This window comes from Eleutherodactylus coqui, chromosome 5, assembly GCF_035609145.1.
Source record: "Eleutherodactylus coqui strain aEleCoq1 chromosome 5, aEleCoq1.hap1, whole genome shotgun sequence".
Lineage (NCBI taxonomy): Eukaryota > Metazoa > Chordata > Amphibia > Anura > Eleutherodactylidae > Eleutherodactylus > Eleutherodactylus coqui.
This window is the reverse complement of record NC_089841.1, coordinates 252030636-252102724: the sequence shown is the minus strand read 5'-3', so window position 1 is coordinate 252102724 and position 72089 is coordinate 252030636. Positions and strand designations below refer to the sequence as shown.

General features: G+C 46.6%; 1 protein-coding gene across 2 annotated transcripts; it reads left to right on the top strand.

The window, feature by feature from the left end:
- The first annotated feature begins 25763 nt into the window (after window positions 1–25763).
- Window positions 25764–37019, top strand: LOC136628515 (transcription factor JunD-like). Of its 2 annotated transcripts, none has more exons than XM_066604484.1 (2): window positions 25764–25878; window positions 26537–37019. In XM_066604484.1, the coding sequence occupies exon 2, from the start codon at window positions 26726–26728 to the stop codon at window positions 28154–28156; it is 1431 nt and encodes a 476-aa protein (XP_066460581.1). In that variant the 5' UTR covers window positions 25764–25878; window positions 26537–26725; the 3' UTR covers window positions 28157–37019. The 2 variants fall into 2 exon arrangements, with proteins under 2 accessions (XP_066460581.1, XP_066460580.1); XM_066604483.1 differs by lacking the exon at window positions 25764–25878 and adding an exon at window positions 25960–26171.
- Window positions 37020–72089: the final 35070 nt, after the last annotated feature.

Here is a 72089-nt window from a genome sequence, read left to right as displayed (position 1 = left end):
ACTTTTTATTTGTTTTTCTATATAGTTTAAAAACTGTTTTGTCTCTGTTGAACTGTCATGGATTTACTTTGCGAGGTTTATGTTGCAACCAACATGTAGCAAATTGATTCACCTGACTTACATGATAAAGCTGCTGTGGATGATTAGAGGCCGAGATTGACAGAAGTACATTGTCAAAAAAATCACGCCCCAGAAGGAGTTGTCGTTTTACTGCAAAACACGGTTTGCAGTTACATCTCAGGCAGATCCGCACATGATTAGTGTTGTGGCGTGATTATATGGATGGTCTTGCTACCTGAGGCCCTAAAAGTGGTTCCCCCTTGGCCTATAAAAGGGTCTCGGAGGCTCCTTGTGTGTAATGACCTCTTCTTCCGCTTGTGTAAAGCTTGCTGACCATTAGGTGCCTCTACGACGTAGAGAAGAGATTTCACCCAGTTACCAGAGTTTGAGAGGGGGCATATTATTGTAATGTAAGAAGCTGGATGGTCATATTGATGAATTGCCACCACATGAACTGTTCTTACCAAAATGTTAGGAGGTGTTGGGACTAGTGGATGTGTGAGGGCATGCGCAAAGAACAACTAGGCTCAAGACCTCAACAGACCACCAGTAGAGAGGTTTGTCTGATCATTCGACAAGCTTGAGCAGCTCCAACTTTTCGTTGTCCGCCATCCAAAGACAGGTGGCACCATCATTACACCCATGTGTCTGTCATAACAATTTTTCAGACGCTTGACTGAAGGACATTAGGTGTCACGGCACCCAACATGGCCTCTGTTTGCAGTGGTGTTTTGAAAACTAGACTGCTACAAGTGGGACCAGGTTGTCTTAAGTGACAAATCTAGATTTCATTTAGGCACTGACAATGGCCGTGTTTGTGTCTGTAGACGTCAGGGTGAGAATCTCAATCCTGCCTTTGCTGTGGAGTGGCACACTGTCCCCACTGCTGGTGTGATGGTTTTGGGGTCCATCACATACAACAGTCGGTCCCCCCTATTATTGGTATGAGAGACAATGACAGCTCAGCGATATGTTCAGGACATGTGTTCCTCTCATAGCGGCTTCGAAGAGGCATTTTCCAGCAGGATAATGCTTGGCCGCACACACAAGGGGTCACAGGAATGTCTCCACAACATTGTCACACTTACATGGCCTGGTTGACAGATTTATCAGCAACAGAATATAACTTCGACAGCGTACAAGCTTGCCTGATCTAGTGGCTCAGCAGTAGAGATGAGCGAGCGTACTCGGAAAAGCACTACTCGCTCGAGTAATTTGCTTTATCCGAGTATCGCTGTGCTCGTCCCTGAAGATTCGGGTGCCGGCACGGAGCGGGGAGCTGCAGGGGAGAGCGGGGAGGAACGGAGGTAAGATCTTTCTCTCCCTCTCTCCCGCCCGCTCTCCCCTGCTCCCCGCTGCGACTCACCTGTCAGCCGCAGCGGCACCCGAATCTTCAGGGACGTGCACAGCGATACTCGGATAAAGCAAATTACTCGAGCGAGTAGTGCTTTTCCGAGTGCGCTCGCTCATCTCTACTCAGCACAAATGTGAACTGATATGCCACAGGATTTCACACGGAACTTGTATGCATCCATTCCTGCCCGCTTCCCATCTTACATCTAAGTGACCCAACAGAGTACTGTAGCCTCTATGTCCACCGATATCACATTTTGTATCCAAGTTAGCGGCAGCCCAACAGGGTATAAGAGCCTCCCTTCAAGCATCCATTTTTCCATAATAAATAATCTTTTTGCTCTGATATTGTAATTTATTTTTTGACATGAAGTTCCCTAAGGAGTTCTTTCTGACCATTTTGGCAACTGATGCATCAGTTTTAGGAGGTCTATCCTAGACTTGCGAGTCCTCATTGAAGGAGTATTTCCTTTAAATCACCCTAGGAATGAAGACATTTTTATCTGGATTATTCCTCTCATTTTTGACATGAGCTTTAATGTTTTTGTAGATAGGGAAGGATACTTGTGGCCTTGGCCCTAGTCCCTCAAACATAGCATTCTGAATTGATCTGGGCTTCCAAACTTCTTCAATATTTATGGTGGTCCTTTCTGCTTTGACTACACAGTCAAAACATTTCATGGAAGAATAGTCTTTTCCCATCTTCATCAGAAGAGAAGTTTGAAAGTAGAAGTTTTCCCCCTTCTTGATCATATTCCTCATTCTGTATGCTATGTAGAGATATGGGGACCCCTACGGTTAACCTTAAATTGCCAAAGGGAACTTCTTGTCTTTTTCCTTACAATCTCTCTTATGGATTGGGATAGAGAGGTAGATTCCTCATGCAAATTTGACATGCAAGATTATTGAAGACAATAAATGAAGATTTATTTTTATAATTCGAGCATTCTTTCTTCTTGGTTTTAGTTGAAACCTTCATGGAGCCTTCCCAAGTCTGTAAAACAGCAACAGTAGTGAAACATCAGTAAGGGCGCCCTTAAAGAGGATTTACCACCCAGGTCCTCTGTGAATGGTAGTATCAAACTGGTGGGTCGAAATTTCTTCTTTTGCAGGTATCCATATCTCCTCCTTCTGACATACCGGAGGGAAGAACCTGGCGGATAGGCTGCAAAGGCTGTCTGGCTGGTGCAGGAAGCTGGAGTCCTTGGACGCCTAAAGCAGATCCTCCGGAGCCACTTCTAGGTCCTGGAAACCAAAAGGGATGCAATGACAACATAAGCATCCCCACTCCCCCAGGTAATGTCCCTCTGGTGAAAAACAATACACACAAAAAATCTAGGAAGACTCCACAATGTAAATGATGCTGCGATGGAAGACCTGGAAGAAGGACACAAAGGAAATGATGTGGAGCATATTAGGCCTCCCCAAGATGGTGCTGCAGAAGAAGTGACATGGTGTATTATAGGCCTCACTAAGATGGTACAGTGGCGGAAGTGATGTGGCGCATATTAGGCTCAACAAGATGGCACGGCAACAGAAATAACACAGAACCACTAGGTCACCACAGCAAGATGGCATGATGCTGGAAGTAATATGGCATCACCGGTAGCAAGATGCTGAACAATGTGACACCAGAGGTAAACCACACTGGAGAACCAGCACCCCTTGACACAGAACGGTCAGTAACTAAGCCACTCCTGAGGCCCACAGCCCACTTGGTGGCTCTCCAGGCTCTAGCGGGGGAAGGTAATCCAAAAAAGTCCACGCTTACCCAGGTGCTACAACCATAAAAACAAGAAGAGAGGATCAAAGGAGCCCTGCATCACATTAGGACCAGATCCCAAAGGAGACTTAGGCCCCCAGGAGGCACACTTGAACACTACTATGTGAGTGGGGACCTGCAACCTGAGATGGATCCCTTGGAAATCTTCTGCCAGTGATCCTAGCACCCATCCAGTTAGGAAGAGGTGTTTTGTGTCATTTTTCTCCACTTTTTTTGTTTTTACATTTTTGTAATCCCAGGGAGGGATTTTCATTTAAAATAGTTTTCTTTATTATATTCTGGTACTTCGCTGTCACCAAAGTGATGCCAGCCTGATGATCATGCTGCTAGGAATGGCGATGATGGTTACAAGGAGTCCCATTCTTGAACAGTGCTGCAAAACTACCTAAAACCTTTGATGTATTATTGTTTTTAAGGTGCTGGAAGGGGTTAATCCAAGGTTTGCTATAAAAAAATTAAATTTATAAAAACCTAAAAAAAAAAATCTCTTTGTAGTCTTGCGCTTTCAAGTGGTTGTAGCTATTTTTCATTTCTATGGTAATCAGCATGTAGGCTGACTTTCTGTCAACCCTTTATAAGACATACAAATCTACTTAGGTTATTTAGCATTTCTAGAATCTAGAATGACGCAAAAGCTCTTCTACTTAAAAATATTGGCATTTAAAGACTAGTGGGCATAATGAATGACGCAGAATCATTAAAAAAATCATGCCCACATAAAGTCAATGAATTAACATATTAACATATATCTCCCCCTGGTGGTTAGCAACTACTTGACGGCAAATGCTATTTGCCGTCATTGGGAAGTTAACTAGTAAGGCTGAATACTGTATATTCACATTGATAGAGTTACTTTGGACTGGATATGTAGATGTTTTATTTTTAAATATCTAAACAGACATTTGTGATAAACAGGGATATTCTCCTAGGATTGACTAAAACTGAACTATGACCCCAATGACATAAGTAGGGAAAATAAAGAATACTTAGAATTAGAGATGAGCAAGCATACTCGCTAAGGACAATTACTCGATCGAGCATTGTCCTTAGTGAGTATCTCCCCGCTCGGCAGAGAAGGTTCGGGTGGCGGCGCGGGTGACAGGTGAGTTGCGGCAGTGAGCAGGGGGGAGTGGGGGGGAGTGGGGGGGAGAGAGAGATCTCCCCTCCGTTCCTCCCTGCTCTCCCCCGCAGCTCCCTGCCCGCCGCTGGCAGACGAACCTTTTCTCTCGAGCGGGCAGGTACTCGCTAAGGGCAATGCTCGCTCGAGTAATTGCCCTTAGCCAGTATGCTCGCTCATCACTACTTAGAATGTATTCAATGGCCTGGAGAGAATAGCTGGTCTCTGTGATTACTGTACAGTAGGCTTTTTTCCCTCTTCCCATTGCAAGCTATTTTTGTTCTTTAATCCCCTTTCAAGTGTCATTCCTTTTTAATTTTCCATTAGCATTATCATATGAGGGATTGTTTTCCTTTTTGCGGGACAACTTGGACTTATTATCCTATATTGCACTGAAACACTCAAAAAAAAATTGTATGTAAGGCAAAACTGGAAAAAATACAATTACACCATCATTTTCAGAAGCTTGATTGTTATACAATTAATTGTGCATTAGGAATGAAGTTATCTTTAATCTGGGGATCGGTAGGATTATGGTGATGCCAAATGTACAGTATTTAGTTTTTATTATGCTTTACTACTTTTGAAACAAAAAAAAATTGCTCCTTGTCGCTGCATTGTGACATCCATAACTTTTCCCCCCCATTGATGGAGGTATGTGAGGGTTTGTTTTTTGTGGAGCGGGCTGCAGTTTTTGTTGGCATCATTTTGGGGTGCATACAAATTTTTGTTATTTTTTATTCTTTTTTTTTTTGGGGGGGGGGGGGGGGGGGGAGCAGATGTGACCAAAAACTGAAATTCTGGGATGCATACAAATTTTGTATTATTTTTTATTCTATTTTTAAGAGAACAGATGTGACCAAAAACTGAAATTCTAAAATTCTGAAATTGTGCATGTTTTTTTTTAACGGTTTTCACTCACTGTATGAGATAAATAATGTTATATATTATCTATGTGGACTTTTTTCTAGTATGGTGATACAATTATGTTTTTTTTTCATTGCTTATATTTTTATGTAAAACATGCATTACTGTGTTTTTGAATTTTTAATATATTTTTTCCTATTTTTATTTAACTTTTTAATTTTTTTTTTGCTCCACATGCGAGACATGAACATGCAATATTTTGATCATCTGTATAACACACTACCATGCTTACGTGGGGGAGTTGGAGGTGGACAAAAATATAGAAACAGCATAGGAAATGCATGGGATTTTAATCATTAGCACTGAGTTGCTTTTTTGACCCCTACTTGGTTGAGAGCTTTCCCAACAAATTTATGTTTACTTCACCTCTTGCCCTGCTCTGAGTAGTTTTGGGAGTCAGCCGTTAACAGCAAATGAGTGGCTCAAACCCCTGACCAATGGAACCTTGTTGCTCAGGCAGATGTTCAATTCTCCCAGGCAGCATCTGTTTCATATTACCTCCACTTAAACTCTGTCCCTACATGTCTTATTGAAATATGATTTATAATCCCATGTAACTTAAGGCATGCATTTCGTATGGTGTTGTCACTGGATTTTAATTTAAAATATAACTTTTATTAAATTTCTGACTACATGTAATGCTTCAGTTATGCTGAAGTAATGTGGTTCCAGGTCAGCTAGAAGCACGTTCATGATCCAGAAAAGTCAGCTGCGCTCCAAGCACGTTCATGATGGAGAAGACACTAACTCACTTAGATGGTTCTTCAGCCGCTGCCCACCCCTGTACCATCAGCATGATGCCAGTCACTTCCTGGCTGCACAGAGCATACTGTGTGCCACCCGCCATGCGCCTCTACTGAGTGTGTCTTGGCCCGACCATGTGTCTCCTGACCTGAACTTGAAGCATCCAGGTTGCTATGAATTTAGGTCAGTAGAGCAGCGGTCAGGCTGGGGCAGTCATCTGCATTATCTATCAATGAATGTGCCTGTAATATGCTTGTAGGGAACTGGTAGGAACCAAAACCTTATGAAAAGGAGATAAAAGGGGTCTTCATGTCACTCTTAGAGCCCATGGTTCTGTCCCACGGTTCCAACTCAATATAGTTTTTGATATTTGACACAGAACCCTGAGACAGAAAGCAGGGGTGTAGGGAGGAAATGGGTGCATTCACATACAGTATGTCTGGCGATCTGGCATAGTCTTCCTCCAGCATGGTCGTTATCTTCAATTCCAATTTTGCACAAAAAACAAACTAACACTTTTTTTTGGAAAATAACTTTTATACTTCCCCTTTGTATAAGTGCTTGTTTTTATGTCATGAGTTGTAATTTTTATTGGTACTATTTTGGGGTACATACAACTTTTTAATCACTTTTTTATTTCGGGAGGTGAAATCAACAAAAACAGCATTTTGGTTCTTTCCTCCACCCCGATGGTAACTGCTTACATGCCACAATCAACATTTCACTCTAACCCGCCCCTGCTGATAGTATAGATGTATGTCATGAGGCAGAGAATCGTTAAAAGGTAAATGATAATTTTATTATCATTGATTTTATTCGTTCATACTGGGCAATTATTGTTGCAACTATAAAAATTGGACAAATTGAGACAGTAATCAGCCAGTGAAAATGGGCACCTAGTGGGGTGTATTCAGTCTGAGTGCCTGGGGTACCATGAGCTTTAAATATGGCCCTGGGCACTAGATGGATAGAAGCTGGAAGTATCTCCTAAAGGTAAAGGTATAGTAAGGTCCCTTGGTGCATGACTGACTCCTAGTGTGACATCCCATCGTGACGTTTTCTTGGCAGACTGTTTTTCCGGGGTGGTTTGCCGTTGCCTTCCTCAGTCATCCTTTTACTCCCCAGCAAGCTGGGTGCTTATTTTACCAACCTCGGAAGGATGAAAGACTGAGTCAACTTTGAGCTGGTTACCTTAACAAATCAGGGATTGACCCTGCAACCTTCAGGTTGTGAGCCAAAGCTTAGAACTGCATTTCTGCTGCCTTAACATTGCATCAAAATAGACCACATTTTTGAAATTGGTCCATTTACATGGGTGATTTTTCCATGTTTCGTGCGATGCACCTCGAGAATCTTGAGCTTGATTCACTATCGGCCATGTAAGTACAGCTGAGTGAATGCCGTCAGGGAAGCCGCGGCCCCTGCCGGTATTCACTAAAGTGGTGAGCGGCTGATGGCGGCGCGTGCCAGCAGGGAGGGCTCTGTGTGCCGCCTCTGGTCTAGAGAGACCATGCAACCTCCTGACATGCCGAGGCAAGCACAGAGATGCCAAAAGGTTGCAAATGTTTGCTTGCACGAGTGGGACTTATATACGACTTTTTTAGGCCAGAATTCTTGCACAAATATTTTTGTAAATATTCTCCTTAAGCTTCCTACACACAGGGGAGTGCAATTTGTTTTACACTCCTATTGAAAACCATGGGCAATGTGTTCCGAGGAACGCAAAAAGTTGGAACATGCCAAAATTTTTTCCCATACTGCTATGTGGTGCGGGATAAAATCACTCATATATAGCTCCATTGAAAAGAATAGGGTTCATATTCATGAGAGATTTGTGCGTCTTGCAGCACACAAATCTCGCGTGATTTTCTCGACCATGTGAAGGCAGCCTTAAACCCCATTTACATTAAAAGTTGATTGCCCAGACATCGCTCAAATGACAGTGTGAGTGAGAGTTTTGAACAATCATCTTTGCATAGTCTTTAGTAGCTAAGTAGCTACTTAAGAGTAGAGATGAGCGAACGTACTCGTCCGAGCTTGATACTCGTTCGAGTATTAGCGTGTTCGAGATGCTCGTTACTCGAAACGAGCACCACGTGATGTTCGAGTTACTTTCACTTTAATCTCTGAGACGTTAGCGCGCTTTTCTGGCCAATAGAAAGAAGGCATTACAACTTCCCCCTGCGACGTTCAAGCCCTATACCACCCCCCTGCAGTGAGTGGCTGGCGAGATCAGGTGTCACCCGAGTATATAAATCGGCCCCTCCCGCGGCTCGCCACAGATGCATTCTGACATAGAGGAGGGAAAGTGCTGTTGGTGCCGGAGCTGCTATAGGGAGAGCGTTAGGAGTGATTTTAGGCTTCAAGAACCCCAACCTTCCTTCTTAGGGCCACATCTGACAGTGTGCAGTACTGTTGAGGCTGCTTTTTGCAGTGTTGCTCAATTATTTTTTTTTGTATATCGGCCGTGCAGAGCATTGCGTCTGCAGTCTGCAGTCATTGTACAGAGTATAGGGCCAGTACTGGTGAGGCAGGGAAAGAGATATTCAGGCTATATAGGCAGTGGGCTTTTTCCAAAAAATTGGGGAAAAATACTATATTTGGGCTGCCTGTGACCGTCTTCAGTTTACTGCGTGTCAGCTGGGGGTAGTAGTCCTAATTAATACGCAGCTAAGCGTTACAGCAGGCTTGCGCAAAATTGTTTCCTGGATCTGCTGTCTCTGTTACATCAGCGCCATCATCCTGCCAGAGGGAAACAGTATACATAATATTATGCGCTGCCAACAGTATCTATCTGCTGGGGGTAGTAGTCCTAATTAATACGCAGCTAAGCGTTACAGCAGCCTTGCGCAAAATTGTTTCCTGGATCTGCTGTCTCTGTTACATCAGCGCCGTCATCCCGCCAGAGGGAAACAGTATACATAATATTATACGCTGCCTACAGTATCTATCTGCTGGGGGTAGTAGTCCTAATTAAGACGCAGCTAAGCGTTACAGCAGCCTTGCGCAAAATTGTTTCCTGGATCTGCTGTGCGTTCCGGAAGGGAAGTCAGCCTCCAACCACAGGCCAATAAGCGGCACATTTAATTACAGCGTTCTGTTTCTGCACTACTGGTAATACAGCATGCTGAGGGGTAGGGGTAGGCCTAGAGGACGTGGACGCGGGCGAGGACGCGGAGGCCCAAGTCAGGGAGTGGGCACAGGCCGAGCTCCTGATTCAGGTGTATCGCAGCCGACTGCTGCGGGATTAGGAGAGAGGCACGTTTCTGGCGTCCCCACATTCATCTCACAATTAATGGGTCCACGCGGTAGACCTTTATTAGAAAATGAGCAGGTCCTGTCGTGGATGGCAGAAAGTGCATCCAGCAATCTATCGACCACCCAGAATTCTGCGCCGTCCACTGCTGCAACTCTGAATCCTCTGGCTGCTGCTCCTCCTTCCTCCCAGCCTCCTCACTCCATTACAATGACACATTCTGAGGAGCAGGCAGACTCCCAGGAACTGTTCCTGGGCCCCTGCCCAGAATGGCCAGCAATGGTTCCTCTCCCACCGGAGGAGTTTGTCGTGACCGATGCCCAACCTTTGGAAAGTTCCCGGGGTCCGGGGGATGAGGCTGGGGACTTCCGGCAACTGTCTCAAGAGCTTTCAGTGGGTGAGGAGGACGATGACGATGAGACACAGTTGTCTATCACTCAGGTAGTAGTAATTGGAGTAAGTCCGAGGGAGGAGCGCACAGAGGATTCGGAGGAAGAGCAGCAGGACGATGAGGTGACTGACCCCACCTGGTTTGCTACGCCTACTGAGGACAGGTCTTCAGAGGGGGAGGCAAGTGCAGCAGCAGGGCAGGTTGGAAGAGGCAGTGCGGTGGCCTGGGGTAGAGGCAGGGCCAGACCGAATAATCCACCAACTGTTTCCCAAAGCGCCCCCTCGCGCCATGCCACCCTGCAGAGGCCGAGGTGCTCAAAGGTCTGGCAGTTTTTCACTGAAAGTGCAGACGACCGACGAACAGTGGTGTGCAACCTTTGTCGCGCCAAGATCAGCCGGGGAGCCACCACCACCAGCCTCACCACCACCAGCATGCGCAGACATATGATGGCCAAGCACCCCACAAGGTGGGACGAAGGCCGTTCACCGCCTCCGGTTTGCACCGCTGCCTCTCCCCCTGTGCCCCAACCTGCCACTGAGATCCAACCCCCTCTCAGGACACAGGCACTACCGTCTCCTGGCCTGCACCCACACCCTCACCTCCGCTGTGCTCGGCCCCATCCACCAATGTCTCTCAGCGCACCGTCCAGCCATCGCTAGCGCAAGTGTTGGAGCGCAAGCGCAAGTACGCCGCCACGCACCCGCACGCTCAAGCGTTAAACGTGCACATAGCCAAATTTATCAGCCTGGAGATGCTGCCGTATAGGGTTGTGGAAACGGAGGCTTTGAAAGGTATGATGGCGGCGGCCCCGCGCTACTCAGTTCCCAGTCGCCACTACTTTTCCCGATGTGCCGTCCCAACCCTGCACGACCACGTCTCCCGCAACATTGTACGCGCCCTCACTAACGCGGTTATTGGCAAGGTCCACTTAACAACGGACACGTGGACAAGCACAGGTGGGCAGGGCCACTATATCTCCCTGACGGCACATTGGGTGAATTTAGTGGAGGCTGGGACAGAGTCAGAGCCTGGGACCGCTCAAGTCCTACCCACCCCCAGAATTGCGGGCCCCAGCTCGGTGGTGATATCTGCGGAGGTGTATGCTTCCTCCACTAAACCACCCTCCTCCTCCTCCTCCTCCTACGCAACCTCTGTCTTGCAATTAAGATCTGTCAGCAGCAGCACGTCGCCAGCAGTCGGTGTCGCGCGGCGTGGCAGCACAGCGGTGGGCAAGCGTCAGCAGGCCGTGCTGAAACTACTCAGCTTAGGAGAGAAGAGGCACATGGCCCACGAACTGCTGCAGGGTCTGACAGAGCAGACCGACCGCTGGCTTGCGCCGCTGAGCCTCCAACCGGGCATGGTCGTGTGAGACAACGGCCGTAACCTGGTGGCGGCTCTGCAGCTCGGCAGCCTCACGCACGTGCCATGCCTGGCCCACGTCTTTAATTTGGTGGTTCAGCGCTTTCTGAAAAGCTACCCACACTTGTCAGACCTGCTCGGAAAGGTGCGCCGCCTCTGCGCACATTTCCGCAAGTCCCACACGGACGCTGCCACCCTGCGCACCCTGCAACATCGGTTTCATCTGCCAGTGCACCGACTGCTGTGCGACGTGCCCACATGGTGGAACTCTACGCTCCACATGTTGGCCAGACTCTATGAGCAGCGTAGAGCTATAGTGGAATACCAACTCCAACATGGGCGGCGCAGTGGGAGTCAGCCTCCTCAATTCTTTACAGAAGAGTGGGCCTGGTTGGCAGACATTTGCCATGTCCTTGGAAACTTTGAGGAGTCTGCCCAGATGGTGAGCGGCGATTCTGCAATCATTAGCGTCACCATTCCTCTGCTATGCCTCTTGAGAAGTTCCCTGCAAAGCATAAAGGCAGACGCTTTGCGCTTGGAAACAGAGGCGGGGGAAGACAGTATGTCGCTGGATAGTCAGAGCACCCTCCTGTCTATATCTCAGCGCGTTGAGGAGGAGGGGGAGGAGGATGAGGAGGAGGGGGAAGAGACAGCTTGGTCCACTGCTGAGGGTACCCATGCTGCTTGCCTGTCATCCTTTCAGCGTGTATGGCCTGAGGAGGAGGAGGAGGATCCTGAAAGTGATCTTCCTAGTGAGGACAGCCATGTGTTGCATACAGGTACCTTGGCACACATGGCTGACTTCATGTTAGGATGCCTTTCTCGTGACCCTCGCGTTACATGCATTCTGGCCACTACGGATTACTGGGTGTACACACTGCTCGACCCACGGTATAAGGAGAACTTTTCCACTCTCATACTCGAAGAGGAAAGGGGTTCGAGAGTGATGCTATACCACAGGACCCTGGCAGACAAACTGATAGTAAAATTCCCATCCGACAGCGCTAGTGGCCGAAGGCGCAGTTCCGAGGGCCAGGTAGCAGGGGAGGCGTGGAGATCAGGCAGCATGTACAGCACAGGCAGGGGAACACTCTCTAAGGCCTTTGACAGCTTTCTGGCTCCCCAGCAAGACTGTGTCACCGCTCCCCAGTCAAGGCTGAGTCAGCAGGAGCACTGTAAAAGGATGGTGTGGGAGTACGTAGCCGATCGCACGACCGTCCTCCGTGACGCCTCTGCCCCCTACAACTACTGGGTGTCGAAGCTGGACACGTGGCCTGAACTCGCGCTGTATGCCCTGGAGGTGCTTGCTTGTCCTGCGGCTAGCGTCTTGTCAGAGAGGGTGTTTAGTGCGGCTGGGGGAATCATCACAGATAAGCGTACCCGCCTGTCAACCGACAGTGCCGACAGGCTTACACTCATCAAGATGAACAAAGCCTGGATTTCCCCAGACTTCTCTTCTCCACCAGCGGACAGCAGCGATACCTAAACAATACGTAGGCTGCACCCGCGGATGGAAGCATTGTTCTCTATCACCATCAAAAACGTGGACCTTTTAGCTTCATCAATCTGTGTATAATATTCATCCTCCTCCTCCTGCTCCTCCTCCTGAAACCTGACGTAATCACGCCGAACGGGCAATTTTTCTTAGGCCCACAAGGCTCAGTCATATAATTTTTGTAAACAATTTTTATACGTTTTAATGCTCATTAAAGCGTTGAAACTTGCACCTGAACCAATTTTTATTTTAACTGGGCTGCCTCCAGGCCTAGTTACCAATTAAGCCACATTAACCAAAGCGATTAATGGGTTTCACCTGCCCTCTTGGTTGGGCATGGGCAATTTTTCTGACGTACATTAGTACTGTTGGTACACCTATTTTTTGGGGCCCTCGCCTACAGTGTAATCCTAGTAATTTTTTGCCCACCTGCATTAAAGCTGACGTTACATCAGCTGTGATGGGTACTGCAATGGGATACATTTATGTACAGCCGGTGGGTTCCAGGGAGCCACCCATGCTGTCGGTCCACACGGAGTTGTAACTGCATGTGTCTACTTCTAAAGAACCCCAGTCTGACTGTGGCATGCAGTGTGGGCCGAAGCCCACCTGCATTAAACATGACATTACCTCAGCTGTGATGGGGAATGCAATGGGATATATTTATGTACCGCCGGTGGCTTCCTGGCACCCACCCATGCTGTCGGTCCACAGGGACTTCACAATAGGGAGTTGTACCTGCCTGTGTCTATGAATTAAAAACCCCGGTCAGGTTGGGGCATGCAGTGTGGGCCGAAGCCCACCTGCATTTAATCGGACGTTACCTCAGCTGTGATGGGCACTGCAATGGGATACATTTATGTACAGCCGGTGGGTTCCAGGGAGCCACCCATGCTGTGGGTGAACACGGAATTCCCATTGCGGAGTTATACCTGCCTGTGACTATTTATAAAAAACCGCGGTCTGACTGGGGCATGCAGACACCTTGACAGAATGAATAGTGTGTGGCACATAGGTTCCCCATTGCTATGCCGACGTGTGCAGCTCCTGATGGCGGTGGCACAGGATTATATTTCTCATTGCTTCTGTACAGCATTGTGGGCTATCGCCCCGCCCCTTTTAAAGAGGGTCGCTGCCTAGCCGTGCCAACCCTCTGCAGTGTGTGCCTGCGGTTCCTCCTCATGGCAGATGCACTTATAAATAGACATGAGGGTGGTGTGGCTATGAGGCCAGCGTGTGGCATGAGTGCAGCTGAAGGCTGCGCAGGGACACTTTGGTGTGCGCTGTGGACACTGCGTCGTGCGGGGGGGGGGGGGGTGGGCAGCATGTAACCCAGGAGAAGTGGCAGCGGAGAGTCATGCAGGCAGTGATTGTGCTTTGTTGGAGGTAGTGTGGTGTATAGCTAAGGTATGCATTGCTAATGAGGGCTTTTCAGAAGTAAAAGTTGTTGGAAGGGGGGGGCCCACTCTTGCCGCTATAGTGGCTTAATAGTGGGACCTGAGAACTTGAGATGCAGCCCAACATGTAGCCCCTCGCCTGCCCTATCCGTTGCTGTGTCGTTCCCATCACTTTCTTGAATTGCCAGATTTTCACAAATGGAAACCTTAGCGAGCATCGGCGATATACAAAAATGCTCGAGTCGCCCATTGACTTCAATGGGGTTCGTTACTCGAAACGAACCCTCGAGCATCGCGAAAATTTCGTCCCGAGTAACGAGCACCCGAGCATGTTGGTGCTCGCTCATCTCTACTTAAGAGCTATGCAGGCAGAGCGGGACTCACCACCACTATCGCTTGGCGAACAATACAGCTGTTTTGCATAAGCAAACAGCTATATTGTTCTTTGCGATTACAGGTCGCATCCCACTGTGAACTACCAGTAGGACATGAGCTGAAAGAATCTTATCAGCACTGCTGACTGTTATACCTAGAACTGAGCGAGGAACGAATCGTGCACGAAAACTGCACGAAGTCTGTGCATTTGGACGCAGCAGTTATTGCTCAAAAGATGGCTTTGAGCGAATTTTGAGCGATAATCATTGTGTCTAAATGAGCCTTAAGTGTCCTGTGCTCTTGTTTTTCAAGGAAGACAACAATGAAATCGTCAAAATGTTAATTTTAAATATTAAATAATCATATAATATGGAAAAAAAAGTAGCTGCGTAGTTGTGATAGTAATGAGATGGTTGGCTGATGGCGGACACATCAGCTTCTTTGGAAAGATTTCAGGAAATGCAGCAAGTCAGCATTAGTCCAAAAGATACTTAACATACCTTAACAAATGAGAGAGGTTAGCGAGGTAGTGATTAGCTGAAGTTGCAGAAGATACAAACATGGAAATTCCAGTTGCTTATCTGCTTGACAAAGAAATCTAGAACTTTAATATAAAGCAAATCATAAAGAAGGCTTACCGATATGTTAAATGGTTTAGCAAATAGATTTGTATCTACACTCTTAGTAAAAAACAATCCAGCCCCTAGAATCTGTTGTCCTTTTTGCTACAAAACTCAGCAAGCAGTTACATCTCATGCAGCAATACACATGATTAGATGAACTATCTTGCCAGCTGAGGCCCTAAAAGTGGTTCCCACCCTGGCCTATAAAAGGCTCTTGGAGGCTCCTTGTGTGTAGTGACCTCTTCTTCCGCTTGTGTAGACCTTGTTGACCACTAGACATCTCTACGAAGCAGAGAAGAGATTTCACCCCATTACCTGAGTCTGAGAGTGGCGCATTATTGGGATGTGAAAAGGTGGATGGTCGTATGACTTAATTGTCCCCCACTGGACCGTTCTGACCAGACTGTTAGGAGTTGTTGGGAGAGGTGGATGTGTGATGGCACACAAGGTGACTGGGCTCAGGACACCCCCGAAACACCAGCAGTAGAGAGGAGAGTCTGACCAGACTGTTAGGAGGTGTTGGGACCAGTGAATGTGTGAGGGCACAAAAGTCGACTGGGGTCAGGATGCCGCCTACAGACCACCAGTAGAGAGGATTATCTGATCATCCGACAAGCATAAGCAGCTCCAACTGTTTCATTGCCTGCCATCATTATACAGGCACCTGTGTCTGTCAGAACAATTTCCAGGCACTTGGCTGAAGGGCATTTGATCTCATGGCACCCATTACGTGTACTGCCTTTGAAAACCACCATCATCTCTGTTTGCAGTGGTTGTGAACGACGGAACTGGACGCTATGGAGTGGAACCGGGTTGCTTTCAGCGATGAAACCAGGTTTAGTTTGGGCACACGGTATTGAGCCTCCATGCCCACATGTATCACATCTTGTATCCAAGCTAGAGATGGTACAACAGGGTATTAGAGCCTTCATGCTCACCCGTATCACATCTTGTATCCAAGCTAGAGGCAGTACAACAGGGCATTGAGCCTCCATGCCCACACGTATCACATCTTGTATCCAAGCTAGAGGTGGTACAACAGAGTACTAGAGCCTTCATTATTTACTTCCATTGGATAAAAGTCTGTGCTGGTCATGTGATGTACGATATAATACACATTATTTCTTTATAAATAAGAATTTAATATTTACTGTATTTTCATTTTCAGTAAAAGAAAAAAATTGCAGAGAATAAGAATAGCATGAATAAGCAATAATCAGAGATTGCATGCAACTCATCAGCGCTTTACAAAGTCCATCTGTAATTAGATTGTTTTTTATCAAGGTTTGCTTAAGCAATAACAATAAGAACAGAAATTCAACCAGCCAGCAGTTTATTGCAGGGAATGGAAATATTTACATTTCAGAATCTATAGTTTCCCTATATGTACAGGCAGCTTATATGTTCCAAGTTGTTTCAACAAGCTTTGCAAAAATCAACAGTACATGAGACTTTTGTAATACATCTTATCAGAGAAAAATGATTCTTCCTGCACTTATCAGGTCCCTCCCCCTCCTAAGCTGAAATACTGCTAAAGTCCGACTTGGTAGACAAGAGAGGTGAGGAGGGATGAGGAGCTGAGTGAGGGACACATGCAAAGAGACACATGCAGACATGCTTCTGCAGCTAATGGTGTTTTATTGTCTCACAGCTACACTGCTTAGTACTTGTCTATAATGTTTTCCGTGCTACTGCTGCTCCTCTGTGTATGTGCAACAGGCGACAAGTGGGAAGAGCCCTGCACTCTCTGAGCAGTTTCTTAGATGTCGCTGAGGAGCCGTGTCACGGTAGCAATGAGTGCAACACGCTCCTTGTAATCTCATGCACCATTGAAGGTATATAACAGGATCTGGACAACTAATGGAATTTGGTGATCGTGACGCCAGTGCCTGGATTAAAAGCGCTTGGTAGCGAAATAAGACTAACACACGTTTGTAGATAAATGACAGGCACACCATTTACTTTCAGACCCGTGGTTGTCTGTATTAATATTATGCTACGGAAATTGCATATACAACTTGCATATATACTGTTTAACACTTTACACACAGATAAACTTTTAGGAGGCAGCAAAGGGGCTAAGGAAGAGAGAACTGACAAGAAATACCCCTTAACAAACCCCACTAATAGTTTGGCCATTCCTGAAACACTGTGCTCAACTTTTCTTTAGTACTCACAAACTTCTATGAAGATTCCCTACTTGTCGTCCAGTAGAAAGCAGAGCTGGCTTGAATGGACATCAGGCTTGGAAAAACAAACAGTCTCTCTCAGCATCTGAGTGATTTATGGGCTGCTGCACACTGGATTTCTTGAAAATCTACATAACATGTCACTAATTACAGCAGGACAGAGGAGAAGGCAGAAGCCTGGTTTTCACATGGCTATCGGCTTTGTGTCCATCTCGGCTACTCCCCCTCTCCCCTCCAACTGACCTCTTCACTGTCTCACTCCATACTGCCTATGTACTTCCGTATTCTAACACTGTTATATCATAAACAACAAAGATCTGGTACCGTGTTAGCCAGTAGAGCAAAATGTGATTGTTCTCAGCAAGAGAAACGACGTAATCTTGTAGATATGATACCTTTTAATGGCACTATAGGAAATGAGACAAAAGAAGCCTCCTCCTTTTTTTTCTTTACTCCCTCACTCAGGGGCCTGTCACAGCTCAGCACAAACTGATTTACGACAGTGCTGAAACAAGGTCAAATCCCTAATTTTCTGACTCTCTTCTTATTAAATGAATTCCAGCATAACTACACTTTGTTAAATGAACTGGTAGTTAGAACAGTTGCTTTTAACTTGCAGGTAAAGCACTTTTATTCGGTAGTGCCGGTCCAGGTCACTACATATGGGAGATAGATATAGGAGAGCAGGATCTCCTTTCCTCTGCGTGCAGTATATGGTAAACATCATAGCAGCTAGTCTCCACCCACCAGCTCAGGGAAAACTGAGTCTTAGAGATACAGCCTGCAAAGGGAAAAACTGCTAAAACATTAAAGGCACAAGTCATATAATGGCCATAAATAGTGCTACACAAAAACACAACATTATTCTGAAGTCACCTGAAATAACAAGTAAGCTTTAAAGTCAATTTGTGCCTGCTGTAATATAGATACTTTTTAGGGTCCATTTCATGGTACCAACATCTGGACACAGGACAATGCTATTGCAACAAACTTATACCAACATAATGGGGAATTTATGTTGTACACCTTGACTAGCAATTATCTTTATTCTCTTCAGCTATATATATTCACATTTTCTTATCTGTAACTCAAGACTAGGCTGTCGTCTGTAATATATAATACACTGCATCACAGAGAAGATGCCACGCCATGAAAATGCCACACCAAGAAGATTTTGTCGCAGTATTATACAATTTTCAGGATATGTGCAGACAAACAAGTTATGCAAATGAATACAGTTTCAAGCCAGTCATGTGAACTTGAAGCATGATAAAAAGTCAAAAAGACAGTCTGTGAAGCTAACTTTGGTGACCTTGTCACCCCCACAGAAACTGCTTTGCATCATTGTTTTTTTATGTCTGGATAAAGATTAAGGACCTTTTCACACAGGACATCTGTCAAGTGTTTACGTGATCCCAATGACCATCGCTACTGTGCCTTCAACTGTGCCCACAGAATGGAGGCAGCGCACCCCAAGATATCTTCTGGCTGACCACCTCCATTCAGAGTAAGTAGGCAGTCATTAATACAGGATGGTTCAAAGATGTGGAGACACCTGAATAAATGGAAAACGATGGTTGTGAACACCATCCTATGTCTGGCATGTCGCTAACGGGTAGGGGTGGTGTCCAACATGGTGACCATTTTGAAAGTTGCCATATTGGAACCAAGTCGATATTTTCAAATGGGCAGGGCTGCATGTGACATTTGTATCTGATAGAGAATTTGATGAGGGATCTAAATCATAATCTTTATTCCTTCCAAAGTTATTTACAATTTTTCCGTTACATGGAATACAACGGTGATCCACCATAGGATATGTCTGAAGTGCTCCCAGTTGTTTTCAATCATCAAGGTTATCCTCTTCTCCCATTCATGATGTACTGAAAGCAACAGCTCAGCAGAAATGCTTGCACAGGCGTCCAGGATTTGCTGCTGCTTGTGTGCCACATTCTGGATTTTCACTGCGTAAACAGTAGACTTGACATCACCAAACAGGAAGAAGTCCAAGAAGGTTAGATCTGTGCAGGGGCCGCCATAACGCCCAATCCGAGGCAGATGTGAAACTGGCCTTAGTCTGGCAGCAACAGAGGAGAAAATAAGTCCTAATCAGGCTGCGGCATAAAATATCCTATAATATATATGTATAAAATCCAAACAACTAAGATACATCGATTGTGAACATTGGAATGACATGTGGTTTCTATTATTGGAGCCTTGTCTATGCATTTCTATACATATGTGATGAATCACTCAAGTAACTTTATGTTTTACGAGAACCCGTGGGCATGGAAGAGGATTTTTTTAACAGTAACATAACAGTTGAATAAATACTCCAAAAAGTAGCAAAATCACACAAATGCAATAAATAGCAAAGTCACAAAGTAAAAAACCTTAAATTGATAGGCTGAGATCCGTAAATTATAGAGGGGAAAGTCTTTTATCTCCCTTAGTAAATGCCAGAATCTTAGGGAAGTTTAGATCTTAGAAAGAAAAAGTGGTCTGAAAGTTACCGTCTACGAGGACGACAGAGACAGCCAAGGACAGTCAAACCAAAAATTCACATTCTTTGAAACCTTAAGCTCCAACTCCCTTCCTTTCTTAGGGCTTATTCAGACAGGAGTATATCGGTCTGGTTTTAACGCCCGGCCGATATATGCTGTCCCTCTCTGTAGGGGGAGGAGGTGGGCTGGGCAGTGCACTGAGCCCCTCGCCACTGTTTGCAATGGGAGGACGGGGGCGGAGATAAGTTCTGACCGCCCCACCTCTCCCATTGCAAACAGTGGTGAGGGGCGGAAAGGGGGCAGGATCTCAGTGCACTGCTCCACCCCATGCCGCTGGCTGGCTTCACATGAGAGCAAGCACTTTTATGTACGCATTCGCGCTGCCTATTTGCGATATTGTGTTTTCACGCGCATGTTTGTGTATTTTACTATATTTTTTGCAAGTGCATGTCCAGGCAATAAAACACGCAAGCATGCTGCCATTGATTTCAATTGGCAATTAAGTTTAATTAGTCTAATATGTGCTATACTCATGAAAATAGAATATGCTGCATATATCGCACTCGCCAGCATACGATTTCAACACAGATGCAAAGCATTTTTATATCAAAACCGCCTCGCATCACTTCAAGGAACTAGCGATCCTTTGCCGTGGATGTCAGGATTGTAGCGTCTCCCAGTGGTTTCAATGGGTAGACCTCGCATCCCATCGCATTGCGCTAGCATACACCTAGCATGTGGTGCGATGTTGTCGCCGGTCCCATTGAAAACAATGGGCGATGTGAGGGCACACCCCAAAGATAGTGCATGCCACAATTTTTTTCACACATCGCGGTACAATGCGAGAAAAAAATGAGCCTCCTCATATGTTTGACCCCAAGAATGGGGTTCATATTCGTGCGAGATTTGTGCATCTCACAACACAAAAATCTCACGTGGGAATCTCGCCACTTTGTGAGGCCGACCTCTGGGCTCCTTCACGCAGGTGTATGTTTTATCAGTATTTTGGTAGTCAAAACCAGAAGTGGAGAGAAAGTAGAATGGATTGATTTGCATTCCTTCCGTTTTTTTGGACCCGCACCTGGTTTTGGCTCACAAAATACTGATGAAAGATACGTCATGTGAAGGAGCCCCGAGGCCGCTCTCACATCGGACGCTTTTTACAGCGATCGGCACAGTGTCCCGAGCTCTGCACTAATCGCTGTACAATGCTCCCATTGATTTCAATAGGGCCTCGCAGACTTGCGCTCAAACGCTGCGTTTTCAACTGCGCAATTTTTGAGCGCTGTCTCTCATTTTTCCACATTTTCACAATGATGGGGTGCATTAAAAAATTATTGTATTGCAGCACTCACAGTATAGACTGCAATTTGACCGCTAGGTCTGAACATACTCTTAGGCCCCCTGTCCACGGCAGTTTATTCCATAGCGCCGGCACCTATCCTCGAGCGGAGAATCATTGCGATTCTCTGCTCGCAGCGGGCAATTCGCAGCATGCTGCGATTTGCCCCGATTCTCCACGGTTAGCCTATCTATTAGATTCTGGAGATTCGCTGGTGGCTCCCGCTCCCGGGCGGCGGCTCCCGCGGCAGAGCTTCGCCGCGGGATACTGCATTGCACGTGGACAGCCGGCCTTAGGCCAGAACCATGCACGCAGTTTTTGTGGCACATTTTTCATACCAAACACAGGAAAAGAGGAGCCTGTCTGGAAGACTTTTTTTAAAATGAAATGTTGGGTGTAAAAGAGAGACCCCAATTTTTGGTATTTAACACATTTTTAAGGGGCACAACAGATTCCGCACTCCATTCTGAAAGAAAAGCAAATCGTCAATATACCGATGACTGGATACAATGTGACACCCACAATATGCAAACGAATACATGTAAGTAGACATGAAACACCCCGGGAATAGATCTGAATATACTGCAGTGATTAAGTCCCTCTTGCAGCTCCTGAAAAGTGAATACATTGGTATTAACCCCATACACCTAGTGCCCACGGCCATGACAGGCTCCGCAAGCGGAATTCCGCAGCAGAGTCCATCAGGGTGTCCCCCCAGAGAACCCATACTCACCTTCGGATCCGCTGCCCGATGTCCCGCATCCCGTGTCAGTGCGCATGCGCAGTACAGCACATGACGCGCCGGCAGCGTCATATGACACGTCCACATCGTCACATGACGCGCCGGCCGTGTCATATGACGTGCCCACATCGTCAAATGACGCGCAGGCCGCGTCATATGACTCGGGCGTTGGTGGGCAGGGAAGCAGTGTCACGCTATTTACCACTGTGCTACAGCAGAAGATAGCGTGATGGACAGCTTCCATTGACTGCAATGGAAGCCGTCCGCGCGTACGCCCGCGGCAAATAGAACATTCTGTGGGTGATTACGGGTGATTTCAGCCTGCAATTACAATGAGAGCTTCGCCTGCAATTACGAGCAATGGCCACTACACAGGGGGCAGACCAGCGGCTTCCGCTCCGACCCCGGTGTATCCTGGAAGAATTATATATATATATATATATATATATATATATATATATATATATATAGGCAATGTCTGTGTGGGGGGTGGGGGTCGGTGAAGACACAGCGGATCACTCAGTCCACAAAAAAGTCCAATCAATTTTTATTTGTCTTGATTCCAGCAATAGAACAAAGAACCCAGTGGAAAAGCAGCAGCTACTGACAGCACATACACACTGCAGCAAAGAAACCAATCACTTGCCCATCAAGGCACTAATGAGCACGGTAGTTGTTCTCAGCTACTTCTAACATGATGCAAATTTTCAGTGAAACAGCAGCAGCCCACAATGGTAGATACCATAGCCAATCGGGTGTCACTCCAGGGGCGTCCTCCCCCTGCGAGTTTCATACATCCCGCCTCCGGGAAGCGCTGGCTCCAATAAGTTCATTGAGTGCCGCATTGATTGGCTGAGCAACACTAGATGAACCAATCAGTGCCAGCGCTTCCTGGAGGGGGGATGTATGAATCCCGAAACCAGGAAGTGACCTTCTGTGGGTGAATGAGGACTGCAGGATGCCCGGCGGAGCTCCGAAGAGCAGCAGGAGGACCCGAACCATGCCTGCTTGGTAAGTTTTTTGTTTTTTTTCAGGGAATGCAGCTAGGCCTTATTTTCGAGGTAGGGCTTAACCTTCTCGCAATAAAATCACACAATTTTATCGCGGACATCAGCGATGCAATGCACAATTTTTCACAAGAAAACACATCGCTGTCACTACAAAATTGTGGGAACAAAGCAGCGATATTACCGCGATTTTGCAGCGGCGATATCACTGTCGCCAGTGTAAAAGAGGCCTTATGCAACCTACGCAGATGACCTTGCATAGGTCAATGTGATTTTGTGCGTATTTATATGCGTGTGCAAAAAAGCGGTGTAAAATCACACACACAAATATGGTAGCAGAAATCCGCAGACGTCAGCGCATGTAGGTTGCGCAAATACACAGTTTATTTGCACGACTAAAATTTACGTAAGCCCATGTGACCCCAGGTTGAGGGCTCGCTCACATGAGCGTATTTGCACATCATGTTACATGTGCAACCTTTGCGCACATAATACGCAGTGAATAGAACCCATTGATCTTAATTGGTTCATTCACATGAGCATAATTTTTCAAATGATGTGCGATTACATGAAAAAATACGCGGACGCTACAGATATGGCTCCTGCCGCAGCCGGAACAGGAAACCCCCAGTTCCATCTTTCAACAGGATGGGGCGCCCCCATCTTCACAAAGAAGTCAGAAGTGAGCGTCGACGACCAAGCAGATGGATCAGCCGTGTCAGTGGTGGCGATAGCGAACTTCTTTCTTGGCCTCCATGTTCCCCAAACCTTAAGCCTTTTCTCTGCGGGAGAGTTAGGCTAGTTTCACACGGGCGGTCGCAATTTTGCCACAAGCAAATCGCGGCAAAATCGCGTCTTTTTTCCTTATGATTTTTGAGCATCAGTGCTGCTTTTTCTCACAAAATCATCACTACTGCTTGCGATTTTCTTGCGTAATTTTGCTGCGATTTTTTTCAGTGAAGGTCAATAGGAATAGGATGTTAAAATCGCATCGCAACACAAGTTTGTTGCGTGGCAACGCGATAAAAAGGAGGCTCCATAGGGGAACCTGGGAGCTAAAAAAAATTACGATTTTTTTTGTTCTCGCAACATCGAATAAGTGAAAACATTGCAGATGGGAATGAAGCCATTATAAATCATTGGTTTAATAATCAGCTTTTTTACTGACTCTCACATCCCGTGAAAAATCTCACGATTTTCTCACACGTGTGAAACCACTGAGGGCAGCGTCACACGCATGTTATAGCACATGCAATTCAAAGAGAGTAGAATCCTTTTATTTCAGTGCGTTCATTCTTATTTCTCTTTTTTGCACGCAAATTTATATAGCAATGCAGCATGCTCTATTTTTGTGCGCCAAAGTTCCCCATAGAAGTCTATGGAAGGCGCATAAATGCACGCAAATGCTCAATACGTGATAGTTTGTGCTCCTGGGACTTGTAGTACTACGTACTTCCATGCGCGCACTGCTGCAATGTGTGGTTGATTTGGCCGGCTGATGGTGTGGATTTCTCCAGCCTATCACATAGAGTCTGTGCATATATATACCAGCTCCTCCTTGCTAGAGGATGCTGGTCATTATACCTTTACATCTCCCAACGGAACTTGGGGTTTGCAGCTCCTTCACATAGACATATTTGCGTGCGCAATACGCAGAGAATAGAACCCACTGATTTCAATGAGTTCATTCTCACTTTTTTGTGCGTGCATTTTGGGCACAGGGAAAAGAACGCAGCATGCTTTAATTATGGGAGGTGCGCAAATGTGCAATATGCTGCGCAATTCTGTGAAAAAAAAAGAACACATCTGCACCTTATTTGCGTAAATAGCCTTTTATATCGGAGCATGGAAGTGCGCAAAAAACACTGCATGTACAAAAAGTGCAGTAAAATACGCCGATACACGTGCAAATCTACCTAATTCGTAGTACAAATACGTTGTGCTGAGGTGTGCGCAAATGTACATACGCTCGTATGATGGAGCCCTTAGCACGCATACTTTGCAGATCTTTGTTCATTGGTGTCTTGTTCTGCTTAACACAGACTTTGGGACCGCAAATACGCACGCCAATGTGGCCGTGTGTGGGAGCCTTCGGGTGTGCCGACTCCCATGTCTGAACTATGTGCCTTTTAGTCTATGTCCCTTCCGTCTGTCGGTGTGCGGACGCCGGGTCAGTATGTATTATGTCTATCTGGGTCCCGTCTGCATTCCCTCCGTCTGTTGGTGTGCAGACGCCTGATGTGATCTGGGTCCTGTCTGTAGTTGCTGTGACCCTGCTTGGTGTCCCCTGCCTCTTGCCCTATGTCCATCTAGTTAGGTCTACCCTAGGTTCCTGGTGGGACCCTCCCCTACTTCTGCGGTGGAGGGTTAGACTTCCCTTAGGCCACTCTCACACAGGCGTTTGTAAAAATGCTGCGCTTTTTAACGTAGCGTTTGCTGCATTTTCTACTGCTTTCATGTTTTTGGCAGCGCTGAAAATGCACCCCATTCATTTCAATGGGCAAAGCTTTGCGATTTAAAACGCAGAAATGCATGAAAATAGAACAGACAGCGCTTTAAAAACACAGCGTTAAAAATGCTACATTTTAGTGCTTGTCTGTGAAGCCCCATTAAAATCAATGGTAGCGTTTGACAGCGTTTAGCGCAGTGTTAAACGCTAGAAAAAAATGCCCGTCTGACAGCGGCCTTTCTCTATTTCGGGTTAGGTCTGTTTGGTGATCTCTGTGTCTGCTCTTGAATTATATTCCTCCCTTTTAGCTATAAATATACTACAATCGCGTAGCTCGCTGTTCACCCGTCCTGCTGGAACGTAACAGACGTGCGTCCAGTGACGGCGGCGGCGCCCATGCATCCCCTCTGCACATTTTTGATGTTGTGCAACAAAACCTTTTGAGTTTCTGTTTCCATTGATATCATCTGAGTGCCACTAAATGGGAGTGAAGCCGGTTTCCCCTGGGGAAGATGGTGTGTAATAACCCTGCATATAGATGACATTACAGCCGTAGCTCCCACAGAGCTGTCTACGTAAGCCGCAGACACAGACAGATCTGTAAGGCGCTCCACAGATGTCTTTGCCTTCTTGTCTTCCTGTCTCACACACTGACATGAAGACGTCTTCTCCCTGCTCACAGCAGTATGGCATGAAGCTGGTCTCTCTCTTCACATGCTGACCCTTCTCCTCACCAAGCACAGCCCAGAGCCTGACGCCTCCCAGGTAATCACATGCTCATGACATCAGCAAAGGTCCTATGGCCAACTAGGATCCAGCATCTAGCAGTAGGGAAGTGCTGGGTGTCATGGTGTTAGCTCGGTGCATTCGCTCCTCAGCTTCTGACTAGGGGTACGGAGAAGAAGGAGGGACGTGGAGTCTGCTGCGCCAGTCTGCCCCCCATGCACCTCTTCCCTGCCGTCATCTCTGTGATGTGAGGAGTCAGGGGATTCAGTGCTTACAGTTTCCCTGGACACAGAGGCAGCAGAGGCACATCATCTCTTCCCCCTGACTGCGGGGTAAGGGCTTGCGTGGGTTAAGCCTTGTATTTCGACATGCCGCACTTAATTCAGAGATGTCGCGGCAGATGTGGACTTTGCCAAGAGGCAGCGAGCATCGATATGCCATAATTGCACTGCTAACGTAGTCCCTGTAATCCTGGCTGACTGCGGGGACTACTTCCACTACTGCTCATCTGTTGCCTGTGTATATATATATATATATAGTGTGTGTGTGTGTGCTTTTATATGTAGGCAGATGTCAAACACATCCTTTTGCATGGCTGCAGTGATTCGGTAGCATGTACCCCCCTTCCCCATTCTTGCTGTTTTTGACACACTACTTCTTGCAAATAATATGTTTTTGGCTTTTTTTCCCCCCATAGGTGATAAGACGAAAATTGGTCCCTGGAGTTTTTGCTTGTCTATTCCGCGCTACCAGATATTCTTTTTCATCCCTCTCGGATTTTGTGTGGGAGTCCGTTCTGCAGTAGTTAAAGCTTTTAAGGATTAACAGAAAACTTTCACAGTGAATCTAGATTCATTATCCTCGTTAACGATTAGGAAGTGAAAGAATGATGATGACCAGCACCACCGCCGATCATGTCAAAATGGAGCCTCCTTTTTATCATGAGGATACCCTGAATTTGCAGGACTTTGCCCAGATGTCAGCCTATAGTGGCGGCACTCCCGGAGGTACCGCAAGCTCTCACCAGGCTAGTGGAGGAGATACTGGAGTCAGGTATACCCCAGAGCATAAAATCATGAGTGCCAACATTATAATACACGGAAGCAACCTTAAAAAGAAAAGCTTGACACCTGTTTCATCGTCTCCAGTTCCAGTTGCTGCTGGAATTCCGGTCGGATTCTCTGAGGTTATCACTCGTGGAAGTGATGCATTAAAGTTGATGCAAGCTGGAGGCAGTGGACTTGGTGAATCTTCAGGGGGTGGCCGTGATGTAGTGGTTGGAAATGACCTCAATCCAGTGGCAGTGACAGCGGAAGGTGGTGCCATTGTAGTGCCAGCTGGAAACAGTACTCCAAGCAGTAGCAACAATGGCAGCACCTCATCAGATGTCACGCTTCTTCCTCCAGCTTCAGTGGCTGCTCTGAATCTACTTAAACTTACTCCTCCTGAATTAGAGCACCTCCTAATCCAGGCTGCCAATCCAGGTCTGTCAGCCACATCCAGCAGTAATCCAAGTTCTGCTACGGTAGCCAATCCTCCGCAGGGTACACCGGTACCTGGAACCACAATTCCACATCCCTTCCTATATCGTAACCAACAGATGATCACTCAAGAGCAAGAAGGATTTGCGGATGGCTTTGTAAAAGCTTTAGCAGATCTACATAAACAGAATCAGTTATTGGGAGCACCTATATCCCCATCAGCTCTTGCAACCAGCTCGCCCCCTTACCCAACTCGATCTCTGCATCCAGCCGGAGAGGTCCCGGTCTACACTAACCTCAGCAGCTTCAACCCAGCAGCAGCTGCTACACAACTCAGCCCTCCTCTTCCTCAACCTCCACCTCCAGCTACTTATACCGGTAACACTGCCAGTACTACACCAGCGGTACAATTACATTTTCCAGGACTCAATCGACTGCATACAGTAAGAGGTCCTCTAGATGAACCACAAACCGTACCCGATGTGTCCCAGTCTAGTGCTCCAGCAGGTAGTGCCGGAGATACAAGCACACCACCTTCTCTTTCCCCAATCGATCTAGAGACACAGGAGAGGATCAAAGCAGAGAGAAAAAGATTGAGGAACCGAATTGCTGCCTCAAAGTGTCGTAAAAGGAAGTTGGAGCGAATTGCACGCTTGGAGGAGAAGGTGAAAGTGCTAAAGTCCCAGAACTCTGACCTGGCATCCACTGCCAGTCTTCTCCGAGAGCAAGTATCTCAACTGAAACATAAAGTTATGAGCCATGTCACTAGTGGTTGTCAGATAGCTGTGGCCAAAACCTCACCAGGGTCAAAAACAGGAGATGCCTCTACTTGTTGAAATGGTTAAAGAAGACAACTACATCTAGTTATAGGAAAGGCAACAAATGACTCCCACAGAGTTAAGACCACAGAGTTAGCCTCCTCAGAAATGAGACGCAACATTTACTTCATTTGGCTGTCTTGCCATTTTCTTTTCTTTCTTTTTTTTCCCTGAGGCAAGCTGTTTTTGCAAAATTTAGGGACCAATAAGAAAAAAAAAAATATACCATGTGCTGATGGAGTAGTAGAATAGCACACATGGAGAACGTGCAGATATGCCAAAAATACAAGCTGTTGTCAGTCCTACTCTTTTTGGGAACTCGGGAGACATCTTCTTCAGCAGTTCTACCATGCGGTAAAGGAGCTTTATTGTCCACAAAGCATTATGTGAGGGGAAGGAACACTACAATACTGTTTGTAACAAGTACGACAAATAATCTGCAAGGATTATAATTAGTTTTCAAGACCATAGGATGACATTGAGCCTCTTGAGAAGGAGCTTATACAATCCCTCCCTCCACCCAGCCTTTATTTAACTGGCTGGACCTGTTTGGATTTGTTGCTCCACAAACAGAATAAATGTGCTCTATACAACATAAGGAGGGATAAAGGAGTCTGCCGATGTGGATAGCAAAGGGCAATTACACCTAGATGTTGGGGGACAACATTCGGTGTGTTTTTTTTAAGTCTGGGATCGGTGAAAAACCTAAATGTAAATAGAAATATTGCTTCTATTTTATTTTACTATGCAGTGCCAAAGCTTTTGGTGTGGTTCAGATGAACTGCCTTTCCTCCCATAGGCAGGTATTTTAGAGAGTGGCAGACTGTGTTTTTACAAATGTGTGCAATTATGAATATTACTAGATATTAAAACGAAACATTATTTTTGCTGCCAGGCATTCATGATAAAAATATTCCCAACTAACACGCTCCAAAAGAAAATCGTTTGCTGTTTCTGCTCGCATAGAAATGAAAGCAAGCAGCCAAATATTCTGCAAATTTGGAGTCATTCTCCTTCCTCTGCAGATCTGCTTGCGAACCTCCCGGTTTAATAGCCGTCATTTGTATATCCCTAAAATGTATAAAGCAAAGTTACAAGTATAACGATTCATAGGGATGGCTGATATTTCATTGCCGAAAGCATAGCAGACCTGTTGCTTTAACCATCAATGAACTCATGCATCCTTCAAGTCATCGATAACTTAATGCACGTATTTGGTGATTATAGCTTGAGTTCTTGAGGTTAACCAAGCTATAAAGAGCTAATAGGAAACAAGTACTTCATTTCTGCCTTGTGTTCAGGCAGGTGAACCGTACAAGTAAATAGTCCTTTAAACCCTACTTACCTGCCTGAGCTATTTAAAGGGAATTTGCGTATTCTCGGAGAATGCTTTTTTTTAGATATGCTAAGTATTTAAAGTCCTGTAACAGTAGATGGCAATGAAGTGCTTAGACTGAGAAATATATTTTATTTATTGCACTCGGTCTGAAGCGAGACTTTAAATATTCTTCTGTCTTACATTTTTTTTTTTTTTTTGGATATTGCACTAAGTTCTAAATGTATTTTTGTATACTAAAGTGATGTGTTTTAAAATGCCAAGCAAATTATTTAATATTTAATTTACGGAAACCAGGGACCGTGTTGCTTTATTTACGATCCACTTATTTATTAAGTGAGGCTATCAATCGTTTAAAGCTAACGGCCCTGAGATCAAAATTCTATTTTCAAGTAAGAAAAGTTGGGTGTAGAACCTGTAAAAGTTTACTTTTAGAACACGTGCAGATGCATCCCTGTCACTGATCTATAGTACTTGTGCCAATCATACATGACTCATGCCTTCGAGTCAGGATCCATAACATGCCCAATAGACCTTGGGTGGCTTCCGATGCTTCTCTTGTTTACAGTCAGGAATAATAATTGATCTAAGCTAAAAAAAAACTCCACCGACTTGTAAACGTCTTCAGAAGACGTACATTTAGGCTACTTGGATCCTGACCAGAAAGGCTTAAGATGTTGTGACCTATAGTATAATTGAGCAAAGCTTTTCTCTGCATCGCATCCAAACACAAGTAGGACCTATATTTGAGAAATGTTTTTTTAAGGTATATATATTTATTTTCTAAATATAAATGTCATTGTATTTTTGCTAGAATATGAGATGTGTCTATTAAAAGCTATCTGGTCATTGCACATTGGATTCAATTTGCAATTCAGACATCGATGTCCATAGAATGGAAGGGGGAAAACTTTAAAAAGTTTCTGTAACTTAGTGTCATTCTCCCTCCACACTATGGGCGTTGATATTCTATTTATTTATTGAAACTTGAAGTTTTCTGTGTTTTAAGACTTCTATTTTTGTAAGAAGCCGTTCTAAAGAGGCTAATTTGGGAGGAGGAACACAAGCTCCTATATGCCTCTTCTTTCCTCTTTTGTAAGGTGTACATTCCAGCTGGGCACACACTGGTTGTGAAACTTTGTGACAAGTTAAGGGCTCACAACTTTTTTGGGGGGGATCACGTTTCATCCGAGAAGATTCTGTATTCAAGGTTGGAGATGGGATGATGCTTAAATAGTCATGCAGAACTTGTGAATACTTTTTCTCTCTATTGACATAATCATGGGAGATAAATACATTGAGTTGTGAACTTTTTATATGCTACACAAACAAAGGGAAGTTAGATGCGCTTTGATTTCTTTCTTGATACATCGGCGGGTTTTTTTGGAGCAAAGGTGCCCTGAAAGAAAAAGTTTGTGTATTTGAAGTTCTGTGTACTTTGGAAATATGCTGCAGTGGTTTGTGATATTTTTCCGTACCATCATTTCCACCTACCCTAACTTAATGTTTACTTCTAGTGCAATTATTATTGTTTCTTTAGAATATTAGGCGAGTGAAAGCCGTGTTTTAATGTAGTAGATGTGAGCAATGTTCTTGGCACTTGTGTGAAGATAAGTGATTGGGCTTGTAGATCTAAACCCCGCGCTATTCTGTAGTATCGAGATATAGAGAAAAAAAAAAGTGTTGTTCCTTTTTCGCGCGCCGCTGTTTATGTTGTCTAGTAATGATAATGATAGTGGAGTTTGGAGGTTTGTGTACAACATTGTGTTTTTTGAGGCACGGTGATGTGTCGTCGTCAGGGCATGCTCTGGTATGATCATTTGTTACAAAGTGACGTTGTGTCGCAGTGTTGTAGCCCTGTTTCTCACAAGACGGAAACAGACAGATGTATGTGGAATATGTTAAAAGGAACAGATTTCAGACAAAAATCAGGATCAACAGTTTTTCCTTATTCCTTTTAATGCTTTTTCACTGACAGATTTTTATGGCATGTCGTTAATACACAACAAAACATGTCATTACTGGGGGGCTGCCAGCTGATGTTTGCATTGCTCTTCAGATCAAGGGGGTTCCATCCCATTGGCAGAGATTGGCTTGCACGTCGTAAGTGACATGTCATAACATTCTGTCATTGGAAAAGCTCTTTAAAACGAGGCTTTTAAAGCGGATGTTTTGCAGCACTTTTCTACAATGTCCTCATTGACACTATTGCTGAATCAAACTGCTTTTTTTAAACCTATGATGTATAAAAAGAAGTCAAGATTTCTAAAAAAAAAGAAAAGATGGGAAAAAGTAATTTTATGTTTAGTATTACATTTTGAACCTCTAAACATAATGGGGCATCCCACTTTGATCAATTAGGGCTTATTCACTATACAAGAGAAACATTGCAATGTCTGATATACTTTGTATGATTGTTTTTTCAAACTCTTAGCTTATAGTCATTCAATGTTTGCTTTCAAACTATTGAAATCTGTCCTGGTCATATGAAACACACAGATGCAAGGCTTCTAAAAGAGAGTCCTGATACAATGTGCTATATGAGGCCATGCATCTGTTCTGGAGGACCGCTTTCACATCTGCTTTGGAATCTTCGGTTGGAGGTTCTATTACAGATGCAGCTGAAAATACCGCTCTTTCTTCTGTCCAAAGGCTGGCCAGCTTGGGGAAAGCAGGCAGACCCCATAGATTATATAGTCCATGGGGTCCGCCTGGTGCTATTTAGTTCCATCCAGAAACAGAACCGTTCGTCCGTAGGGATTGCCCTTTCCTGCTCCCTGAATGGAGTGGGAAAGCGGAATCCCCAGTGCAGATGTGAAACCACCCATACTCGGTCATGGTCCCCATAGCCAGGCTTCTGTATATTGATCCCATATCCACTTCAGTGCAGCCAATAGAAATAGAAGGAAGGAGACCGATTCTGCTCAATGTCGCCTCCCGCAGCACAGATTAGCAGCAAAACTGCAAATTACTTTTATTTTTGTATGCCGGCTGAAACTGAACGACAAATGAAAAGTGCTCAGCTTAGACGTAACGATTATCGCACACTTTCGGTCATTATAACAATTTTTTTTCAACAATAATCTAAAGGGGCTATTACTTATTTCTCCCCAGCCAGTTCCCTAACACTGTCATGAATGCTATGTCACCGTGGGTGAGTGGAGGGGGACAGTAAGGAAGTGGTACTTTTTGTTATATCTTGGAGGCTTTTAAGGAAGTAGTTTGAAGTCATATCAGAAAATACATGATTTCAGATAAGTAGCGAGCAAGTGCACCAAAGAGTATTGGCTACACATCCGCCCACACATGTAATGAGGTTTTAGTTGTACCTTTGGCAATAGAGATCAGCAGCACACCCACAAATCCAATACAGGGAATAGTTTCTTAGCCATAGTCCAAAAGTGCACACAGTATCAAAGCTTCCAACAATCATAGTAACAGAAAAAAGTGGAAAAACAACTCGGCATATACCATAGTGAAAGCTACAAAGGTTTTGTTACAATATTTAACCCTTACATGAACCTTTCTCTTTTGCTATACTTTTACTTTTTAATGTCATTTGTAACCACCGGTATAGCATTGATTTACTTCTATGGATCTGGATCTATATCATATTCTCCAGGATAAAGAATTCTCTGGCCTTCCATTTGGAATTAGTCAGAACTATACTGACAGACTAAAATCAACCATGACATATTGCAGTGCAGTTTAAAGAGGTTATCCCACCAAAGAGTTTATATCTATCCACAGGGTAGGTAATAAGTATACAATCACTGAGGTCTAACCACTGGGACCCCAGGGATCACAAGAATGGTGCACCCAGATGCCCCCTAGTGAATGGAGCAGCTGTGCACATCTGTGACCACCGCTCTGTTCATTGTCTATGGAGATAGTCTCCCTCAGTCCCATAGAAGTGAATGTAGCGGTTGACATGCAAGCATACCACCGCTCCATTCACTAGAATCGGGGTGCAGTGTTCCAGTGATCCCTGGGAGCGCAGGAGAAAGGCACCGAGCGATCATACATTTGGGTGCGTTCACACATGGCAAATTTGATAAAATCTACAGCAAAAACTATACCGCTTCTTGTGGATAATGATGCAGATCCACAGGAGATTTCATGTCTTCAATTAAAATTGTGAAGTCTACTGTGGATTGGCGACAAAATCTGCACCAAACGGTGCAGATTTTGGTGCATATTTTTTCACTGTGCAAAATCTGCACCAAATCTGCTAAATGTGAATGCACTGTAAACCACCTCTCCTAGAATAGGAGAGTTTTTTGGGGGGGTTAACCCCTTTAACTTCTGTATCACGGCTTCTGTTAATAATGGCAACCCACAACACTGTGCCACATCGACTTATAATGGGTCAGTCAGGGTTCTGTAGAGGTCTCTTGTCATTTTGACAGGAAGAATAGTGTGGTGTACAGTGCCTGGTATATAAGAGATAGTATTTAAGAGATTTATGAATAGACTTTCAGACAGTATAGGGTCATAGCATATTGACGAGGGCAATGATAACAGTCAGTTGTCAACTTACGCTGCTTTCACATCTGCCTCGAGGGTTCCGTTTTCCTGCTTCCTTCAAGAAGTAGGAAAGGGGAATCTCCTGGTCGAATGAGTCCGTCTTATAATGGAACTGAACAGTGACCAACGAATCCATTGACTATAATGGGGTCCGTTTGGTTTCCGCTCAGCTGCTCGGCATCTTACTGGAAAAAATGGTGCTGCATGCAGTTTTTTTCCAGTATTTTGTGCCGGGTCTGTGCCAGAACCTCCGAATGGAGGTTCCAGCACAACCCAGCCAATCATACATTTAAAGAATAACAAAAATAACACAACCTAGAGCTGTTTCAGAATTATTTTATGGGGTGATATAGGATGTGCAGTATGGTGGAAATGGGGGCACACAACCTCCAACTCTCATTGGTGGGGGTTCCAGCAGTAGGACCCTCAACGATCAGACATTCATCACTTATCCTATGAATAGGTGATAAATGTTAGTTCTGGGAATACCCTTTTAATATACATTCATAGCAACCAATAAGGCAATCCTTGTCCTGTTAGTATTTAATATAAACTTCACCTGGGATGATGTTGATACACTTCTCGATATCTGAAGGCAACTTTCCAGTTCCCTAATGGTGCCCAGACTGCAGGCACTACGGTATAGTGACAGACTGGCTGAAGTGTTGCATAGGATGCTCAGTGGTATAAGAGGTCTCCGATTAAACTTACATGTTACGGTTTCTTTCAAAGGTTTTCAGATTTTTAATGGCAAAAATAGCATAATCTACCGTGCTTTTCTTGCCATTAAGAAATATCAGAACCTCCAAGTGAAACTGGACTGATCCCATTATAATTCAATGAGTTTTGTCAGGATATGTTTTTTTCAAACACATTTGGCATAGCCGTCATGGCTCCGCTGTAAAATGGATTCTATTGTGAACAGAACCTGATTGCTGCAAACGAGTAGGTTTAATGAAAATAGCCCGGGTACATACGAATTTTTAAAATGTGGAATGCATTAAGTTCATCTGTAACGTGCCCATTAAAGTCTATGGAGAGTTCAAAATATGGGCGCATCCATATCTGATCTATATTACACCCGCATTAAAACAGGTTGTCTTGTATAATACAATTTTCTGACTAAAGGGCAACCCATCAGTGACCTAGATGCATAATACATATGCAATGTAATCTGGAAGGTTTTTGTATTGCAGATCCATAGTGCCCATCTCTGTAAATATCCTTCTGTGCAACTGGCCACCACACCTGAGATCAGTATTGGCTGGGATGTGGCCTTTCAATGTTCAATCGTACATAGCATCAAGGATCCAACCTACAACCTGCCAGACATGACGTCACCAGCTCGTTCGCTTGGGCAAACAGAAATCGTTAGATTCCCGTTTTGTCTAAAAGGGCCAAAAATCTAAAGTAAGAAAAACCCAACAGAGTTGGCAAATGATCCACTGTATTCTGATGATCGCGCCAAACACGTGTAGCTTCAACCAGCAGCAAGCGAAAAGGCCCAAGCTGAGAGTTCATAGCTTTGGCATTCTGCTGAGGGCCATTGCATATAATTCTCAAACAATGGTCGACGAGCTGGTTAAAACTGGGCTTTTCGGACCACACTTTTCCTATGTGTATGGGCCCCTTTAGGTTGGGTGTAATGCATCAGGAGCAGTTTGTCATCAGTTTTTCATTTAGTTTGGACCAGTTTGTAAAAGTGTGAACTTGGCTTTGTAGTATCCATCATACGTTTTTCTCTAATATTATATTGGAGATGGTCTTCTCTCTGTTTTTATAGTTACGCTCAGTACTGAGCAGCCTCTATGTAAAAGCTTGTATGTGCATGGCAAATGGAATATTTTGAATGCGGTATTTTATGTTCCAGAGCAATGCTTCCCAAACTCCACTCCGTTCCCAAAGGGTCAGGATTTCCTTAGTATTGTATTGGTGATCTGATTATTGTCAGTGCCTGAGACATTGCTGCAGGTGTTCTCTCTATAGGATATCCTCAAATCATGACCTACTGGGGGGTCGTGAGGACTGGCGTTTGGGAAACTCTTCTCTAAAGCATAAGAATTCATAGATATATAAAAACTATGCCAGATCACCCCTTTATGAATATGTAGTTTTAACCATCACATTAACACCGTGACATCAGATCTTGCAACTTTTTATACTTATATTATATGAGGGACCAAAATCCAGCTGCAGATATTACTAATTATCTTATGTTTGTATACCTAATTTAATGCGTTACTGCACAAAGAATTGTTTTGGATTTTTTTACAATTAGTTTTGGGCAGTGAATGCTGATATCATTGGTACTTACGGCACAGAAGTCTAGGTACACAGCTTGTGTCTTATTTGGTCTTTTTCCCTTTTCACTTCAATGCCTCCTTTTGCAATATCCCTATACTTCAGTTTACCTAAAGAACTTACATAGACCAGCATTTTATACATAAAGGCTGCACTAGCGTGAAATACACAGGCCTCTTAATACATTTGGGGCATCTTCGTGCCGTCCGTGTGCCAAATCTAAAAACTGTGCCAACTACGAGCTTATGTAGATCGCTAGTATAATTTATGCCACTTTATAATGGGCTACAATAAATCTGATGGGCTGAAAGGGGTCCCATCCCCCAAGCCCTGTCTACTGCTTTGAAAAGTGTTAGGGCTGGCATAAAATAGCAACAAATTGCCCATTTTGGTGCACAAGATTGCGTGTGGCTAAAATGTGCAACTTTTACATTGACGTATAAAGTTTACTAAATATGCCTCTTACTATATCTCTGATTTTGGGTCTGAGCATTGTATCTGGCTGAAAATAGAGTTGCTTTGGTTAAATAGTTGGATTTCTTGTACTGTAAGGGGACTCGCCAGCTTCTAATTTACGCCATATTCAAACGACCATATGCGAGTGAAACTTGGGCGCCACTCACATCGGACGGCACATGGACACCCGTCTGTTTGCTGTCTGATATTCCCAGACCCTACACATGGCATTGCATATGCTTTTCTTGATCATGAAAAAATGTTTAAAGGAGATGTCCCGCGCCGAAACGGGTTTGTTTTTTTTTAAACCCCCCCCCCCCGTTCGGCGCGAGACAACCCCGATGCAGGGGTTAAAAAAACCACCCGCACAGCGCTTACCTGAATCCCGGCGGTCCGGTGACTTCAATACTTACCTGTGAAGATGGCCGCCGGGATCTTCTACCTTCGTGGACCGGAGCTCTTCTGTGCGGTCCACTGCCGATTCCAGCCTCCTGATTGGCTGGAATCGGCACGTGACGGGGCGGAGCTACACGGAGCCGCTCTCTGGCACGAGCGGCTCCATAGAAGAAAGCAGAAGACCCGGACTGCGCAAGCGCGGCTAATTTGGCCATCGGAGGGCGAAAATTAGTCGGCACCATGGAGACGAGGACGCTAGCAACGGAGCAGGTAAGTATAAAACTTTTTATAACTTCTGTATGGCTCATAATTAATGCACAATGTACATTACAAAGTGCATTATTATGGCCATACAGAAGTGTATAGACCCACTTGCTGCCTCGGGACATCTCCTTTAAGTCAATAGCCTAATTGGCTACAATGGGCCTATGTGCTGTCTGCGCAATACACAGACAATGTACTGCCCAAATATAGAGCTTTCTGAGTCGGCCCATTGCAAATAGTGTAGAAGGGGCGGAGAGGAGTCAGAGAGGGGGTGGGGGCTCAGAGCACTGCTCCCGGCTCTTCCAGCCTCCTTCCCCTGAAGAGAGGGACGCTGTATATAGGCCGGCGTGAATACCCAGCCGATATATGTGAATGCACCCTTAAAGTGATTTTCTAACCACAAATTTTTTTGCTTAAATGTCAAATCATAGTAGACTCTTCGGTCGGAGAATGCCTGGTCACCATTGCAGCGAAGATGTGGCCACTCAAGTTAATGGGAGGAAACAGCTAATGAGCTGTTTGTCATAAAAGCCTGAGGTGCGAAAACCCCTTTAGGGTGGTTTCACATCAGCGTTGGAACTTCCGGTTGGAGGTTCTGTCATAGATCCGGCACAAAGTAACGGAAGAAAAAGCGCTGCATGCAGCGCTTCTTCTTCCAGCTAAGAGCTGGGTAGCTGAGCGGAAAGCGAAATGAACAGTAAAGCGGAGCCCTTGACGCAGGTGGGGAACCACCTTAATCCATGACAGCCAGAACATTTCACTTTGATCATGTGATACTATACTATAGTGATTCATACTATAATTGGTGCTTCCCCAATGTTTTTGTTCATGGACTTTTTTTTATTTAGCTCTTGTACTTTTGCCAGATCATCTTGGGGAATCTACATATCCTCTACTTTACAACACGTCTTCTGCTATTATCTGACCAGTAAATGTTTTCTTTGGTATTTCCTCTGTCCGGAAAGTTTGTAGCACCACATTTAGTTCGGAATTATGTAGCCCTCTTCTTCCTAAATGTAGGCCCCATTCACATCTGAGTAGAGCTCCGCAGCAGACGGAGTTACTTGTTCAGGTTAAAAAACGGAAAACCAAAATGAAAGCCTTCCATTTACTTTCCGTTTTTTTTAACCCATTGAAATCAATGGGGGAAAAAACAGGTTTATTTGTTTCCGTTTTACTTCAGTTTCTCTGTTCCAAAAATGGAGGAAAAAAAACGGGAACCCCTAACGGAGCCCTAATGCAGATGTGAATGGGGGCTTACTATTATTATTATTTTAATTGCACTCATTACTCTTAAATCACTGGAGATGTGTGATGGAAACATGATAGACCTTATTGAAAACCATCTGCGAAATCGTTATGATCAGTGTATTTTTTAATTTACATTAGTGGCAGTAGGGGGACGAAGTGTGTTGTAAAATAAAAAAAACATACAACTCCCCTTCCCCTGCCATGCTGCTCCCCTGCCACTGCTCCGGTCCTGTGTTTACTTGGGTGGCAGCGGTCACATGGGTTGTTTAAATGACCGCTACAAACAGGAGGCCGGACAGGCATATTACATTAGAAGCCCACATCACATATTTACGGGACGTCAGCTGGCCTTCTGACCGGGTAATGTCACCTGTCAGATGCCACTGCGGCCCAGCGCCATGGCAAGTAGTATATTTCTTTTATATACTTTGGGCACACTGGGTCAAAACTATATAAAAGAAATCTTGGAAAACCCCTTTAATAAAAAAAATGTTTTGTTGACTACCTAACTACTTAACCCTTTGGTGCTTTATGATTTACATGTATGTCACCAAGGTATGGGTTTAAGTATGAAGCCGGCTCATAAGCCAAACCCGCTGCATACCCAGCAGATGCCAGCTGTCTGAAACAGCTGAAACCCGCCACAAACGATTATGATTGGAGTTATTTGACAACTTGCATGCACTGTCAATCCTCACCGTATTATCTTAGCTATCAGATGGAGGGGGACGTTCTCCATCGCACTCACGGTGGCTCCCCTCACAATGTGGAGGGAGGGTGCCAATGGTTGCCATGGTAGGCTGGGGACTAGCAAAGGTTCCCAGGGCTGACATGAAATACAATATACTGCAGACTGGGAGGGTGGTGAGTGCCGTTGTGGGAGAAGAAGATAGGTGAGTGTTGATTGCTTCTTTTATTGTTTTTGGTCATGGTCAGGTGGGACAACCCCTGGAATACTAAGATTTAATGTCACTGGAAATTTGGTCAAATCCTGTTGAAATTACGTTTTCAATTCTCTGTCAACTTCTACAATTCACATTTTCCACCTTGGCACCAAAGGAAACACACTTGTAAGTTTAACAGGGTGGGGATCCAGTGCCTGGAGACTTCTGTATTCATCACGGTATATTTGTATCACTGTATGTGCAGATGCCTACTTGCTACCCCTGATTAACAGTTTAGTCTTTGTCGTCGAGCCGTGCGATGTGTATTGCTGTTTAAGCTAAAGCGGAAAGTCACACAGTACCACTTGTTTCCATGGCAAATTAAACATTTCCTTTTGACCTTTGCATATATGAATGTGCCATTTTTGGGGAATTTTACTGTCTTGAGACTCTTAGTATTTGGTAAACACATTCTAGAACCATGATGTATACATTAAAATGTTGTAAAGCTCCACAACGCCTCTGTGTTTTGTTTCTAACAACTGAATATAAAATGGTCTTCTATTTAGTGCAAATTACTTGTGATTAGCGATTTCAGGAATTGGACGGTTTCCTTCTGAACAGAAATCAAACAGGTAAGTAAGGGGTCCGGGGATGTTGCTCCCTCCAGAAGTTGCTTAATCAGACTACTCATCTACATACATCTCCTGCCATCACTTTTAACCCCTTCACAATCGCCATACACATACATACGTTGGGTGGTTGTGAGAGTTGTATGGAGCTGGCTCAGGAATAGAGATGAGCGAGCGTACTCGCTAAGGCAAACTACTCAAGCGAGTAGTGCCTTATGCGAGTACATGCCCGCTCGTCTCTAAAGATTCGGCTGCCAGTGCGGGTGAGCGGTGAGTTGTGGGAGTGAGCAGGGAGGAGCGGGTGAGAGTGAGAGAGGGATCTCCCCTCCGTTCCTCCCCGCTCTCCCCCGCCGCTCCCCACCCCCCGCCGGCAGCCGAATCTCTAGAGACGAGCGGGCAGGTACTCGCATAAGGCAATACTCGCTCGAGTAGTTTGCCTTAGCGAGTATGCTGGCTCATCTCTACTCAGGAACTGTCAGCTACTTTTCACAGCAAGTGCAGTGATTGGAACTGACTCCAAATGCGGCTGTTAACCCTTTTGATGCTGCACCAAGTGTCTAAATAGTTAGTTGGACAAGAGTTCCCCCGCCGGATCGCATCGGTCCCCCGCGGGACATGACCACAAGGTGCCGATGGACTAGCATGGCAGCTCGGAAACTCATGAAGGATCTAAGGGCTACCATGCATTGAAAATCACTGAAATGAACATTGAAACTCAATATATAATGCAATACTGAAGTATTGCTTTATATAGTTCAGGTGATCACAAGTTCAAGTCCCCTTTGGAATAATTCCCAAATAAGAATGTAGAAAGATTTTCACAGTAGATTTTGAACTTTTGCTATTGATGAGTTATAGGTCATCATTAGATATTTGGGAGCAGCAACAAAGTATCTGACCCATGCCTATCAGGAACAGAAAAACCTGCCTAGAAGCAGAGTAATTGCCCCATTAGGAACCGAGGGCAGCCCGGGGTCTTCCTAGGTGGCAGCGGGGAGCAGGGGCACAGATGTTACACATTATAAAACCACACAGAACAAGGAACCAGTTATTCTAATAGTCCAGCTTATAATAGATCAGCAGACAGACTTCTGCAAGTCAAGAACAGGTAATGCCGACACACCCAGAACACCTTCAGAGGAGAGTCTCCAAACAGCGAGACAGCAGAGTGCAGGCCAGCAGTCAGAGAGCGCATACAAAACCCGGCATCCGCAAGTCCCCTGCCAGCAGAGTATATAGTAATTGGCTGGCTGCTCCGTTGTAAAGGCCCTGTTTCTGCTCAGAATACTGAGCAGAGATGTTAGGAAGGAGCCACACGGAAAACGTAGGGACTGTCTTTGCTTTAAAGAGTTCTTTGGAAACAACTTTTCACCTAACTTCAGAGTCAGGCTAATTTCACACGGGCGAGCGCGATATCCGGCTGTGAAATGATGTCCCCACGGATGCGAGGCGTTTCCGTATTAACACCACCTTGCATCACTTCAGGAAAGTAGCGATTCTTTATGCCGTGGTGCTGAACTGGCATTTTGGTCACAAAAACCCCCGATCGATCTGCTAGCACGGACGTATCAGCCTGTTTCTTGCCATCTCCTTCCTTCATTCATGTGAATACATGTTCTGTACGGGTGAACGTATTACCGCATACGTTGGTCTGAATCTGCCCTATGCATCTGATTGGTGGGGTCCGTAGTTCTGCGCGCACACTGCTGCTCTATTCATCATATGGGACTGCTGGAAGTAGTCAAGGGATTGTACCCTGCTATCCCTGTCAGTCCCATAGAGTCGCATGAAGCGCGTTCGCAACCCCTTTAAATATGGCTGCATCAGAGTCATTAAAAGACGATATCCTATAAACCCGAGACCCATTGCAGGAGAGCACAATAATGATTTCCCCACTCTTTTAGCTGGAACATAGTCGCTACTGCTAGTATCACTCAGTAATTCTAAGGTTTGGGTCACATGGGACTGAAATCCAATGGAAATCTTGCGGAATAACCGCACGGAAATACAGCGAGATTTCCATGGGAGAAATGCAGCTTCAAAACCCGCGGCTTTTCGCTGCGGATTTTGGAGCAGCTTCTCCGCCTGCATTCTGCGCGGCCATCTCTCCCCATAGAGATGAGAGAGACCGCCATGGAAACGATGAAAGAATTGACATGCCGCCTCTTTGAATTCTGCGTGGCATATCAATCTCATCGCGGCTTGGCCTGCAACAGATCGGCTGCAGCGTTGGGACGAAATTTTTGCAAATCTCGTCCACATTGCTGGCCAATCCCAGGATAAAAAGCCGCTGGCACAATTTCTGTGCAGAAAGTCTGTGTGGAAATTCCACGGCAATTACGCCCCGTGTGAACCAAGCCTTAAAGCTCTTTCGCACGGCCGTATTGTGTATTTTGGTCCATGAATGCTCGGCGCTACAAAATACGCCGATTTCCTGTGTGTTTCTGGCTATTAGCAGTTTTAAAAAAATCTTCTTGAATACTTACGCGCGTAAAATATCGCGTGTATTTACTGTATATTTACACCCGCCCGTTGATTTCAGTAGGCTATTTTGGTGCATAAGACGCACCAAGATGGAACATGCTGCGTTTTCTTTTTCATGTGACCGAACGTTGCCTGAAATATACGCAGCTGTGAATGAACCAATTGAAATCAATGCTCTCTATTCACTGCGTATTGCGCTTATAATACGCTGCGTATTTACGCTCGCGTGAATTACCCTTTAGGCTTATTTCACATGGGAGAGTGCGATATTAGGCCATGAAACACGTCCGGATATCGCGCTCGTCAACATTCGATTTCCTCGATGCAAGGCGTTTTTGTATCAAAAACGTCTTGCATCACTTCTTTGGATTGCGGAGTGTTTTTCCAATAATTTCAATACATGGTAACATAGTATGTTAGGCTGAATGAAGACAATGTCCATCTAGTTCAACCTCCTTGTTGATCCAGAGGAAGGCAAAAAAAACCAAGAGGCAGAAGCCAATTAGCCCTTTCGGGAGAAAAATTCCTTCCTGACTCCCTAATGACAGTCAGACTAATTCCTGGATCAACCTCTGATAGTTCCTACCTGCCTGTAGACCTGGATCAACAAACCTCTGGTCGCTTAAAATTTATATCCTGTAATATCCTTCCGCTCTAGAAAGACATCTAGTCCCCTCTTAAACTCTTCTACTGATTTTTGCCATCACCACATCCTCAGGCAGAGAGTTCCACAGTCTAACTGCTCTTAGGGCGCCCACCCACTGGCGATTTTTTTCCCTGCGAAATTCGCAGCATTTTTTTCTCTGCAGGGGTCTATGGGACTTGTTAAAATCGCGATCGCGCAAAATCGCAATTTACCGCGAAATCGCGATTTTAACATTACAAGTCCCATAGACCCCTGCAGAGAAAAAAATGCTGCGAATTTCGCAGGGAAAAAAAATCGCCAGTGGGTGGGCGCCCTTATAGTAAAGAACCTCCTTCTGTGTTGGTGATGAAACCTGCTTTCCTCTAGACGTAGCGGATGTCCTCTTGTTACCGTCATGGTCCTGGGTATAAACAGATCATGGCAGAGATCCTTGTATTGTCCCCTCATGTATTTATACATGGTTATTTGATCACCCCTTAGCCGTCTTTTTTCTAGAGTAAATAATCCCAATTTTGATAGCCTCTCTAGGTATTCCAGTCCAGTCATTCCATGTATTAGTTTAGTTGCCCTTCTTTGAACCCCCTCAAGCACTGTGACATCTTTCCTGAGCACCGGTGACCAGAACTGTGCACAGTATTCCATGTGAGGCCTGACAAGTGCCTTATATAGTGGGAGGATAATGTTCTCGTCCTTCGCCCCTATACCTCTTTTAATGCACCCCAATGGGAAACCTTGCACTGCATCGTATCGCACTCTCGTACACCTAGCCCGTGATGCAATGCTTTGCCTGCCCCATTGAAACCAATGGGCTATGCAAGGACACGCCCAAAGATAGGCCATGCCGCATTGTTTTTCCGGCATCGCACTGTAGTGGCCAAGTACATTCTTTCCTGGCCCCCTCCATAATCTCATACATGTCATGTCTTATGTTGGTGCGCTGTGCAAATCTGTCTAGTCATATGTATTGCACAGCTGCAGCGTGTGATGGGTTAAGTGTTTGCAAGAGCCTGGAGATTGTTTGTAAATGTATCAATTTATGTCCTGTCATGTGGTATGAGTGAGGTGATAACTGAGTGCGTGAGAGCGGGAAAGGGAGTCCATTGCCTCAGAGTGCCAGCCACATGGGGGTACCTTCAACCCTCAGGTGGTGAAGAATGGAAGATGAAGAAAGGTTCACTAGCATGCGTGTATCTGTGGTGAAAAAAGAGTGAGCCCCGAGAGAGAGAGAGCGTGAGCCAAAAGTAAGTGCAATTTACAAGGCCTAGTGCGAAGGTACTTTCTGACCTATTGCACTGTACTGTACAAAGGCAAATACACAGGATATTTGCACAACTAAAATGCACTTACACCCATGTGAACGAGGCCTAATTGTAAACCCCATAGTGGCCGCAGTAGTAATAGTGACCCCAGTGGTAATAATGACCCTCATAGTGGCCCGAGTAGTAATAGGGTTGCCCATAGTGGCCCTAGTAGTAATATTGACACATATAGTAGCCCGAGTATTAAAGGGGTTGTCTCGCAGCAGCAAGTGGGGTTATACACTTCTGTATGGCCATATTAATGCACTTTGTAATGTACATCGTGCATTAAATATGAGCCATACAGAAGTTATTCACTTACCTTCCCTGCGCTGGCGTCCCCGTCTCCATGGCTCCGTCTAATTTCAGCGTCTAATCGCACGATTAGACGCGCTTGCGCAGAAGGGTCTTCTCCCTTCTGGTCGGTCCGGGCACGAGCAGCGTTCTGGCTCTGCCCCCTTCTACGCGTCATCTCGTAGCTCCGCCCCGTCACGTGTGCCGATTCCAGCCAATCAGGAGGCTGGAATCGGCAATGGACCGCACAGAGCCCATGGTGCACCATGGGAGAAGACCCGCGGTGCACCATCGGAGAAAACCGCGGCACATCCCTGGGAAAGGACCGGTGGCCATCTTAGGGAGAAGATTTTTATAAGTTCATATTTCATCACATCGGTGAGTAGCAAGCGGTTTAAAAACCGCTTTAAAGTGCTATTTTATGCCGGGGGGTGACAGGGGGAATGGGCTAATGTAAAATTTTGATGTTTTGCCTCGGGACAACCCCTTTAATTGTCTCTTATACAGGTGGTCCCATTAGTAATAATGAACCCCATAGTTGTTCCAGTAGTAATAGTGACCCCTATATTGGCCCCAGTTGTAATAGGGATGCCTATAGTGGCCCCAATAGTAAATATCACTTATGTAGGTGGCCCTAGTAGTAATAGAGATCCCCACAGTGGTTCAAATAGTAATAGTGACCCCCATAGTGGCTCCAGTAGTAATAGCGCTACCCATAGTGGCTCCAGTAGTAATAGTGTCCCCCATATTGGCCCCAGTAGAAATAAGTGACCCACATAGTAGCCCCAAAAGTAATATTGACCCCCATAGTAGCCCCAATGGTAATAGTGATCGCCATAGTGGCTGCACTAGTAATAGTGTCCCCTATATTGGCCCAGTAGCAACAAGTGACTCCCATTGTGGTCCCAGCAGCAACAAGTGACCCCCCCATAGTGGCCCAGTACTAATAGTAACCCCTATAGTGGTCCAAATAGTAATAGTGACACCATAGTGGCTCCAATAGTAATAGTGTCCCCTATATTGGCCCCAGTAGTAATAAGCAACCCCCATAGTGGCCAGAAAAGTAATAGTGCCCCTATAGTAGCCCCAACGGTAATAGTGATACCCATAGTGGCTCTAGTAGTAATAGTGTCCACTGCATTGTCCCCTGTAGCAACAAGTGATTACCATAGTTGCCCCAATAGTAATAGCAACCCCCATTGTAGCCCCAATGGTAATAGCGCCTCCCATAGTGGTTCCAGTAGTAATAGTGTTCCCTATATTGGCCCCAGTAGTAATAAATGACCCATATAGTGGCCCTAAAAGTAATATTGACCCCCATAGTAGTCCCATAATGGCCCAAATAGTGATGGTGACCTCTATGGGGGCTCCAGTAGTAATAGGTAAGCCCCGAAAAGTGGCCCCAAAAGTAATAGTGACCCCAGTGGTTATAGTGATCGCCATAGTGGCCTAAGTTGTAATAATGTCCCCTATATTGGCACCAGTAGTAATAAGTGACCCCCTATAGTATTCCTAGTAGTAATAGCAACATTCCTATTGGCTTTGAGCCAGGTAGCATCCCTAGAGGCATTCCACTCACCCAGACTGCAGTTCCGGTCCAGGGGTAGCAGTACAATCCGTGACCATATAAGATTGTGCACGCAGGCGCTGTGGAAGAGTGTTCTTTTTCCTGCACAATTCCACAGTGTGTTGCCCATAAGTACACGCAAGTATGCGCAAAATGCTGCGCATACTCATGAACATTAGAATCTCATTTAGCATAGTAGCAATTTAAATCAGGGCAAGGGTGATTCCCCTCCTATGTAAAGTAGCGGTACCTGCGCAAATGCACACGGTATTTGCACAGGCACGCATGCACAAAACACTCCACTGTGCAAACACATGAGTGCTTACGCCCGTCTGTGACCGCCCTTAGGGCTTCGATGGATGAACGTGTTTTTGGAACATTTTGCAGGTGGAATTTGGCGCTTCGGAATTCTGCATCAAAATCTGCATGGCTTACCGTAGATTCTGATCCAGAATTTACTACGACTTGCGGTGTGCAATGCGAAAAATTAATCTGGGACGCAGCAGAATTTGATGCCAAGGAATTCATTGAGCGGTGCTGATAAGTAGTCCGCCCATTATAGAATTGGAACTTGCGGACTACTTAGCAGCGCTTCAATGCATTGAGCAGCAGCTTCCATCGCTGACATCAGGGGAACAACGGGGGAGGTAAGTAAAACACTAAGGGATTCTTCACACAAGCGTAGGTGCAGATATTTTTCACGTGACTTTTTGCGCTGTGAAGGTCGCACTACTGCACACATATTGGCGCTGTTTACTGTACTTTCTGCGCTGCTGGGACCGTTCACATTGGAATACACCCGCGCCGTGATGGAAGTGGCTGTGCAGCCTGATAAGGCTGCGATTTTGTAGCGATGCGGCAGTGCTACAAATCGCATGTATATGAAGCCCATGGCTTCCAATGGTTTCCTTCACATCAGCAATGTTTTCACTGATGCTATGTTGCGAGTAAAACAATCGCGACATGCTCTTTCTTTCTGCGACTTGCTCATTTTTGTAGCCCATGTTTCCCTATGGAGCCTCCTTGTTTATTGCAAAGCACGTTCTTGCGATTTTCATGCGATGTGATACATTTTTAATAGAGATGAGCGAGTATACTCGGTAAAGGCAATTGCTCGAGCGAGCATTGTCCTTAGCGAGTATTTCCCCGCTCGAGACTGCAGGTTCGAGTGCCGGCGCTGGGGAGCGGTGAGTAGAGGCTGTCAGCGGGAGGGAGCGGGGGGGAGAGAGGGAGAGAGAGATCTCCCCTCCGTTCCACCCCGCTCTCCCCCTCAGCTCCCTGTCCGCTGCCGGCACCCGAACCTTTCGTCTCGAGCGGGCAGGTACTCGCTAAAGGCAATGCTCGCTCGAGCAATTGCCTTTACTGAGTATACTCGCTCATCTCTAATTTTTAACATTAGAAACTCCTATTAATCTTCTTGTGATAAAATCGCGGGTAGCAGCGACATGATGCGACATTTTTCACACAAAAAAAGAATCACTGACGCTACAAGATCACACGTACATGGCGGCAATATCGCAGCGATTTTGGAGCAGCGATATTGCTTTTGTTCGTGTGAAAGAGGCCTTAGTCTCCGGTGTTAACGCTTTGCCACTGAAAATGTGCAATTTCACAAGGGTTGAATGCGCACTAGCGGGCTATCATAGACTTCTATGGTGCCTTAGGTGCGCAAATTCGCACCAAAAAAGTTTTTTTTTCCATATGCAAAATACACGCGCAAAAGCAAAAGTGTGAATGAACCCATTCGCAGAGCAAATGCCTTTGTGTGAATAAGCCTTAACGCTTCCATCCCCCGCCTCAGAGGGTCGCCTTCTTTTAGGGCTTAAACAGACAAATGTGTTTGCGGAGCTTTTTGCAAGTATGAAAATCACCTGCGCAAAACGCGGCAAAGGGAAGCCATTGATTTCTATGGATTCGTCGTCGCGGGGATGTTTCTCGTGAGCAAATCCTACGCACGAGAAAAGATATGCCTCACTCTATCTTTCTTACATGTATCTTTTATTCGTGTGAATATCTTTCCACCTTTTTTTTGGCGTGCGCTATAGCGCGGAGTTTGAACTGTTGTGAAAGTAAAAACTTTTGACTTTCTCATGCACAAATATGCTTCGTACCGGCGAGCGTATTTGCGCATGTGCTTGTCTGTTTAAGGTCTCAACACATAAATTTAGTTTATAGGGCTAAGGGCGGCTTCAGAAGGATGTGTATTCGCGTGCATTGCCCAGAGAATGCGCGCAAATAAAAGATCATTCTCAAAGTTCTTTTTTGCTTGTGCACCAAAAAGTTGACCTGCTCTACTTTTGTGCGCATTTGTGTACCAAAGGTCCCCACATATGTACACGCGGGTATGCCCAAAACAAAGTGCAAACCAGCGAACTTTGGCAGCTAATTTGGATAATAGCCATGTAAATCAGGCTGGGGGCTATTCCCACGTAGCGGCGATTACTGTGCGAATGCGCACTGTCATTGTGCAGGCACACATGCAATAAACCCTTCTTCACAGCTCAAATATATTGCGCTGGAACAAGCTTTTTTGCGCTTCCGCTCATCTGAAGCCGCCCTGAAAGTAGGTGACAGGTTCCCTTTAACTGCTAAGACGATAAAAACGTTCCCATTTTTGTGTAGCCATTTTATATCGTCCTTCTTGTAGCCTTCAATGTTCTTGGACACGTAATAACTACAAAGTATTAAAGGGTTATCATTAAAAACAAAAGTTTCCATGTATGTTAGGAGTAGCCATGAAGGGGTTAATGAATCTGGAAGTATTATCAGATGTGAGATCGGAGGAGTAACTCCATGTAATGACAGCTATTAAAGCTCTGCCCGCGTTCTGTATGGCATTGTTCGAGCCAGACGTTTTCGTAGTCGACAGATGAGGAGGGAGTCACTTAGGTGTGGTCCGTTCCAGAAGTATGTGTTTGCTGACAATGTGTTCTGTTGCCGGGGGAGACGGCAAGCACATACTGGATCGCTGCTGCGGGGTGTGACTTTCAATGAGTTTGAATTTCCAGCTAAACGCCTCTGGAGACTCCGCAGCGCAGTTTGTAGCGAGATGTTTCTCTGGTAATTAGGAGGACTGCGGCATGTGGGATTTATTCCGACTATTTATAATATAATGTACGTTCACCCCGAAACGGCGCAAAAGATTATTCTAAACTTATTCAACTCTTTCCTCTTACATTCCATCAACCATAATAGCAGTAAATGACCTGTGGGCTCCGGCTGTGGAGCTGATGTGCACAAGTATCCGGAGCATACAATGTAACAATCAATTCGCCTCTGGGGCTGTTAACCCCTTAAGGACACAGCCCTTTTTTTTTTTTTTCATTTTTGTTTTTTCCTCCCCACTTTCAAAACTCATAAAGGTGGTGTCACACGGGGGATAAAATACGTGGGATTTTCGCGCGACGCAAGAGTGAGTAAAAACGTAAAATTATGTAACCAATGATTTTTATTGGTTTTCTTCACATTTGTGATGTTTTCACTCATGCGATGAAAAATCGCGGCATGTCCTGTCTTTCTGCGTTTTTTTTTATTGCCCATGTTTCCCTGTGGAGCCTCCTTTTTTTTGCATTGCAACACAGGAACTTGCAATTTTCACGCGATGCGTTTTTAACATTAGAAAGTTTTATTGACTTTCGCACAAAGAAATCGCGGCCAAATCGCGTGAGAAAATTGCAAACGGCAGCGATGTTGTTACGAGAAAGAAGCAATGACGCTCAAAAACCGCAGGCACAAAGACATGATTTTACCGTGATTTTCTCATGGCGATATCGCGATCGCCCGTGTAAAACTACCCAAACTCTTTTATTCATCCTTTAACGTCGCTGTCTGAGTGTTTGTTGTTTTTTGCGTGACAAGTTGAATTTTTCAATGGTATTATTTAATGTACTGATAAATTTAACAAAAATTTCTAAGTGGAGTGAAAAGGAAAAAAAAGAAATCCTGCCATTTTTGAGGGGATCTTGTTTTTGCACTTTACCAACTGCAGCAAAAATGACCTGATAACTTTATTCTATGGGTCAATACTAGAGATGAGCGAGCACCAAAATGCTCGGGTGCTCGTTACCCGGGACGAAATTTTCGCGATGCTCGAGGGTTCGTTTCCAGTAACGAACCCCATTGAAGTCAATGGGCGACCCGAGCATTTTTGTATATCGCCGATGCTCGCTAAGGTTTCCATTTGTGACAATCTGGGCAATTCAAGAAAGTGATGGGAACGACACAGCAACGGATAGGGCAGGCGAGGGGCTACATGTTGGGCTGCATCTCAAGTTCCCAGGTCCCACTATTAAGCCACAATAGTGGCAAGAGTGCCCCCCCCCTCCCAACAATTTTTACATCTGAAAAGCCCTCATTAGAAATGCATACCTTAGCTAAGCACCACACTACCTCCAACAAAGCACAATCACTGCCTGCATGACACTCCGCTGCCACTTCTCCTGGGTTACATGCTGCCAACCCCCCCCCCCCGCGCACGACCCAGTGTCCACAGTGCACACCAAAGTGTCCCTGCGCAGCCTTCAGCTGCCCTCATGCCACACCACCCTCATGTCTATTTATAAGTGCGTCTGCCATGAGGAGGAACCGCAGGCACACACTGCAGAGGGTTGGCACGGCTAGGCAGCGACTCTCTTTAAAAGGGGCGGGGCGATAGCCCACAATGCTGTACAGAAGCAATGAGAAATCCAATCCTGTGCCACCTCCATCAGGAGCTGCACACGTGGGCATAGCAATGGGGAACCTATGTGCCACACACTATTCATTCTGTCAAGGCGTCTGCATGCCCCAGTCAGACCGCGTTTTTTTATAAATAGTCACAGGCAGGTACAACTCCGCAATGGGAATTCCGTGTGCACCCACAGCATGGGTGGCTCCCTGGAACCCACCGGCTGTACATACATTGTACATGTGTACATACATTGCAGTGCCCTGGACAGCAGAGCTAACGTCAGATTGAATACAGGTGGGCTTCGGCCCACACTGCATGCCCCAACCTGACCGGGGTTTTTAATTCATAGACACAGGCAGGTACAACTCCCTATTGTGAAGTCTCTGTGGACCGACAGCATGGGTGGGTGCCAGGAAGCCACCAGCGGTACATAAATATATCCCATTGCATTGCCCATCACAGCTGAGGTAATGTCATGTTTAATGCAGGTGGGCTTCGGCCCACACTGCATGCCCCAGTCAGACTGGGGTTCTTTAGAAGTGGACACATGCAGTTACAACTCCGTGTGGACCGACAGCATGGGTGGCTCCCTGGAACCCACCAGCGGTACATAAATATATCCCATTGCAGTGCCCAGCACAGCTGAGGTAATGTCATGTTTAATGCAGGTGGGCTTCGGCCCACACTGCATGCCCCAGTCAGACTGGGGTTCTTTAGAAGTGGACAGATGCAGTTACAACTCCCTGTGGACCCACAGCATGGGAGGCTCCCTGGAACCCACCGGTTGTACATAAATGTATCCCATTGCAGTGCCCTGGACAGCAGAGCTAACGTCAGATTAAATACAGGTGGGCTTCGGCCCACACTGCATGCCCCAACCTGACCGGGGTTTTTAATTCATAGACACAGCCAGGTACAACTCCCTATTGTGAAGTCCCTGTGGACCGACAGCATGGGTGGGTGCCAGGAAGCCACCAGCGGTACATAAATATATCCCATTGCATTGCCCATCACAGCTGAGGTAATGTCATGTTTAATGCAGGTGGGCTTCGGCCCACACTGCATGCCCCAGTCAGACTGGGGTTCTTTAGAAGTGGACACATGTAGTTACAACTCCCTGTGCACCCACAGCATGGGTGGCTCCCTGGAACCCACCGGCGGTACATAAATATATCCCATTGCAGAGCCCAGCACAGCTGATGTAACGTCAGCTTTAATGCAGGTGGGCAAAAAATTAATTGGATTACACTGTAGGCGAGGGTCCCCAAAAATTGGTGTACCAACAGTACTAATGTACGTCAGAAAAATTGCCCATGCCCAACCAAGAGGGCAGGTGCAACCCATTAATCGCTTTGGTTAATGTGGCTTAATTTGTAACTAGGCCTGGAGGCAGCCCAGTTAAAATAAAAATTGCTTCAGGTGAAAGTTTCAACGCTTTAATGAGCATTGAAACGTATAAAAATTGTTTACAAAAATTATATGACTGAGCCTTGTGGGCCTAAGAAAAATTGCCCGTTCGGCGTGATTACGTCAGGTTTCAGGAGGAGGAGCAGGAGGAGGAGGAGGAATATTATACACAGATTGATGAAGCTAAAAGGTCCACGTTTTTGATGGTGATAGAGAACAATGCTTCCATCCGCGGGTGCAGCCTACGTATTGTTTAGGTATCGCTGCTGTCCGCTGGTGGAGAAGAGAAGTCTGGGGAAATCCAGGCTTTGTTCATCTTGATGAGTGTAAGCCTGTCGGCACTGTCGGTTGACAGGCGGGTACGCTTATCTGTGATGATTCCCCCAGCCGCACTAAACACCCTCTCTGACAAGACGCTAGCCGCAGGACAAGCAAGCACCTCCAGGGCATACAGCGCGAGTTCAGGCCACGTGTCCAGCTTCGACACCCAGTAGTTGTAGGGGGCAGAGGCGTCACGGAGGACGGTCGTGCGATCGGCTACGTACTCCCTCACCATCCTTTTACAGTGCTCCCGCCGACTCAGCCTTGACTGGGGAGCGGTGACACAGTCTCGCTGAGGAGCCAGAAAGCTGTCAAAGGCCTTAGAGAGTGTTCCCCTGCCTGTGCTGTACATGCTGCCTGATCTCCGTGCCTCCCCTGCTACCTGGCCCTCGGAACTGCGCCTTCGGCCACTAGCGCTGTCGGATGGGAATTTTACCATCAGTTTGTCCGCCAGGGTCCTGTGGTATAGCATCACTCTCGAACCCCTTTCCTCTTCGGGTATGAGAGTGGAAAGGTTCTCCTTATACCGTGGGTCGAGCAGTGTGTACACCCAGTAATCCGTAGTGGCCAGAATGCGTGTAACATGAGGGTCACGAGAAAGGCATCCTAACATGAAGTCAGCCATGTGTGCCAGGGTACCTGTACGCAACACATGGCTGTCCTCACTAGGAAGATCACTTTCAGGATCCTCCTCCTCCTCCGGCCATACACGCTGAAAGCATGACAGGCAAGCAGCATGGGTACCCTCAGCAGTGGGCCAAGCTCTCTCTTCCCCCTCCTCCTCATCCTCCTCCTCCTCATCCTCCTCCTCCTAAACGCGCTGAGATATAGACAGGAGGGTGCTCTGACTATCCAGCGACATACTGTCTTCCCCCGCCTCTGTTTCCGAGCGCAAAGCGTCTGCCTTTATGCTTTGCAGGGAACTTCTCAAGAGGCATAGCAGAGGAATGGTGACGCTAATTATTGCAGCATCGCCGTTCACCATCTGGGTAGACTCCTCAAAGTTTCCAAGGACCTGGCAGATGTCTGCCACCCAGGCCCACTCTTCTGTAAAGAATTGAGGAGGCTGACTCCCACTGCGCCGTCCATGTTGGAGTTGGTATTCCACTATAGCTCTACGCTGCTCATAGAGCCTGGCCAACATGTGGAGCGTAGAGTTCCACCGTGTGGGCACGTCGCACAGCAGTCGGTGCACTGGCAGATGAAACCGATGTTGCAGGGTGCGCAGGGTGGCAGCGTCCGTGTGGGACTTGCAGAAATGTGCGCAGAGCCGGCGCACCTTTCCGAGCAGGTCTGACAAGCGTGGGTAGCTTTTCAGAAAGCGCTGAACCACCAAATTAAAGACGTGGGCCAGGCATGGCACGTGCGTGAGGCCGCCGAGCTGCAGAGCCGCCACCAGGTTATGGCCGTTGTCACACACGACCATGCCCGGTTGGAGGCTCAGCGGCGCAAGCCAGCGGTCGGTCTGCTCTGTCAGACCCTGCAGCAGTTCGTGGGCCGCGTGCCTCTTCTCTCCTAAGCTGAGTAGTTTCAGCACGGCCTGCTGACGCTTGCCCACCGCTGTGCTGCCACGCCGCGCGACACCGACTGCTGGCGACGTGCTGCTGCTGACACATCTTGATTGCGAGACAGAGGTTGCGTAGGAGGAGGAGGAGGAGGGTGGTTTAGTGGAGGAAGCATACACCGCCGCAGATACCACCACTGAGCTGGGGCCCGCAATTCTGGGGGTGGGTAGGACGTGAGCGGTCCCAGGCTCTGACTCTGTCCCAGCCTCCACTAAATTCACTCAATGTGCCGTCAGGGAGATATAGTGGCCCTGCCCGCCTGTGCTTGTCCACGTGTCCGTTGTTAAGTGGACCTTGGCAGTAACCGCGTTGGTGAGGGCGTGTACAATGTTGCGGGAGATGTGGTCATACAGGGCTGGGACGGCACATCGGGAAAAGTAGTGGCGACTGGAAACTGAGTAGCGCGGGGCCGCCGCCGCCATCATACCTTTGAAAGCCTCCGTTCCCACAACCCTATATGGCAGCATCTCCAGGCTGATAAATTTGGCTATGTGCACATTTAACGCTTGAGCGTGCGGGTGCGTGGCGGCGTACTTGCGCTCCAACACTTGCGCTAGCGACGGCTGGACGGTGCGCTGAGAGACATTGGTGGATGGGGCCGAGGTCAGCAGAGTTGAGGGTGTGGGTGCAGGCCAGGAGACGGTAGTGCCTGTGTCCTGAGAGGGGGGTTGGATCTCAGTGGCAGGTTGGGGCACAGGGGGAGAGGCAGCGGTGCAAAGCGGAGGCAGTGAACGGCCTTCGTCCCACCTTGTGGGGTGCTTGGCCATCATATGTCTGCGCATGCTGGTGGTGGTGAGGCTGGTGGTGGTGGCTCCCCGGCTGATCTTGGCGCGACAAAGGTTGCACGCCACTGTTCTTCGGTCGTCTGCACTCTCAGTGAAAAACTGCCAGACCTTTGAGCACCTCGGCCTCTGCAGGGTGGCATGGCGCGAGGGGGCGCTTTGGGAAACAGTTGGTGGATTATTCGGTCTGGCCCTGCCTCTACCCCTGGCCACCGCACTGCCTCTTCCAACCTGCCCTGCTGCTGCATTTGCCTTCCCCTCTGAAGACCTGTCCTCAGTAGGCGTAGCAAACCAGGTGGGGTCAGTCACCTCATCGTCCTGCTGCTCTTCCTCTGAATCCTCTGTGCGCTCCTCCCTCGGACTTACTGCAATTTCTACTACCTGAGTGATAGACAACTGTGTCTCATCGTCATCATCCTCCTCACCCACTGAAAGCTCTTGAGACAGTTGCCGGAAGTCCCCAGCCTCATCCCCCGGACCCTGGGAACTTTCCAAAGGTTGGGCATCGGTCACGACAAACTCCTCCAGTGGGAGAGGATTCGGAACCATTGCTGGCCATTCTGGGCAGGGGCCCGAGAACAGTTCCTGGGAGTCTGCCTGCTCCTCAGAATGTGTCATTGTAATGGAGTGAGGAGGCTGGGAGGAAGGAGGAGCAGCAGCCAGAGGATTCAGAGTTGCAGCAGTGGACGGCGCAGAACTCTGGGTGGTCGATAGATTGCTGGATGCACTTTCTGCCATCCACGACAGGACCTGCTCACACTGCTCATTTTCTAATAAAGGTCTACTGCGTGGACCCATTAATTGTGAGATGAATGTGGGGACGCCAGAAACGTGCCTCTCTCCTAATCCCGCAGCAGTCGGCTGCGATACACCTGGATCAGGAGCTCGGCCTGTGCCCACACCCTGACTTGGGCCTCCGCGTCCTCGCCCACGTCCATGTCCTCTAGGCCTACCCCTACCCCTCAGCATGCTGTATTACCAGTAGTGCAGAAACAGAACGCTGTAATTAAATGTGCCGCTTATTGGCCTGTGGTTGGAGGCTGACTTCGCTTACGGAACGCACAGCAGAGGCAGGAAAGAATTTTGCTCAAGCCTGCTGTAACACTTAGCTGGCTGCGTATGAATTAGGACAACTACCCCCAGCAGAGACGCAGTACAGTCAGGACGGTCACAGGCAGCCCAAATAGATTTTTTTTCCCAAATTTTTTTGGAAAAGCCCACTGCCTATATAGACTGGATATGTCTTTCACTGTCCCTGCCTCACCACCACTACTGGCCCTGGACTATGTAAAATTACTGCAGACTGTTTCACTCTGGACAGGATGACAGCGGTGATGTAAGAGGCATCGCAGAGCCAGGAAAGAATTTTGCGCAAGCCTGCTGTAACACTTAGCTGGCTGCGTATCAATTAGGACAAATACCCCCAGCAGAGAGGCAGCCCAAATAGATTTTTTTTCCCCAAATTTTTTTTGAAAAGCCCACTGCCTATTGTGAGGGATTAGCGTTTAGGATCGGTAGCAACCTGGGCATAAGCAGTCAGAGACAGTGACACATGGGATAAAGTCTTTAGTCCAGGCTTTGCCTGGGTTTATTTCCAAGCAAACAAAGCAAAATACAGGCCTTAACGTCAGGCAAACATAAAGTAAATCCTGCTCGTCCGAGCACTTACTAAACATGTAGCGTCCCTGTCTACACACTGATAACAAAATGGCTCCTGCACACAGCCAGCCAGGAGTCTCAGACCTGCAGAGGTCTCAGCTCTCCTCCTGACACTGTAGGCCCAGGCTTTATAAGGCCTTATACCAGCCTCACCTGGTACGTGGGAGTGACCATCCCACCCTTCGCTTTGGTCACTCCAGGAAAAGCCGGCCCGGATTATGCGGCTTGGAGCCACCTAATTGCTACAACGTGTCAGTAACTTAATGTTACTGACACCATACTGCCGGCTTCCTCCACCGAGCCCAGGCTGCTCGGTGGCACGTATCTGCCCAAGCGCTCCCCAAGGCAGCATAGGAGAGCATCCTAGGCGACACATACCTGCCCTCCAGCACCTTGCCGGTCACCGTCTCACATACCCTCCCCCTCTGTTCGAGCCTGTGGGGTCGGACACCTTTAGCCGCCATGCAATGCGTCCTTGATAAGGCATCGGCATTGCCCTGTAGCTTTCCGGCCCTGTGTTCTACTGAAAAACTGAAGTTTTGTAGTGTCAGGAACCACCTGGTGACTCTGGCGTTTCTCTCTTTTGCCTGTGACATCCAGGTTAAGGGGGAGTGGTCTGTTATCAGCCTGAAGTGCCGACCTAGCAGGTAGTATTTTAGGGATTCCAGGGCCCACTTGATGGCTAGGCACTCCCGCTCAACGATACTATAATTTTTTCCGGTGGCGTGAGCTTCCTGCTCAGATATATCACGGGATGTTCCTCTCCCTCTACTTCCTGGGACAGAACTGCTCCCAGTCCCATATCGGACGCGTCTGTTTGGACAATAAATTTTCTTTTGAAATTGGGTGTGACTAACAGTGGACGTCTACAGAGGGCCCGTTTTAACTCTTGGAACGCCTTTTCTGCGTCAGGGTTCCACTTGACCATGACTGACTTACTGTTCTTGGTCAAGTCTGTTAGGGGCGCTGCTATGCTAGCAAAGTTTTGCACGAACCGCCTATAGTACCCTACAATGCCTAAAAAGGCTCTCACCTGCTTTTTAGTTGTGGGTTGTGGCCAGTTCTGAACGGCTTCAACTTTATTGACCTGGGGTTTTATAATACCCCTACCTATTATATACCCCAGGTATCGTGCTTCTTCTTTGGCTTTGCTATGAGCCCTGCTTTTCTAAGTGAGTTCAGTACTGCCTGTACCTTGGGTAGATGGCTGTCCCAGTCTTCGCTAAAGATGATGATATCATCTAAATATGCTGACGCATATTGACGATGGGGTTTGAGTATGATATCCATCAATCTTTGGAAGGTTGCTGGGGCTCCATGCAAACCGAAGGGTAGGCAGATGTACTGAAACAACCCTTCTGGTGTGGCAAACGCAGTCTTTTTTTTCGCGCTCTCTGTAAGGGGAACCTGCCAGTAGCCTTTAGTAAGGTCGAGAGTGGAAAAGTACCTGGCATGACCCAGTCTCTCAATTAACTCGTCCACTCTCGGCATTGGGTATGCGTCAAATTTTGACCCTTCATTTAGCTTCCGGAAGTCGTTACAGAAGCGCAGAGAGCCATCAGGTTTTGGTATCAGCACGATAGGGCTGGACCATTCGCTTTTCGACTCCTCAATTACTCCGAGGTCTAGCATTTTCTTGACCTCCTCTGAGATGGCTCGTCTGTGGGCTTCTGGAACCCTGTACGGTTTCAACTGAACCTTTACCCCTGGTTCAGTTATAATGTTGTGTTTTATGACACCAGTACGCCCTGGTATATCAGAGAACACATCTGAATTACGTTGTATAAATTCCCTCGACTCTTGTTGTTGGGATTTGGACAGGGACCCTGATACACACACCTCTGGGACCCCACCATGGGGGGTGCTCACTGCAGTCAGGGCTTCTCTGTCCTTCCATGGCTTAATTAGGTTTACATGGTACAACTGTTCTGGTTTCTGCGTACCTGGCTGGTATACCTTATAATTTACCTCTACGACTTTCTCAATTATTTCATAGGGCCCTTGCCATTTTGCTAGGAATTTACTTTCTAGGGTGGGCACCAACACTAGTACCCGATCCCCAGGGTTGAAGGTTCTCACCTTGGCGGACCTGTTATATACCCGGCTTTGGGCTTCTTGAGCCTGCTGTAAATGTTCTCTAACAATGGGCATGACCGCCGCAATTCGATCTTGCATGAGGGAAATGTGCTCCCAGGTCTCCTTAGCTACATCAAGGAGCCCTCGGGGATGTCTACCATAAACTAATTCAAAGGGAGAGAACCCAGTGGAGGATTGTGGGACTTCACGGATTGAGAACATTAAATATGGCAGCAGACAGTCCCAGTCCTTCCCATCCTTATTGACTACCTTTTTTAGCATGCTTTTTAAGGTCTTATTAAAGGGGTTGTCCCGCGCCGAAACGTTTTTTTTTTTTTTTTTTAACCCCCCCCCCCCCCCCCGTTCGGCGCGAGACAACCCCGATGCAGGGGTTAAAAAAACAACCCGCACAGCGCTTACCTGAATCCCGGCGGTCCGGTGTCTTCATACTTACCTGCTGAAGATGGCCGCCGGGATCCTCTGTCTCCGTGGACCGCAGGGCTTCTGTGCGGTCCATTGCCGATTCCAGCCTCCTGATTGGCTGGAATCGGCACGTGACGGGGCGGAGCTACACGGAGCCCCATTGAGAAAAGAAGAAGACCCGGACTGCGCAAGCGCGGCTAATTTGGCCATCGGAGGCCGAAAATTAGTCGGCTCCATGGGAACGAGGACGCTAGCAACGGAGCAGGTAAGTATAAAACTTTTTATAACTTCTGTATGGCTCATAATTAATGCACAATGTACATTACAAAGTGCATTAATATGGCCATACAGAAGTGTATAGACCCACTTGCTGCCGCGGGACAACCCCTTTAAATCTCTCAACCAGACCATCCGTCTGTGGGTGGTACACAGACGTCCGTAAGTGCTTAATTTTCAGCAGCTTACACAATTCCTTCATGACCTTTGACATAAAGGGGGTTCCTTGGTCCGTCAGGATCTCTTTTGGTATGCCCGTGCGGGAGAACATGTGAAGTAGTTCCTTTGCAATACCCTTGGATGACGTATTGCGTAAAGGAACGGCTTCGGGGTAACGGGTGGCATAGTCTACAACCACTAATATATGTTGGTGACCCCGGGCAGACTTTACCAAGGGCCCAACTAGGTCCATAGCGATCCGCTCAAACGGCACCTCTATGATGGGCAAGGGCACTAAGGGGCTCCGGTAATGGGGCATAGGAGCTGTTATTTGACACTCCGGGCACGACTCACAGTAACGTTTTACATCACCATGTACCCCCGGCCAGAAAAACCGCTGAAGGATGCGTTCCCTAGTCTTTTCGCTCCCGAGATGACCTCCCAGCACATGCTTGTGCGCCAGGTCTAAGACCATCCTGCGATAAGACTGAGGTACCACCAGCTGTTCCACAACCTCCCCACGGACCTTGTCAACCTGATACAACAATTCTTGGTTGACTACAAGGTGTGGAAACACAGTATCAGCCCCTGGAAATTGAGGCTCCCCATTCAGTACTTTAACATTTTCCCTGGCCTTTACTAAGGTGGGGTCTCGGAGCTGCTCAGTTCCGAAATTGGCACGTGAGACCTCTAAGTCAGGCATAGCAACCACTTCGTCCTGTAGCTCCGTCTCACCCACTAGTACTGTTAAGGGAAAGTTATCCCCATTCTCTTGGGTCACCCCTACTGCTGGAACCGTACCCTCAGGGTCAAATGGTTCTGGACACACATCATACACATTTGCATTATCATGAACCTTATTTGCAGACGACCCTCGGTGTCGCCACAAGTCCCAAAATAGGGGAAAGTCTCTCCCGAGGATCACGGTGTGCATTAAGGATTTTACGACGCCCACCTCATGGGTGGCAAGGCCGCACGGAGTATCAAGTCTTACAAGGGCAATAGGATACTCCTTGGTGTCCCCATGCACACACACAACCCCCATGCGACGGCCGGTGAAGGTTGTGGGATCAACCAGGCTGGAGTGCACCAGCGTAACCAAGCTCCCTGAGTTCAGTAGAGCTGTCACCGCAAAGTCATTCACCTTTAGGTGACATAATGGTCGATCAGTCTCTGACACAGTCTCTGCAGAACATACTGGCCGTGCGAACATCGACCTCCGCCGGGCAGGGTCACAGTCCATGGGTTCCACGGTAAGTGGACAGTTGGCGGCAATATGCCCGGGCTCACGACAGCGCCAACATAGTATGGGGCCCCGGTCCCCTTGGGGTTCTACCCGGGACCGTACTGTCCAGTTGGGACTCCTCTTCTGTCCCACATGATCCCCCTCTGAGCCGCCTCCCTTTGGGACATTTTTGACACCCCTTACATATGGAACAGTCTTACCCGGTGCTCCGGCCAACTTGCTGTTCCCGGGGTTGGAACGTCGAGGAGGCACGGCTTGCAGTAAGTCCTCCGTGGCTTTATACCTCTCGACGAGGCTCACGAGTTGGTCCACGTCCTGGGGACCTCCTTGTCCCACCCAGCGCTGGATTGCGGGGGGCAGCGAGCGTATAAACTTATCCAGAACCACTTTCTGTACGATCTCTGCCGGGGACGACTCCTCCGGTTGCAGCCACTTTCTCACCAGGTGGAACAGGTCGTACATCTGGGAGTGAGCTGGTAGGTCATCCGCGAAAGTCCAGGCGTGTACTCGTCGGGCCCGCACATGGGTGTCCACGCCCAAGCGTGCCAGGATCTCACCTTTGAGCTTAACATAGTTCTTGGCATCCTGCTCACCGAGGTCAAAATAGGCCTTTTGGGGTTCTCCCGTCAGGAAAGGCGCTACTACCTCAGCCCACTGAGGCGCTGGTAACTTCTCCCTCTTGGCCACTCTCTCAAAGACCGTGAGAAAGGCCTCAATGTCATCGGTGGGTGTCATCTTTTGTAAGGCCACCTGTACCGCGGTACGGGTAGTGGGGGGCGAACCAGCCGATCTCTGCACACTTTGCGCCACCGCCAGGAGTTGCTCTTGCAGCTGCTGGTTAACCCACTGTTGCTCAGCAAACGCTTGTTGTTGTTGCACGGTAACTTGCACCAGCTGCTTTATCAGTTCTTCCATCTTGGCAGTGTCTAGTTGCTGTGCCGTTGCAGCTTTCACCCAGGACATGGGGGTTACAGCACTCTCCAGTCAATCTCTCTTGGGCAGTTGCCCTTAGCAACGGTTCTCCAGCTGCAGCAGCAAAATGTCCATTAATTGGTGTATGTCTCTTTAAGACCGCTGCCCGCATCCAAACACCATATGTGAGGGATTAGCGTTTAGGATCGGTAGCAACCTGGGCATAAGCAGTCAGAGACAGTGACACATGGGATAAAGTCTTTAGTCCAGGCTTTGCCTGGGTTTATTTCCAAGCAAACAAAAGCAAAATACAGGCCTTAACATCAGGCAAACATAACGTAAATCCTGCTCGTCTGAGCACTTACTAAACATGTAGCGTCCCTGTCTACACACTGGTAACACAAATGGCTCCTGCACACAGCCAGCCAGGACTCTCAGAGCTGCAGAGGTCTCAGCTCTTCTCCTGATCCTGTAGGCCCAGGCTTTATAAGGCCTTATACCAGCCTCACCTGGTACGTGGGAGTGACCATCCCACCCTTCGCTTTGGTCACTCCAGGAAAAGCCGGCCCGGATTATGCGGCTTGGAGCCACCTACTTGCTACAACGTGTCAGTAACTTAATGTTACTGACACCATACTGCCGGCTTCCTCCACCGAGCCCAGGCTGCTCGGTGGCACGTATCTGCCCAAGCGCTCCCCAAGGCAGCATAGGAGAGCATCCTAGGCGGCACATACCTGCCCTCCAGCACCTTGCCGGTCACCGTCTCACACTATATAGACTGGATATGTCTTTCACTGTCCCTGCCTCACCACCACTACTGGCCCTGGACTATGTAAAATTATTGCAGGACGCAATGCTCTGCACGGCCGATATACAAAAAAAAAAAAAAATGTGCAACACTGCAAAAAGCAGCCTCAACAGTACTGCACATGGTCAGATGTGGCCCTAAGAAGGACCGTTGGGGTTCTTGAAGCCTAAAATAACTCCTAACACTCTCCCTATAGCAGCTCCGGCATCAGCAGCACTTTCCCTGATCTCTGTCAGAATGCATCTGTGGCGAGCCGCGGGAGGGGCCGATTTATATACTCGGGTGACACCTGATCTCGCCAGCCACTCACTGCAGGGGGGTGGTATAGGGCTTGAACGTCGCTGGGGGAAGTTGTAATGCCTTCCCTGTCTTTCTATTGGCCAGAAAAGCGCGCTAACGTCTCAGAGATGAAAGTGAAAGTAACTCGAACATTGCGTGGTGCTCGCCTCTAGTAACGAGCATCTCGAACACACTAATACTCGAACGAGTATCAAGCTCGGACGAGTACGTTCGCTCATCTCTAGTCAATACTAGAGATGAGCGAGCGTACTCGCTAAGGCAAACTACTCAAGCAAGTATCGTCCTTACCGAGTACCTGCCTGCTCGCCTGCAAAGAGTTGGGTGACGGCGGGCATGAGCTCTGTGTTGCGGGAGCGAGCAGGAGGGAGCAGGGGGGAGAGAGAGAGATCTCCTCCCCATTCTCCTCGAATTTTTGCAAGCGAGCAGGCAGGTACTCGGTAAGGACGATACTCGCTCGAGTATCTGTCCTTACTGAGTACGCTCGCTCATCTCTAGTCAGTACGATTACAACGATACCAAACTTTGCAGTATTAATATAAAAAAATAAAATCTTTAGAGAGAAATAAAATCATTTTCTGCCTCCATCTTCTGACAGCCAAAACTTTTTTATTTTTCCGTTGACATAGTTGTGCGAGGGCTTGTTTTTTTGCAGGATGTCCTGTAGTTTCTATTGGTACTATCTTGGAATGCAACTTTTTGATAACTTTTTGCTACAGTCTTTCTTGGAGACAAGGTGAGCAAACAAGCAGAATTCTGACATTGCGCATTTTTTTTTCACGTTTACAATAATGCGTTACTTTGATAGATCTGACTTTTAGGGCGCATTCAGATGACTATATATCGGACAGGTATTCATGCCGGCTGATATACGGCGTCTCTCTCTGCAGGGGGAGGAGGCTGGAAGAGCTGGGAGCAGTGGTCTGAGCTCCCGCCCCTTCTCCACTATTTGCAATGAGAGGTGGCGAGACGGAGCAGGGATAAGTTCCGGGAATTAGCTCCCCCTCCGTCCCGCCTCTCCTCATTGAAAATAGTGCAGGGGGGTGGAGAGGAGGCAGAGAGGGGACGGGAGCTCAGTGCACTTCTCCTGGCTCTTCCAGCCTCCCCCCCCCCTGCAGAGAGGGACGCTGTATATTGGCCAGCGTGAATACGTGACCGATATACGGTCGTTGAAATGCGCCCTTACTCAAACAACAATACCAAATAACTTTTTGGCTTAATTTATTTAGATTTTTTTATTATGAATATGGGAAAAGAGTTTTTTCTTAACTTTTAATACCTTTCATTTTTTCTAATTAATAGAACTTTTAAAACTAAATTTTCAGTTTTTAAAAATTTCCCATGGGGACAAGAATGTGTGATGGTTTGATCGCTCCTGCAGTATGATGTAATACCATGGTATTACATTATAATGCAATCTGACAGGCAGTCTATCAAGGCACACCACAGGCTTGGCTCAATAGGCTCTCTGCAATGGCAGCTCTGGGAACATTCAGAAAGCAGCCGAACAACACCCCACAATCTCATCATGGGGGTAGCCATTCAGGACCCTCAAACTCTGATCATGGCATTTAAATGCTGCTATCAGAATTGACGGCATTTAAAGGGTTGACAGCTATGATCAGCATGAACGCTGATCGCTGCTGTTGCCGGCGGGTGTCACCTGTGAGATCCCCTTCCATGCAAATCCCAAACCTCTATGATGTAACTGAACATCCTGGAGCATTAAGGAATTAAAGGGAACTTGTACTTTATTCTGTCCTCATAATGTAGGTCCTCTGTCATGCTGATCTCAGGGACCATAAAGTAGATGTGACAGCATCGAGGGTGCAGTAAATACAGTCTTTGTTCTTTCATCAGGAGCCATGTTTCTACCAGCAGGCCTTCATCAAGTATACAAGCATACTCATGTATCAGCGACAAACGCCAGTGAGTCAGGCTGGGCACCATGATGGGTATGTGCGTGGCTTCGTTATGCTGGTTTTCTTCATGGGTGTAAGTGTAATTTATGTTAATTTTCATAGCCCTGTGAAGGTTGATTCTGAATGGTTGATTGTTTTATACAATGTACTATATATATGTGATACATTAGTATGCTTGATGAAGACCTGTTGGTCGAAACGTTGCTGCGTATGAAAGAATAAAGACTGTTTTTACTGCACCCTGGATGCTTCACAAATACTTTATGGTCTATGTATTGGATCCATGGGTTCTGCTCCTATATGACTTTGCATCATTGCCCCACCCCCGAGGAGCTTGGATCCTGCTATTGACTACCTGCGATCTATTCACAAACTATGCGGATCCCAGCAGTCTGTCACTTATGTGGCTTCCAGCAAGGGAGGAGTCGAGTATATTTAGGAGGCGCTGCTGGTCCCGCCCACCTGCTGTGATTGACAGTTTTTTCAGTATGTCCTGTAAGGGTGAATTTACATGGACCAACTATCGTCAAAATAATTGCTTAATAGTTGTGTTTGTAAAAAACCCCACCAACAGGGGACAAATGACATTTAATTCACCAGCCACTAGTCGTTTTCTTGCAGCACACCTAAAAATAGTCGATGGTTGATTATTATCTGGTGTAAACAGGCTGCGCATTACATCTCAGGAATACGGCCATGTGATCTGATGTATTGGAATTTAATGCATCAGATCACAGCGTATATCGGCTGGCCAAGAAAACAGCGGGCTAATATATGCTCGTGGGAATAAAGCCTTATGATGTGTTTAGATCATTTTGGGCACTTTTTTGGCCATGTTCAACAAAAGGGACTTGGCTTTGACACAAGTGGATGTGGTCTAAAAGTGTCCTTGTGGGCAAAAAATGTGCCAAAATTCTGTTACAAAAGCTGATGTAAACTAAACCAACTTATAGGGGACATAAAGTTAGACTAAACAGTTTAAAGATGGTTTAACCATTGATATCAACAGGTTTGTTCACATGCGCATATTTTCACTGCACAAAGGTCCCCATAGAAGTCAATTAGCACAGTAAGCTAAGAGATATGTAATTCTGCTGGAAAAAAAACACATCCGGAACTCATTAGACTAATTAGCCATTTAAATCAGTAACTCTTTGTTTGCTGCTCGCAAATGAACATGCCTTCTTGGTGCAAAATACACCAATGAGCACGCAAAACAGCATCGCTCATTCCACAAAAACACTATACTCATTCGCACGCAAATACGCATATGTTCATCTGAAGGGGCCTTAGATTATCTGGTCAAAGTGTGCACAGTCTAATTAGAGAGTATTAGTAAATCTGCTCCATCAGTAATGGGGACCCACAGTACACTAATATATGCCTGCATATATTAGTGTACTGCAGTCTACATAAGGTCTACATAAGGCCTTAGACAGGCTCCTGCAGCGCTGAGTGACAACTCACTTTCCCGCACTGGAAAAAAAAAAATCACACGTAATACCTGCATATATTTTCAATATGATAATAACTTCTAAATATATTTATTTTAATTTATTTAGTAAAACAAGCCCCACACCGTCTGACAACCGGCCGCGCTCAGATGCAATTTCGCCTTGAATCTCCGAAAGCAAAAAATGAAAAGAGGTTTTCTTAAAAAAAAAAAAAAAAAAAGTAGTTGCGCAATCAGTGTCCACAAAGAGGCTCAGTATGTCTCACATACGTACTGTATAGAACTAACACTGGCTGTATTTGAAGCATTTACAGGCAAACCACAATTTTATGGAAACATTGGTTTCAAATAAGGTAAAATATAAAATGATGGAAATTTGTCGCACAGACCGCACTAATTCACAGGAAAATACGGGAAAAGCCAAATGAGAATCTGTAATTGAAATGTGGTTTATTGTGTTAAATAACTTGTTCCACCCATGAAATGTCTAATTATGATGGAGCTGCCAAAATAACTAAATATACATTCTGTAGTGTAAAACTAAATCTTATTTTGTGTCACTTCAAACCAAAATATCTACCTGCCCGGCGTCTTGCATTGTATATTTAGATTTCTGCGTAATTTATGGCTGTGTCATATATAAATATATATTGTGCTGTATATATAACATGAATTACCCGCATTTTCCAATATGAAATAAACTCACTGAGCTGATTCCAAAGATAAGTGTTAGAAACCAAAACATTGGCTTTAACTAGAGATGAGCGAGTATACTCGCTAAGGCTAACTACTCGAGCGAGTAGTGCCTTAGCCGAGTATCTCCCCGCTCGTCTCTAAAGATTCGGGGGGTGGGGAGCGGCAGGGGAGAGCGGGGAGGAACGGAGGGGAGATCTCTCTCTCCCTCCCCCCCCCCCTGCTCCCCGCCGCAACTCACCTGTCATCGGCACCAACCCCCGAATTTTTAGACACGAGCGAGGAGATACTCGGCTAAGGCACTACTCACTCGAGTAATGTGCCTTAGTGAGTATACTCGCTCATCTCTAGCTTAAACCCTTTGGTTGCCACTGAAATAGTTCATACAGTTAATCCTCCTTCACACAATGCGAGTAAAAAAGCCTCAGTTTAAAGCATCCCTAAGCTGTTCTTTTTACCTAGTAATATAGTAACATGGTTCAGACTAGAGATGAGCGAATCTACTCGTTTCGAGTAATTACTCGATCGAGCCCGCAATTTTCGAGTACTTCCGTACTCGGGTGAAAAGATTCGGGGGGCGCCGGGGGGCGGGGGGAGGCGTGGCGGAGCGGGGGGTAGCAGCGGGGAACAGGGGGGAGCCCTCTCTCTCTCCCTCTCCCCCCCACTCCCCGCTGCAACCCCCCACTCACCCACGGCGCCCCCCGACTCTTTTCACCCGAGTACGGAAGTACTCGAAAATCGCGGCGCTCAGGCGAAAAAGGGGCGTGGCCGAGTAGGTTCGCTCATCTGTAGTTCAGACTATTATTCTGCAATGTTGATCCAGAAGAAGGTAGAAAAAAAAACATGAAATAAAAGCCAATTTCCTCAACTAAAGTAAAAATAAATGTCTGCCCAACTTTAAATTTGGCCACTAAAACACATCCCAGAATCAGCAACCCTTCGTGCATTTTCACAGGTGTTTTTACCCCTTCCTGACATGTGCAATGGGGTAGTAGTTCCCACATCGTGCCATACATGATTACCAGTATTGCCACAACTGCACTGACCCGCAGAACAAGAATAATATATTACAAGGTCAACAGATTCCAAAAATAAAAAACGGTGCCAGAATTGCGGGGTTTTTTACACCTCGTCTCTTAAAAGTGCAACATAAACTGATCAAAAAAAGTTTTCTACACAAAGTGGTACCAATGAAAACCTCATATTGTCCACAAAAAACAAGGCCTCACAGCGTCATAGGTGAAAAAAATTACAAAATTGTGGCTCCCTAAATATGTCAAATAAAAATTAGCCCAATAAAAGGGAGGCCGCAAAATCCACAGGGTGCTCCTTGATTTCTGAGGCCGGTGTTGGAATCATGTTACACACTGGGGCCACATGTGGGATATATTTATAAAAACTCCAGATTGAGGATAATAAATATTGAGGTTTGTTTATCCAATAACTTATGTTTTGTTACAGAAAAACATTATCAAAATCATAAATCTGTAGGAAAAATGAAATTTATAAATTTATCCTCCACTCTGCTTTAGTTCCTATGAAACATCTAAAGAGTTACTAGATTTTTTTAAATACCGCATTGAAAACTTTGAGGGGAGCACTTTTTAAAATCAGTCAATTTGGACGGGGCATGGCTAGTGAATGGCTGGATAGGACGCGGCGTCCGTGAGCTCCCACTCCATTCACCCGCATTTTTACTCCCAAGGCACTGGCAAAACATTACAAAAATGATGCACAGCTGCAGAATGGGGCGCAGGAGGACTGGCAGGTCAGAATCGGTGCTAGAGGACAGAGACAGCGGGGCTGTGGAGCGCTTTCTCACGCCCCACGTGCCCTATCGGCAGATGCAAGACGGCGCCGAAAGCAGGGACCTCAGTTGTGGGCGGCTCAGCTGGAGAACGCGGGCGCAGCGTGTTCACCGAAGATCATTCCTGGAGCAGCGGTGCAGAGAGGTCCTCCCTCACAGGGCTCACCAAGCCCCAGCAGCCATGGAGACACCAGCGATCCCCACCACAGCCAGACTGTGAGTACTGCCAGCACCAGCTCTCCTGCCAGTAAGGGACACAGTTCCACATAGCCTTCTAAGGCACAGCTCCAAACGCCTGACAGGGGTTGTAGTCCCACCTTGGCTATGTCAACAGCACCTCCCACCAGCACAGCTATGCGCTATAATGACAAGAGGAGAGAGAGGAATGTGTCCACTGCTGAAGAGGAGGATGCATGGATAGCACACATCATGGCGATTCCCACTAAGAACGAGCTAAGTGCTTTATTTGGGAGTTTCGAGGCCTCCAATTAGCAAGCGCTAAATTTGATCCATAGTGAAGTGCACCAGATAGGCAACAGGCTCCTTCAAGTGGAGGAGGCACAGGAGGGGACATTGGCAATTTTAGAATTCCATAGACAAGCCTTACAAGCTGAAGCCGAACAGATAGAGAGCCTTACAACACACTTAGATGACATTGAAAATAGGCACAGTAGGAATAATCTGCGTATTAGAGGTCTAACGGAAGAGATTGAGAGTGCTCAGCTAGAGAAATGGGTTCAAGCTTTTTTTTATGCCTATTTAGCCGCCCGCGTGACCGCCCTGTTGAGATAGACAGAATGCATAGGACCCTGGGTCCCAGAACATCTGACCCTAACTGCCCTAGAGATGTGGTGTGCAGGATACACTTTTTCTATCCTACTGTTCCCACTCCCCTTAACACCTTGTTACACACTCTTCCAGCAGCTGAATGGTTTTCTCCTGGGATCACATGATGGCTAACATTAACATTGGCACCTTCAATGTGAAGGGGTTGAATAAACCTGCTAAAAGGGGGCAGATTTAAGACTACTTCAACAGAAATAAAATCATGGTAGCGCTCCTACAGGAAACACACTTTCAGGCTGGTTTCATAACCCACATCCCCTGAAAAAACACACTATACTGCCTGGTTCCATAACCCACATCCCCTGAAAAAACACACTATACTGCCTGGTTCCATAACCCACATCCCCTGAAAAAATCCGGGGGCACATACATTGCCTTCCACAAACAACTTCCACGTAGTGTCCTCTTGACTGAGATTGATCCTGAAGGGTGATATTTGTTCATAAAAATACAAATAGGCTCTGAGGTATTGACTATTGCAAACATTTACTTTCCTAATCAGGCACAGGTTTGCTTCGGGATTTGGATACTAGGGGCCTTGGCAACCATCGCAGATAGGTCCAACATAATCCTGGTCAGTGACTTCAATCTGTGTATGGAGCCGATCCTTGACTCCTCTAGGAGTAAGGGTGGACACTCACTAGCGATATTTTCCTTCTTGCACTGCGAGCACGAGAAAACTCTCACCTCGCAGCGCAAGAAAGACGCCGGAATAGAACCGGCATATCGCTAGTGCTTTCAATGGGGCCAGCGGCAGCAGCGCTAGCCCCATTGAAAACATATTGAGAATGCCGCAGACTTCTGCCACAGCTCTGAGGGACCGCAGGGATGAAGGAATCCTCTGCCACAGCTGTCACAGCTGTCACAGCTGTGGCAGAAGTCCGCGGCATGCTATCCCATTGCTTTCAATGGGATCGGCATTGCTGCTGATCCCATTGAAAGCACTGCTTTCAGGCAAGCCCCGCAGTATGATTATCGGGGAAGGGCTTGAAATATAAGCCCTTCCCCGATAAACATCAATAAGTGGTAAAAAAAATTTTTTTTAAATTACTCACCTCTCCGGCGCTCAGACGCGTCCTCCGGCTGGCTCCCATGCACTGCTGTTAAGCTCTTTCAGCAGGCGGGGATTTGAAAGGGCTGTGCTGATTGGCTGAGCGCTCAGCCAATGACAGATAGCCCTTAGCTATTCATTCATGCCGATCCCATTGAAAGCAATGGGCTAGAATGCCGCAGACTTCTGCCACAGCTGTCACAGCTGTAGCAGAGGATTCCTTCATCCCCGTGGTCCCCGTGGGGATGAAGGAATCTCCTGCCACAGCTGTGACAGCTGTCCCAGCTGTGGCAGAAGTCCGCGGCATTCTGAATCTCTTTTCAATGCGGCTAGCGCTGCTGTCGCTGGCCCCATTGAAAAGACTGACGATATCACGGCGTGATGCCGTTTTTTTTCTCGCACTGCGCTGCGAGACTTTACCTTTACTCTCACAGCACAGTGGAGAAAAAAACGCCAGTGGGTGTCCGCCCTAACTCGGGGGTTTTCCCCACAGTCACATGCAGATTACATAAAGAACTCGCAAATATGAGGTTGATGGATTTATGGTGGACATTACACCTAAAAGCGAGGAAATATAGCTTTCACTCTGTAGCTAGTACTGATTGGATTATCTATTCATTTCACATAGACTCTTAGATAGGGACCCCTCAAGCTTCATAGGCGCCTCCTGTGGTCGGATCTGGGGGGTCATTGAGGGGCAGAGGAGGTAGGACATCTAACCATAGTTGGCGACTAAATGACAATCTGCTCAATTACGCTATATGCTTTCAGGATGTCCATAGGGCCATTCAGCACTTCAAAGAGGTTCACTCTTCTGACAAGATGCCAGCCCCCATGAAGTGGGAAGCACTGAAGTGTGTGCTCAGGGGCATTTTCATTTTCCATGGGGCACGTCTGAAAAAGGAGAGAGCCAGTACCAAAAATCCGCTGAGATCTCGGATAACTGCAGTAGGATCCTCCTCCTTTTAGATCAGGTTTGACTATGTCAGAGAGACAGGGCCAGGGGGATCTTCTATGAATACAGCAACAAATGCAGTAGAGGATTAGCTAGAACCCGAGATCTCCTCAAACATATATTTTCTCTATTCAGTCTAGGGGGGAGTGTCTGGTCCACTCCAACTCGAAAATAGTGAGCAGCTTCCACTCGTATTATTATCATATCTTATATAATCTTACAGAGACAAATGGAGCTTAATCGAGCTAGGATCTAGAAGAGGGATACCTTCTTAGCGAGCTTTTTCCC

Coding starts and splice junctions, on each gene's coding strand:
- LOC136628515 (XM_066604484.1), top strand. CDS start 26,726: ATGATGATGACCAGCACCACCGCCGATCATGTCAAAATGGAGCCTCCT.